Here is a 71854-nt window from a genome sequence, read left to right as displayed (position 1 = left end):
TTTGAAGGCTGGGTGATGAAAGGAGGTGGAGAGAATGGGCGACTTAACTACTGACCTGTGGGGCAGGGGTCATTTGGGAGCCAGTCTTAAATCTAAAGGTCATCAACAAAGTGACAGTCTAAATCCATGACTTTTCAGGGGTGTAATTGTATTTTTAGTAAAGCAGGTGCTGAGAGAATCAGAGGGGAGAAGGTGGGTGGAGGAAGCAGCTCAAAAAAGTATTTTGGTTACAGAAGGTAGAGATTGCCCTGTATCTGGTTGATACATGTATCTGGTTGAATTTATTCATTATTGTTCTGTCCATAAGCCACAGGTAGCATTTTCATTGCACTCTGAGTTGGACAAGCTCTTCTCTATAAGAAAAAGAGTTAGCCTCGTCCTATTGTGTTCTCCCCCACCCCCTTCCCATCTGTGCAAATGAATGCACATCCCATCCCTCCATGGTTTGTTTTGCTGCCATTGATTGCAAACCCAACAGTGCACAACTGAAGACCCTGCGACAAGCCTCTTTTGGGAGGGTCTTTTGGAAAAGGGACCCCCCCGGGCACTGAGAGCCAAAAAGAGAGGCAAAGAGGAACCAACCTTTCTGTGGGAACATCTCCCCTGCTGAGCATCAATGCCACAAAATAGCACAGAAGTGGCTCAGGATGAAGGGCAGAAAGAAGTCAGTGAGACTTCTTTGAGACTGTGGATGTCAGCATGGACTGCATAGGGCCTCAGACGAAGTCTCAAACTTTTATGCTGGCAAGCGATGCAGAGAGGTATTCACAAGGACAGGGCAGGAAAGGTTTCCCATGCACCCACCTTTCTGTCCCATTACAGCTGGCCGGGGGCACAGTGAACAACACTCAATATCTCAGATCTGGGGAAGATCCCTCACTTTCTTTGAAATTCCCTACTCTGCACCTTGAAAGACAGACTCTTTCTTAAGTAGCCTAAAACCTTAATAGAAAGCTAAAGGATGACAGCCCACAGTCAGCAAGTCTCCAGGGAGGCATTCTGCCTCCAACCCTGGGTGTAGACAATGTTCAGCATTGATTTTCCCTTGGTGACTGTATTTGGCAAACCGTGGTAGACAGCAGTGCTCAGTACTGGAGCTGAGAAAGGCTAAGAGCAGCCAATATTAAATCTCCTTTCAAACCACAGCAGAATTACTGTGCTCTGATACATAGATGTACAACCAACCGAAACATAACCTATAGATTCCCCCAACTCAAGACTACACGGTATTAAATTCAAGCTTTAAAAAGCTTTACACTTACTGGAAAGACCTGAAGAGTCTCAAGAGGAAACTACAATGCCTAAGAGCACCTTGAGTGGAGGTTATTAGACCTAGCTAACCACAGAAGCTCAAGCCAGCTGACTGTGACCTGAAGTGTTTTACTGCCTGTAGGTTAAAAGGTGTTTCAGAAGGAAGTATCTGCCCCTGCTCAGAGACTCTGCAGTGATCTCTATGGGACTGAATGGCAAAAAATCAGTTGCCAGTTGAGCTCCTGACAGAGTGAGTGAGCCCAGCAGGTTGGACTTGCCAAAAGCACTCGGTGCTGGCACAGTTCTCTTGGGTGGGAAATGTTCCCACCACTTGAATGGGAACTGAAATAACTCAATGCTGAAGGGAGCTGCCCACTTTGGCTCTTCCACCTGAGCTATGCTGCAAATGTTTTCCCTAAATTTTCAGGCACAGAAGAGCGGCTAGCTGCTGTCTGGTGAACATGCCCAGTCACTGTGTTCGGCACAGGACAGCCCAGTCTCAAGACCACATTTCTGTACAGACATGTGGAATGCAAATGGGTGTTCCCCAGCTCTCAGATTTGAAAGCGAGGGGAGAAATTCATGGCAGGTAACTTCAGCTGCATAATTTTACTTGTCAATTTTGAACTGAATATCTGAGCAGATGAGAAAACACATCTATCTATCTATCTATCTATCTATCTATCTATCTATCTATCTATCTTACCCTTATCACCTCCTTGAAGTCCATGTTGAAGTTCACTTCAGGTCACATGCAAAGGGAAAATCACAAATTTTGCCTTTAAAATCAAAATTATTCTTCTTTCAGACTAAGGAAAAATAAAAATTACGAGAATGAAAACAAGACAAATTATCAGTGAAAGTGGGAGAAAGCTTGTAGGATGGCTCTTCCATGTCTGACATAGTTGGATGGACACTACTCTTGTTGTAGGGGGGTAGACTTCTTCTATATTACTTCTCTATATATCATCTTCAGAAAACAGAACACCACCACCTTGTTTCTGTTACACCTAACAAGTAAGTCAAACTGCCAATTAGGTAATTCTGAAAGCCCTGATATAGTGGCTCCTATTAATTTCAAACATTTCCCAAGAGAATAGGCTGCTGAATCAATACAGACAAACATTGATTATATGTTTTTTATTATCTATTTCCCTTAACAATATAGTTGTAAGTTAATTGCTTATTTCTAAAGTCAAAGAAATGAAAATTCTGTTAAAATAATAGTAAAATACAGTTTCTTTGCTTTCTATCACAACTTTATCAGTTAAATACTTCCAGCAGTTCTCTGCCATGTGCTGTTAAGGTAAATCAAACCAAAGACAGTATTTCTTCTTGAAAACTGCAGGTTCAAGTTAACCAGGGGCTTGTCATAAATATTGCCTCAAAGTTTGACTTATCCTGACATTTATGTTTGCTTTTATCTTGACTCTGTGAAGTACTGAAAAAGTCTAAAGCTAAGGCTGTCAGTAAGACTCTTGATTTTGAGGGCTCAACTTGAAACATTTTAGGGTTGTCGTGACTGCTTTTTGGGGTGCTTTTCTTGTAATCTTTGTCTATGCATACTTTTAAGATACATCAGAAAGATGAGGGTGACTGGTCAGGGAATTCAGCTGGAAGAGCTGGCAGTGTGGAAGCAGTCTTGGAAGGCATCTGAAGATTTTTTTAAAAACAGGCACCCTCAAGTCATTTAATCTCGTGTTCCTGAATACATAAGCATATAAAGCTCCTAGCTGCTTTTAAAGCCTGTGGCTATGTATTTGGGTCTTGAGTCCTCTGGGAGGGTTATTCTCCCAGCAAGGGCAGAAAGGAGAAAATTAGGGCAGGCTGTAAGGCAATCAAGCAGATTGTTTACTACTCTTAGTGATGCAAGCCCAGCACAGAAAATGCCCAGGGAAAAAAAAACCCAACAACCGACCCCTCCGCTGCCCCTAGCTAGTTTGCTTTTTTCCTACCATGTTTCTTATCAGTCTCCTGCAGACTCTAAAACTCTTATCTTGATAGGCCAGATTACCAAGCTGATCTCCTCTCCATGATGAATAGGAATCAAACAGTGTTTTCCACTGTCAGCAAACCATACATTCCTGGTCCAGATAATTCAATTAATAGAATCTCCTCTCCTCTCCTCTCCTCTCCTCTCCTCTCCTCTCCTCTCCTCTCCTCTCCTCTCCTCTCCTCTCCTCTCCTCTCCTCTCCTCTCCTCTCCTCTCCTCTCCTCTCCTCTCCTCTCCTCTCCTCTCTTCTCCTCTCCTCTCCTCCCCTCCCCTCCCCTCCCCTCTCCCCTCCCCTCTCCATCCCAGTTCTGTCATCCTTTCTCTGCCTCCTTACCCTCCCCCCAATTAATTCCTATGCTTTAATAACATCTAAGAGTCCTTAGTGAGAAGAGGATCTGCTTGCTATGCAGGTGCAAGTTTTCAGCACCACAGCACAACAGCAATACCACCCCCTTCTGCCCTCCTCAGGGCTTCTCTTTGTGAGCCACTTTTTCTTCCTTTTCAGCTCCATGCTGAACAACCCCATGCAGCTAATCAGATTATGCTAATTTGTACTTCATGAACCCAAAGCCTGTAAGGGGATCTGCGGAGGGTGAGCTGGGCTGGGGATGAGGGTGGTGAGGACAGAAGAGAGGGTATGGGAGAGGGGGGCACAGACAATGGGTTCAAGTCAGTTAACAAAAAAAGCTGTCTGTATTGCCAAACAAAGCACACTCTGGGTAACCCCTTGCTGCTCTTGACAATTTAGAGTGTCCCAAACTGGCCTGCGCTACTGAGCAGAAAAGGGAGCATGGAGAATATACAATGAAGGGGCACAATAAGAAGTCTGTTTCCTGTTGAACGTTGCTTTTCTTTCTCCTTAGCTAATCCTTCCCAGAATCTAGTAGTTGAAGTATGGTCCACAAATTGTTCATCAGATGGTAGCTATGGCACTAGACAGCTTCTGAGCACATACAACCTCATCTGTCCAACTAGACTGATGCTGCACTTGAAATTTATTGAATAATGGGCAGTGACTTTGCAGACACACACTCACAACTCCAAATATGGACACCCCCCCCGCAGGAGCTGACAGTGTCCCCAGCCTGGTTTTACCAACATTACCTTTGCTACAGCTGGAATTGGTCAGGAAAGAGTCCTGACAAGAAACACATAAAGGGTATGGAAAAAATTATTTTCAAGATTAAAGCAACCCTATGGTAGAGTTTTGGCAATCACAGAATTGTTTGCATTGGCAGGGACCTCCTGGGATCATCTGGTCCAACCCCCCTGCTCAAGCCATGTCACCTAGAGCTGGCTGCCCAGGACTGTGTCCAAATTTTTAATATCTCCACAGACAGAGAGTCCACAACCTTTCTGGGAAATCCATTCCTGTGTTTGACCACCCTCATATTAAAAAAGTTTTTCCTTGTGTTCAGATGGATTTTCATGCTTTTTCATTTGCGTCCATTGCCTCTTGTCCGGTCAGTGGGCACCATTAAGAAGAGTCTGGCTCCCTATACATCATTCCCTCCCTACACATATTGGCACATATTGAGAAGCTTCCTTTCAACCATCTCTTCTCCAGGCTGAACAGACCCATCTCTCTCAGCCTCTCCTTCTATGAAAGATGTTCCAGTCCCTTAATCATCCTTATATCCCTCCACTGGACTTGCTCCAGTAAGTCTGTGTCTCTCTTGTACTGGGAAGCCCAGAACTGGACACAGCATTCCAGGTGTGGCCTCACCAGTGCTGAAGAGAGGGGACGGATCACGTCCCTCGACCTGCTTGCAGGACCCTGATTGTTCCTCAGGATACTGGTATCGGTGCAGGATCAAGACTGGGTGTTGGTCTGAGCTGGTTCCAAGGATGGTGTGAGCGAGCACAACTCTACCACTGCCTCTGCTGAGTATATTTGTCACAAACCAGAAGTATATTTTGTCTTTCAAACTGGAAACCATTGGAGGGAGGCACCTTGTTTCCACACATAATAAAAGCAGTGTCTATACGTACATGCATAGATGGAATATACAGATGGAAGGAAGACATTTGCTCTGCACTCCACCTTAAATAGGATGGCTCCCCTTTTTCATGCAGAGCAGACTATTTGTTCAGTCCTGCAGCCCTAAGCAGAATATTTCAGGACACCATTTTATGAAAGCAAACGGAGAAGAAAAAATGACTGTCTTAAAGCTGTTGCCTCAGGTCCAGTCTCAGGTTCAGCTGCATTTGCATTATGTTTCAGAGAAGGGATTACATGTAGTTTCTTTGATAGGGTAGAAAATATGCAGTATCTTGCCAGCATTGCTCTTCTATATCCGAGATCTCATTTGCTGAATGTGTAGTGCATTACAATGTATATATCCGTATTTAACAAAACTAGCTCTAAATAACAGTGAGTGGAGCGACTAAGCAAAGGAGCAGAAAAAAATATCAGAAACATAAGATTAACAGGTTAAATTCAAATATAAAGAGTATGTTTTCTGAAATTACCACATGCTGATTGGAGCCTCTATGTTCATAATACGCATGGAAATGTCCCTTGCTTTTCTTCCCTTCCCTGGGAAGCAGGGAAGCTTATCAAATGTGAGCCAAACCAAACAGCATTTTCATGAACTGTGTTATATTATACATAAATACATCTGATTAAACAAATAGCTTGAAATCTGACGCAATGAGTAATCCCAGATACTATGCTTCCTTAAGGCCAGATTCTTGAAGGTATTGGAACACCTAAAATCCACTGATATCTAACAAACTTTAAAGACCTGGGCTTTTGCCCTACTGATGCATCTAACAGAAAAGTCAGTGCATGCAGTAGGACTTACGGCACAGGAGTAGTTTGAGGCATGGTGATTTGTATTGTATGAGGTCTTACTGTCCCTTTTCTTCCCTTCTACAGCAGGTCTTGGGTGAGATCAGACTGGCAAGGATTTGACAAAGGAGATAAACAGAGTAAGTAGCATAATCTAGAGGAGAAGGTCTTGCTCTGTTGCCTTGTCTTTCTCCTGACCTGAGGGATGACCTTGCCCAGACCACTGCTTTTCCTAACTTTTTGTTCATAGAGATAGTGAGTTATACTAAGCAAGGATGTTTCTCTTGCTGTGTATATATAGGGAGTTTAATGCAATGGGCTTTGGCCTCATTTGAAAGTTCTAAGTAATATTGTGACATATAATACTAATACTATAACAGTTATAGTAACAGGAATATGTAAGAAATGTATTGCCAACCATTATTGGCAATAACCTTGAAACTAGCTAGCAGTGATTATTAATGACATGGATTTTTCCAGAAAAAAACCTGAGAAGTTGGTTGAAGTAGGCCCACAACTTTCAGACCCAGAACAAACTCTCATGTCGACAGAGTGGGACTAGTCAATTAACTACAATGACAGTTGTGTAGAGATGAAAGGTACAGAAGGTGTATTGAGCACACACTCTTGGGACTCATGTATGTAATGAGAAGAGAGGCTGCTCAGTGCTTGTCAGAGATGAACCACAAGTCAATACAATGGCTAAAAGTTCAACCAGGGAACATTACAGGAGAGTGACACCGTGCCACCCGTGTGCCATTGCCTCAGCCCATATGTCTGCTGAGGGCGAGTCCTGACTGTAGGGAAAGACATCTTTGAACCTTGACTGGACCAACAGATTGCTGGAACCTGTTTCAGTCCTGTGAACTAAGCATCTAGTGATACATCTAATGATGCGGTAGGGAGATAAAGAAGGTAAGTAAGAGTTCAAGCTGACTCTGGAAATCAGCTCTGTTCAAAAAGTATACTGTTAAGGCACAAGAGGTGCTAAGAAGAGTCTTAACCCAACACTGAAACCACTAAGCAGAGATGAAAAGAACTGAGCACTCAGGAGTCCAGTGACAATTTCTAGAAGGGCTACATCCCTGCAGCCAAGATCATAACTTTTGTATGGTATACCTCTAGCACCTGAATTCAGCTCTATACGAAGTCATACTGAGTTTACTGCTGCAATAAAGATACAAAATACATGGAGTACGTAACTCAAGAGCCTGTCACACATGCTTTGCCTAATTGTGTGGACATAACCTAAGGGTATATGCTAGGGAGCTCCTGGATAGAGCCAGCAGCATTGGCTACGAGCTGCTCCAGTCCCCAGTCCCAGGCTTCACAAAGGAATTGACACAATGCTGCTGCTTTAAAGGTTGTAGAAGAAGAGACATTTTAAATGGATTCTTAAATATTTGTGAGAATCTAATCTGGTGCGAGGGAGGCAGGATGTGAGGCAGATGTAAGTCTATGCAATGCTACAGCTCAGCTTAAGAAACACTTCTATTTCTCCAATTTGCAATCTAGATTGGCATCAACCAGCATGTAAGGAAAATAAACCAAAGTAATGTGTTAGGAGACAAATGGCCATGTGAACTTCCTATGATGTATTTTCTCAGCTAATTTTTTCAAAGCACTTTAGCAAACAAGTTCATAGAAAACACTGAAAGGAGACAGGAGAACGTGACCTGCTGGAGGAAGACTGTGGAAAAGAAGGAGGGTAACAGTAGTGAAACACAAAGTTGGAAGGTATGCAGAGGTAAAGGTGAGGCCCGAGTATATGAATGTTCATTGAAAGCATGCACAAGTAAGGTGACAAAGATGGGATGAACACGCAGGTTCTCAGAGAGAGATGAGAGACTGAGAGATGCACTAGCCATGACTAAATGCTGAGGATGGCATGGAGAAAGCAAGAAAATCAGGGAAACTGGGAATGTGATAATAACTGTGAGGAGTGACACTGAAAGACATAGGCAAGGTTGATGAATATATGGTGCTAGAGAGAGAGGAAAGAAGAAAATGTACTAGAAGATCAGAGTAAGCAGCTTAAGCGGGATGAGAGACTGTTGGAAAATGGGGAAATATGAATGAGGCTGAAAACTACAGAGCAGAGAGGGAACTGGATTGGAAGAAGATAGAGAGCAGTGTGGCAGATGACTACAAATCACAAACACGGCAGGATGAGAGCAGACAATGAGAAAGACCATTTTCATATGTGGCAAAGATTACTATTTTCATCTGACTTGATTCTGATGCATCGACTTGAGTTTGAGATCTTCTAAGAAAGGTAAATAAATTTAATCTAATAATCCATAAAATAGGAGTATTTCTAATTTCCTCATTTTGGGGAGTACAGACGTATGAGTTTTGAAGCATACTGATGACTAAAGAAGTCCTCCTTCTTTCTCCTAAGGCACCATTTTTGAATTCCAGGTCAGTGTCTGTAGGATCCCAGACATTATGAAATAAAACATTAGATAAACATATCCCACATTTAGCAGCAACTTCATCAGCCATGCTTCCATGCTAGGTACACAGACCTTCTTTTCAAACACTAAATTAGCATAATTGCCATATGAAATGGACACAACAAATGAATCAGGTGTGACAGCTCTAGTTCACGTTATCCACAGCTTCCGTAAGATCTAGGGAGTAATAGGTTACTGATGTCATGCTCCATGGAGACTAAAGATGTGGACATGCACTCACTTTGAAACCAACTCTCTTCATTACTTCTCTCTTTGCTACTGTCAGGTGTTACGTGGTGGTTTCAGCTTTGCCTAGAGTGGACCAACAACAACTGTCTATCCAGGATCAGTTATGACATGCAGCAAGGCAGTTGTCAGGAATAGCTGACAGGCATGTAACATCCTAGACTTTCACAGCTCTTTCAGAAGTAAAAATGTGGCAACTTCATGAACAGCTTCAATGTTTTCTGAAGCAAATTAAAAAAATATTTGTATTAATTTATCAGTGTCCTCTTGGAAAGGACAACTTTGAGGTTGCAGAGAGAAGTCCTGCAGCGATCAAAAGGGACTTCAGGGCACTGGGGCGACTGGTTCAAGGATCGGGAGCACAGGTAGTGTTTTCCTCTATCCCTGCAGTGGCAGGGAAGGATACCGAAAGGAGCAGGAAAACACACCTGATCAACGCGTGGCTCAGGGGCTGGTGCCATCGGAGGAATTTTGGGTTTTTTGATCATGGGGAGGTTTACATGGCACCGGGCCTGCTGGTGACAGACGGAGTCCAGCTGTCTCACAAGGGAAAAAGGATCATGGCTCATGAATTGGCAGGGCTCATTGAGAGGGCTTTAAACTAGGTTCGAAGGGGGAAGGGGATAAAACCAGGCTCGCTAGAGATGAGCCGAGGGGTGGCGTGCCGATGCCGGGGGTGAAATCGATAGCCCAGCTCAAGTGCATATACACCAATGCACGCAGCATGGGCGGCAAGCAGGAGGAGCTGGAAGCCATTGTGCAGCGGGATAGCTATGACTTAGTCGCCATCACAGAAACATGGTGGGGTGACTCTCATGACTGGAGTGCTGCAATGGATGGCTATAGACTCTTCAGAAGGGACAGGCGAGGAAGGAGAGGCGGTGGGGTGGCCCTGTATGTTAGGGAGTGTTTTGATTGTATAGAGCTCAACGATTGTGATGATGGTACGGTTGAGTGTCTATGGGTAAGGATGAGGGGGAAGGCCAACGAGGCAGATATCCTGCTGGGAGTCTGTTATAGACCACCCAACCAGGATGAAGAGGCGGAGGAAGCGTTCTATAAGCGGCTGGCAGAAGTCTCTCAATCGCTAGCCCTTGTTCTCGTGGGGGACTTCCACTTCCCGGACATCTGCTGGAAATACAACACGGCAGAGAGGAAGCAGTCTAGGAGGTTCCTGGAGTGTGTGGAAGACAACTTCCTGACACAGCTGGTAAGTGAGCCTACCAGGGGAGGTGCCTCGCTCGACCTGCTGTTTACAAACAGAGAAGGACTGGTGGGAGATGTGGTGGTCGGAGGCCGTCTTGGGCTTAGCGACCATGAAATGATAGAATTCTCGCTTCTTGGTGAAGTAAGGAGGGGGGGCAGCAAAACCACAACCATGGACTTCTGGAGGGCAGACTTTGGCCTGTTCAGGACGTTGGTTGAGAGAGTCCCTTGGGAGACGGTCCTGAAGGGCAAAGGGGTCCAGGAAGGCTGGACGATCTTCAAGAAGGAAGTCTTAAAGGCGCAGGAGCAGGCTGTCCCTGTACGCCGTAAGAAGAACGGGTGGGGAAGACGACCGGCCTGGCTGAACGGGGAGCTCTTGCTGGGACTCAGGAAAAAAAGGAGAGTTTACCGCTTGTGGAAGAAGGGGCAGGCGACTCAAGAAGAGTACAGGGATCTCATTAGGTCGTGCAGAGAAGAAATGAGAAAGGCAAAAGCCCAGCTAGAACGCAATCTGGCCGCTGTCGTTAAAGACAACAAAAAATGTTTTTACAAATATATTAATGACAAGAAGAGAGCCAAGGAGAATCTCCATCCTTTATTGGATGCAGGGGGGAACATTGTCACCGAGGATGAGGAAAAGGCTGAGGTACTCAATGCCTTCTTTGCCTCAGTCTTTAACACGCAGACCAGTTATGCTCAGGGTACTCGGCCCCCCGAGCTGGAAGACAGGGATGGCGAGCAGGATGAACCCCCCGTAATCCAAGAGGAAGCAGTCAATGACCTGCTATGCCACCTGGACACTCACAAGTCTATGGGGCCAGATGGGATCCACCCGAGAGTGCTGAGGGAGCTGGCGGAGGTGCTTGCCAAGCCGCTCTCCATCATTTATCAGCAGTCCTGGTTAACGGGGGAGGTCCCGGATGACTGGAGGCTTGCCAATGTGATGCCCATCTACAAGAAGGGCCGGAAGGAGGATCCGGGGAACTACAGGCCTGTCAGCCTGACCTTGGTGCCGGGGAAGATTATGGAGCGGTTCATCTTGAGGGCGCTCACAAGGCATGAGCGGGACAACCAGGGGATCAGGCCCAGCCAGCACGGGTTCATGAAAGGCAGGTCCTGCTTGACCAACCTGATCTCCTTCTATGACCAGGTGACCCGCCTAGTGGATGAGGGAAAGGCTGTGGATGTGGTCTACCTGGACTTCAGTAAGGCCTTTGACACCGTCTCCCACAGCATTCTCCTAGAGAAGCTGGCGGCTCACGGCTTAGACAGGTGGACTCTGCACTGGGTCAAAAACTGGCTGGACGGCCGGGCCCAGAGAGTGGTGGTGAATGGAGTTACATCCAGTTGGCGGCCGGTCACGAGCGGTGTTCCCCAGGGCTCAGTACTGGGGCCGGTCTTGTTTAATATCTTTATTGATGATCTGGATGAGGGGATTGAGTGCACCCTCAGTAAATTTGCAGATGACACCAAGCTGGGCGGGAGTGTTGATCTGCTCGAGGGTAGGAAGGCTCTGCAGAGGGACCTGGACAGGCTGGATCGATGGGCCCAGGCCAACTGTATGAGGTTCAACAAGGACAAGTGCCGGGTCCTGCACTTTGGCCACAACAACCCCATGCAGTGCTACAGGCTTGGGGAAGAGTGGCTGGAAAGCTGCCCAGCAGAGAAGGACCTGGGGGTGCTGGTCGACAGCCGGCTGAACATGAGCCGGCAGTGTGCCCATGCGGCCAAGAAGGCCAATGGCATCCTGGCCTGTATCAGAAATAGCGTGGCCAGCAGGAGTAGGGAAGTGATCGTGCCCCTGTACTCGGCACTGGTGAGGCCGCACCTTGAATACTGTGTTCAGTTTTGGGCCCCTCACTACAAGAAGGACGTCGAGGTGCTGGAGCGTGTCCAGAGAAGGGCAACGAGGCTGGTGAGGGGTCTGGAGAACAAGTCTTATGAGGAGCGGCTGAGGGAACTGGGGCTGTTTAGCCTGGAGAAAAGGAGGCTGAGGGGAGACCTCATCGCTCTCTACAACTACCTGAAAGGAGGTTGTAGTGAGGTGGGTGTTGGTCTTTTCTCCGAAGTAACAAGTGATAGGACGAGAGGAAATGGCCTCAAGTTGCGGCAGGGGAGGTTTAGATTGGATGTAAGGAAAAATTTCTTTACTGAAAGAGTGGTTAAACATTGGAACAGGCTGCCCAGGGAAGTGGTGGAGTCCCCATCCCCGGAGGTATTTAAAAGACGTGTAGATGAGGTGCTTAGGGACATGGTTTAGTGGGCATGGTGGTGTTGGGTTGACGGTTGGACTCGATGATCTTAGAGGTCTTTTCCAACCTCAATGATTCTATGATTCTATGATTCTATTATTCTAAGTAATCCTGCCGAAAAGTACTCTGGTGCATGTGGAAGTTGGGTAGCTAATCAGCAGGTGTCTACACTGTTATTTTTTAAGGTCATGCTAACATCCCGTGGGCAAGAGAGTCATTTCAGGCTTGTGCTTTATTTTCATGGGGAGCTTTATGCTCATGCAACAGAGCAGAATACTAATCAGTCCATCTTTACATTTCTTATATGCATAGCTTGCTCAGCTCTTTTTATTAGCCCACCCCCAAGAAATGAAGGGGTATCTGTTCTTCCAGTCTGAAATCAGCAAAACACAAAAAATTGTGTAACACACACACACACAAAAGTGTACCTAGCTTACACACTAATACCATCCTCTCACACTGCCACAGTTCTCTCAGCATCAGCGTATTTGGTCCAAGGATGAACAGGATTATTTCAGAGGTGTTTATCCTCTGTTATCTTTAAATCATTCCTGAAATATCTGGGACAGCTGGAAAATCAATGACCAATTTTAAGTTTTCTTATGTGTTACTCTACTTTTATTACACAGACTGCGTTCCTTGATCTGATTTCTCTTTGGTGGGTTCCTCTGTCCTATGCTCTGCTGAGATGCTACCCTGAATGCACAGAAATCTCAGGAATCTCTCCTTGGTTATCAGCAAACTTAGAGAAACTGCTATTCTTATTTCCTGCTGGTGCTGGAAGTAGAAAACCCACCAGAACTTCTTTCTAGTTTAGCTGTCTCGGTTAACACACATATCCCACCTAACTGCTGCAAAGGTGGCTTGTGCACATCCACCTTCACGCTAGCTACCTCTGCTTTGGAAAGCAACGCCTCAGGTTCAGTGAAGACCCCCTGAAACAGCATGCAGTATGTATTTGAGGACCTGACTAAAGATTCAGATAGCTATTGCCAATCTGCTAAATGATAGCACTGGTAGCAGTATCATTGCTGGCATTTTAGAGAACTTGGGTATATCTACATGAGTTGTAGGCACGGTGGTAGCTGCAGTGCAGACATTGCCACCAGGCACAACACGTTGCTGGCCCAAATGACAATTTTTTTTCGTGTCACTATAGATTCATTGTGGTCATTGCCATTTTTATTTCTCTACCTCTCCTTCTATGATCACACACAAGATAGATAGTCTGAATAGTTTTCACTTTCTAGCAACGAACCTGATGACACTCAGTGGGAATAAAACAGTACTGCAAGGAGTAGAAACGGTCTAGCATTTCTACAGCCTATGGGTAGAGGATCGCTACATCATATAAAACTCTGTCAGTTAACTCCTCTGTTGCTGTAGCTGCATAGACACATATCACTGTTCAGTGGGAAACAAAATGATGCTGAACTGATTTCTGCCAGAGAATGCAGCTTAGTAGTTTATTATGTCTTACCATCTATCAACTGTGGCAAAGCAATATTCTGCTCTAGAAAACAAACTGTGGTTTCCATGTCTGCACATAAGCACAACAGAAAATAAGAATTAGAAATGTTAATAATAAGACTAGTAAGAGATCACTTCGGCTAAATCTTGAGTTCTTCATGTAGATGAAATGCAGGATGGAAATGTCCAGAAAATAGAAACAAAGTACAAGCATATGGCGCAAGCGTTAAGGAGAAAATGAGTCACTGCACAAACAGAAAGAAAGAGGCATTGAGAATAAGGAGAACTTATTCTGTGAATATGGTACTGGTAAGAGGAAAAATCAATGAAAAGAATGGCTTACTATTTATGGCGAGGTAAAATTATTCTGGGAAAAGTTCAGGTGTTTGCTATCTTTCCCTGCATAAACCTTTTCCCAAAAATGACCCTTCAGTTTTTCCAGTTGTTTCCTGAAATTAGTTCTTAGTAGGCAAAGAACAAGTTTAAGAGCACCTGTGGCAGTTTTATGTTTTCAGACTGCTTAGCTTGATTAACTTCACCACACAGTGTGCAAATCTCAGAGCCATTAATAGTTCTTTTTACCAGCTTGTGGAAATTGAATGGAAAAGGCAAAAATGGTGCCTTTCTTTAGTAGGAAAAACAGCCAAAGACTCACAAACCAGTAAACTTAACTTCCATCCCCAGGGGAAAAAAAAAGTTAATATGCTGAAAAAATGATGAGACCAACAATCCCTAACATGGGTCTATCAAGAACAGTGTCACGTCAACGTGATTTCTTTCTATCACAAGTTAGCCAGTCTGCTGGACAAAGAAAACACAGAAGTTGTGTATCTTGGATCTTTGATAACGTTTCACTTGAGAAGCTCATAGTTTTGTTGAAAATACTGCAGGATTGATGCAAAACTATGGCCTCAAGTTGCAGCAGGGGAGGTTTAGATTGGATGTAAGGAAAAATTTCTTTACTGAAAGAGTGGTGAAACATTGGAACAGGCTGCCCAGGGAAGTGGTGGAGTCCCCATCCCTGGAGGTATTTAAAAGACGTGTAGATGAGGCGCTTAGGGACATGGTTTAGAGGGCATGGTGGTGTTGGGTTGACGGTTGGACTCGATGATCTTAGAGGTCTTTTCCAACCTCAATGATTCTATGATTCTATTCTATGATTCTATGAAAACTGCTTAGAGATCCACTTTTAGAAGACAAATAGTTAACAATGGCCTTCACTAGGAAAATGGATGTAAAGATGTATTAAAAGGGTTTCTGCTGCGGTCTGACTAGGATCTGGTATACATTAATACCCTCAGTAATTATTAGGCAGGTAATAAAGAGATGACATCAACCTGGGAAAGACCACATGTTGGAGCATCCATGTTGGTAATCCTAAATACTCTTGATGTACTGAAGAAATATCCTACAGGGAAAAAACAAAAGAAAAAAAAAAACCCAGAAAAAAGGGATAAAGGTAAGGTATCACACACCTGGTAAGTACAGTGATCTGTGCATAAAACCAGCCAGCTGCAGCAACGTATGACAGGGAAGAAGCACAAGCGTAGAAAAGGCTCTGGGGGCCACAACCAATCTCCAGCTGATCAAAAAACAGGACTATCAGGATTTTGTAAAACAAGGCAAACAAAAGACCCGGTAAAGATGTTAGGTGTTCGACTAGGCAAAATACAGCTATAAAGGCGAAGGGAACCACCTGTGTGCCGTGTTCAAGGCTGCCAGGACGAGGTGCAGGGAAATGAGCTCACGGCGAACCTCGTCGCAGCCGGTGCCGAGCCAGGCCCGCCGGGAGGGCACCGGTCCTCTCTCCCTCCCGCGGGCCTGCAAGCACAGCCTGCTCCTACCCACCAGGAACGGCACGGCTGCGGCCCAAGGCGGTCCGGACAAAGAGCTAACGGCGGTGCTTTCACAAGCCCCCCCGCGGCCTTTGCAGGGGTTACCCAGAACTGGGGAGGGCCTGGCCGGGCTCAGCCGGAGCAACAGAGCCAGGCAGCGCGCAAGGAGAGGCACGCTAAGCCCTGCGAGCTACAGCCGCCAGGAAGGGCCGCTGCATGCCCCCGCCACCGCCTGAAGGGAGCCCGCCGCGCCGCCGCCTTTACCGGCCCTCGGCTGCCTGAACGGAGCCGACCGCCCCGCCCCGCCGCTGACGGCGGCCGGCAGGGGCCAAGCTTCCCCCTGGGGCGCCCGCTGCCGACGCGCTGGACAGTCGTTCCCCGGTCCTCCGTCCCGCCGCCGCCCGGCCATGGAGCTGTGGCAGGTGCCGCTGCTCTTCTCGCGCCTGCCCATGTTCCCCTTCTTCGACCTGGCGCACTATGTGGCCTCCGTCATGGCGCTGAAGGAGCAGCGGGGTGAGCGGGGGCGGTTGGCGGGGCGGGACGGAGCCACCCCCCTCCGTGTTCTCCTGTCGTCCTCCCGTGTTTCCCCGTCCCTCCTCCGTGTCTCCCGCCGTGTTCCCCAGGGTCCCCCCCACCGGGTCCCCCGTCCCTGGTCGGGCCAGGCCAGAGGCGGGGGGCTGGGGAGCCCCCTGGTGCCGGCCGCCCCAGTCCCGGCTGGGCAAGGGTGGCCGTCGCGCAAGATGGCGGGGGGTGCCTAGGGGGAGCCGGGGTGCCGGGAGCGGGGCTCAGCCGGGGGGTGCCGGGCGGTGCGCGGCGTGACCTGCGTTTGCCCGGGCTTTGCCGTGGGTCTCTGCGGGAGCTGCGGGTGTCTCGCCCGGGGTGGGGGTGTTAGAGCGCCTCCGGGGTCTTTTGCCTCGAGGCCCGTCCAGCCTGCAAAAGGCTAGAGAGTGTTGGGGTGTTTTTTCACTACTTTTGGATTTTATTTGTTTTTAACGACGGCGAATGGCTGAACCTCAGTTCCTGTGTGTACTCCCACAAAATCTCAGGTGGCTTGTGTTTCGTTTGGTGTAGTGAGAGGTTTGTCAGCGCTCCTCGTGGCCTCTGAAGCAAGAACCCCGTGAGCAAAAGTTCCAGCTTTTACGCCGAAGCATTGCACAGACCAGCGGCCAGGTGCTGCTGGGGGGCTCTGCTGGCAGCGGAGTGCCTCTCCCCCCTCTGCCCCTGCTGGGTGCTGTTGTGGCATCAAAATCCAGATGTTCTCTGTTAGTCCGTAAGCGTGCAAATAAGATTGTCTGCAGTCTTCATTAGTCTGTCTGTCAATAAATAATGTCTAATTGACTGCAGAAACCACATAGGAAGCGCCCAGCCAAACTTTTCTTGCTTTCTCAGAACTAGAGGCACAGGTGAAATCACTCAGGAGTTTTGTTGAAAACCTTTTTGCAGTTTAAGTTTTTAAAAGTCCCAAGAATACCTGAAGTTAGGTTTATGCATGCAGAGAAGGAATGCAGATCACAGGCCAATGACTCGCTGCCAGGTATTATATCCGAGAGGTGAGAGGAGAGCTGCTCAACTCATGCGTTTATATCCTTTGCATGTCCTAGATACGCAGGAAGCTGTTAAGGCAATTCTTTTAGGAAACAACTTGGGAATCTAATGGGCAGGTTGTGTGCTAGTGACTTTTCACATTGTACTCATAGATTGTAAAATTAAGTTAGGAAAGCTTTTCACTCCCAGTAACAGGAGTCTGGATTTTGTATGAGTGCATGTAATGACACTGCGATCTCTACATGGTCTTTTCTAGAAAATCTTTTGCATTATGGTTGTTAACCCCAAGCCTAGGTTTTAGTTGTCACAAATGTAGAGACTAGCCTTGTTCTAATGTTTAGAATAACTACTTGTGGTGTGGCTTCGGACAGTTACAGTAGCTGTGCATCCCAGCTGATAACTGTAGGAAACTAAGCTGGCTTTCAGGATTATAGTGCAGATTTGGGAACTTCTGCTTGCTTCAGTTTTTTAAGGCTCTGCACTGTTTGTTTAGTGAGAGCTTGTTCTTTGGTCCCTTCCTAAATGTGTCAAGGTGAATTTTTACTTCCTGCTGAGTAACTGCACTTAGCAGACTGTGAAGACTCATATAAAATGCTTACATATTCTAGTGTCTTCACTGACTTTTGTTACTACTGCTAAAATTGTTTCTGGGTGCTGACTTGTGGCATTATGTAATATAACTTCCATTCAAAAAGGGACTTTCTGTCTAAAGGTATTTGACATTATCATGCACTACCTTTAAACTTTCCGCTGGAATGGACACACTTAAAGACCAGGATGAGAGGAGTCTCTCTGCTTTACTAGCATCAGCATAGCTTTAGTGAGACAGCACTTCTGGGCAGTGGAAGTACTGTCAGAAGTCTGGTCAGATCCGTGCTGATAATCTTTTTTTCTTTTCGGCTTGATAGCTGGAAAGTTCAGAACTCTTGCGTATCCTCCAATGCTTTGAATTAATAACTGTAATTCAGGTGACTGCATGCTGGTCTGTTGCTCATTTGCTAGCAGTTTGAACTGAATATTAAATCATAACTGAAATAGCAGTCATTATGAAATACTCAGGATGGATGTATTATCATTGATTAATATTCTCTAGGCATTACTATATATTCTTTTTGGAAACTTAAAACACTAGCTATATTTCACAGGGGAATAAGTGGGTAACCTTAAGTGGCTGGTGATATAAGAAGTATGTGGTCAAGTCAGAGCCACGTTTGTTTTATCCCAGATTACTGTCTCATTGAAATATCAACCCTCCCCACTGCTTAAAATCAGATTCATTGTGGGTGTTTGTATCATGGATGGGCACACACTAACCGGGACTTTTCATTCTAGCTAGATTTTCTTGCTCACTTGTGAGTGCTGGCGAACTACAGCAGTGACAACCAACATGTTGCTTTCCACATGTTTTAAAGTAAGAGTTCTTGGTTAGTGCATTTGTGATTGCTTAGGAGTTGCTCCTTTGTAAGTCCAGTCAGTTGTAGAACTGGCAATTTTCTTTTTTTGGGATGGAGGGACAGCAAAAGGTGTTGAGGGTTGAGGATGTGTCATATTTGGAGGGAATGTGCTGGTTTTTTTCTTGCAAGTTTTCGATGACATGATTCTGGTGATTTGAAGAGAACTGATTTTTTTTGGCATAGTTTTGCTAAATTAAATCTGGCTATAAATCCCTTAGCTTAATTGATGTTATTACATAAGTTGAATAGGGGTGCTAGAAAAACTTCAGTAAGTCATTCTGGTTTGCTCTTTAGATGTGTATGTGGTATGTATTCCTGATTGCCTATTTGGAACATGTTGGAAAGGCTAAGGCACATCTTATCCTACTGAAAGAAATAGTTTGCTGGCAAGGTTTTTTTTTTTTGTTACTATTGTCTAGAAACAACATTTAAAACTGTATTCAGCAATAGTCCTTGCGTTTTGAAATCTTATCTTTACTTCCTAAAGTATACCATTTGCAGGACTAGTGGCCTTTTGGCAGATCATATTTTGCATGGTTGTATGATGCCTCATTAGTTTTAAAGGATGCATCAGAGGACAAATATAAATGACTGCTTGTTTAAAAATATGTGACCCATTTAAAATTGAGTTTGTTTTCTGAAAGGTTACAGTCATAATTTAGGTAGCAATGCTAAGATGAGCTTTAAATTAGTATCAGCATTTTTTGCCTCATTGCCTTCTATGTTGTGTATATTCCTTGTTAGAAAGCAGGTATGAATTGTTGAATACTGGTGTTTGAGCCAAGAAAATTCTAACGTTGACCAACAGAAAAATCTTGAAGTCCAGTAGTTTCCAGTCTCTTGTCCTTTTGCATGTTAAGAGCTTAATGAAGAAATTCACATGCTTTGTTGTAGACCTTGCTCATAGAGGGCAATCTGGTAATAATAATAGTAATTCCTATATATGTCCTCCAAACTGGAAACCACTTGCTGCTAGTTGTGGGGGAAAGGAAGAGTGGGGAAGTGGTGATTGCTGAAAGGCAGAGGAATGGATTAGAAAAGAGAACAGATAGCTAACTTACTTTAAAACAACTCCAACATTTTATTGAATTTTAATTTTTTTAAGTTTTTTTTTTTAATCTGACCTTTAGTATAGTAAGTGAAAAATCATGAAAATATTTTCACAAAGTATGTAGGAGAGAAAGCAAGTTGAACTAGAAATGATGTCAAATGTACATTAGAAATCAATTTAAACCTTTTCAAACCTGATAAATGAAAATGTTCCATTTTTTCCTTAAAACTATTTGTTACTAGCTGTGTTTCATTAATTGCAGTCAATGTCCATGTGCGTGAAAAATAAAATACAGTGTGTTGAATTCAAAGGCACAGCACCTGGAATGGTTTCCTTTCGTTATGTTAGTAATCTGACCAAACACCTGCTGCAGTGAAGAAGCAGCTGAGTTTCAGTTAGCTAGCTCTCAGTCATGCTGCATCTTGTGGGGAGGGAGGAGGTAGGCTGATACTCTGAGGAAGGCTGCCAGTAAGATGTTAAGATGATTTCTTCCCTGCTAATGCTAGGTGAGAAGCTTCACGCTAATGAAGGAGAGGTTGGTGCACACCCACCTGACAACGGATGTCTGAAGTGTAAGATTTTTTTTTTTAAACCTGGTCTGGAGGTTGACAGTTCTTGGATGTGGAACCTCCTGTCATGATCTGGTTACCGGTCTCACTCCAAGACCAGATTACTGTGCAGATTATATCCTGTATTACATCTGTCCAAGAGTTAAAGCTTGTGCATAACGCAACAGCTGATCTATTAGCAGCACTCCCCAGTCCCAGCACATGTTCCCTTGTGATTTGTGATTTATACTGGCTGCCTCTGTTAGCTGGGTTTTCTCATTGTCCTGTAAAGTTTGGGATATTTCTTTTGTATATGGTCACTTTGTGCTATAATGCCACAGCAGCGTTTAGTGGAGTTACTCAACAGAGAGAGTACTGACGAACATGGGAGTAGGTTATTCTCTTGTTGCAAGAAAAGGATTTCAGTCCTTTCATGCTAAAGTAGTACTTGTAATGCAGCTGTGTCATCAAACAGAATAATTAGATGTGAGAAGGAAGCTACTGTAGTTCTTTTGGACCACTGAGTGTCTACTTAATATAATTTTGCGTTTTTTTCTGAATGCAATGGCTGTCAGCATTTTTAGATAATTTTTTTTAATTGAGGAATCCCCAACGTAGTAAGCACAAACCATTAATATTCTAAAAGTGTCTTACCCTTTTCAAATATAGGTCCACATTCAGTTATATGGGATCTGGATGTAATGCCCCAGTTTATATTTTTACTTTTGCTGTTAAGTAGCATTAGCAGGCTTTAGAATTTTCTCCTGTTAATTTTATGCACATGAACTTTTTATGCACATGAAGAGGGCTTTAAACTAAAGTTGCTGGGGGAGGGGAACCTTAATCCATCCCACTCCTACCAGTTTGATGCCAGTGCCAGCAATAGATGCCCAGAGCCTGGAGAAGGATCACAGGTCAGCAGGAGAGCAACAGAGGAGTTAGAGACGTGCACATGCATGGCCAGGGCTATGATCTTATTGGCATCACAGAGATGTGGTGGGATGGCCCTATGACTGGACTGTTGGAACGGAAGGATACAGGCTTTTTAGGAAGGACAGGCAGGGGAGATGGGGAGGGGGTGTTGCCCTCTATGTCTAAGACCAGCTGCAGTGCATGGAGCTCCACCTGGGGATGGATGAAGAGCCAACCGGGTGCTTATGGGTCAGGATTAAAAGGGCGGGTGACATTACGGTGGGGGTCTGCTACAGGCCACCTGACCAGGAAGATCGAGCAGATAACGCCCTCTATAGACAGATAGGAGCAGTGTCACATTCACAAGCCCTGGTCCTCATGGGGGACTTCAACCACCCGGATATCTGTTGGAGGGACAACACGGCAGGGCATAAGCAATCCGAGAGGTTCCTGGAATGCGTCGATGGTAACTTCCTTCTCCAAGTGATAGAGGAGCCAACGAGGAGAGGTGCTATGCTGGACCTTGTTCTCACCAACAAGGAGGGGCTGGTGAGGAATGTGAAGCTCAAGTGCAGCCTTGGCTGCAGTGACCGCGAAATGGTGGAGTTCAAGATCCTCAGGGCACTGAGGAGGGCGCACAGCAAGCTCACTACCCTGGACTTCAGGAGAGCAGACTTTGGCCTCTTCAGGGATCTGCTGGTCAGAGTGCCATGGGGTAAAGCCCTGGAGGGAAGAGGGGCCCAAGAAAGCTGGGTAATATTCAGGGATCACCTCCTCCAAGCTCAGGAGCGATGCATCCCAACAAAGAAGAAGTCAGGCAAAAACGCCAGGAGGCCTGCATGGATGAACAAGGAGCTCCTGGACAAACTCAAACACAAAAAGGAAGCCTACAGAGGGTGGAAGCAAGGACAGGTAGCCTGGGAGGAATACAGAGAAATTGTCCGAGCAGCCAGGGATCAGGTTAGGAAAGCTAAAGCCCTGATAGAATTAAATCTGGCTAGGGACATCAAGGGCAACAAGAAAAGCTTCTATAGGTACGTCGGGGATAAAAGGAAGACTAGGGAACATGCGGGCCCTCTCCGGAATGAAATGGGAGACCTGGTTACCTGGAATATGGAGAAGGCTGAGGTACTCAATGACTTTTTTGGTGCACTCTTCACTGGCAAGTGCTCAAGCCGCACTGCCCAAGCTGCAGAAGGCAAAGGCGGGGACTGGGAGAATGAAGAGCCGCCTGCTGTAGGAGAACATCAGGTTTGAGATCATATAAGGCACCTGAAGTCCATGGGACATGATGACATCCATCTGCGGGTCTTGAAGGAACTGGTGGATGGAGTTCCTAAGCCACTATCCATCATACTTGAGAAGTTGTGGCAGTCCTGTGAAGTTCCCACTGACTGGAAAAGGGGAAACATAACCCCCATTTTTAAAAAGGGAAAAAGGAAGACCTGGGGAACTACTGGCCAGTCAGTCTCACCTCTGTGCCTGGCAAGAAACTATGCTAAGGCACGTGGAAAACAGAGAGGTGATTGATGACAGCCAATGTGGCTTCACTAAGGGCAAATCGTGCCTGACAAATTTGGTGGCCTTCTATGATGGGGTTACAGCGTTGGTGGATAAGGGAAGAGCAACTGACGTCATCTACCTGGACTTGTGCAAAGCATTTGACACTGTCCTGCACAACATCCTTGTCCCTAAATTGGAGAGACATGGATTTGATGGGTGGACCACTCGGTGGGTAAGGAATTGGCTGGACGGTTGCACTCAGAGAGTTGCGGTCAATGGCTCTATGTCCGGGTGGACACCAGTCATCACTGGTGTGAAGCAGCGTTCCTCAGGGGGTCAGTATTGGGCCCGGTGCTGTTTAACATCTTTGTCGGCGACATGGACAGTGGGATCGAGTGCACCCTCAGCAAGTTTGCCGATGCCACCAAGCTGAGTGGTGCAGTCGACACACCAGAGGGAAGAGATGCCATCCAGAGGGACCTTGACAGGCTTGAGAGGTGGCCCATTTGAACCTCATGAAGTTCAGCAAGGCCAAGTGCAAGGTCCTGCACATGGGTCAGGGCAATCCCAAGCACAAATACAGGCTGGACAGAGAATGGATTGAGAGCAGCCCTGAGGAGAAGGACTTGGGGGTGTTGGTTGATGAGAATCTCAACATAACCTGGCAATGTGTGCTTGCGGCCTAGAAAGCCAACCGTATCCTGGGCTGCATCAAAAGAAGAGTGACCAGCAGGTCAAGGGAGGTGATTCTCCCCCTCTACTCCACTCTTGTGAGAACCTACCTGGAGTACTGCGCTCAGCTCTGGGGCCCCCAACATATGAAGGACATGAACATGTTGGGGCAAGTCCAGAGGAGGGCCATGAAGATGATCAGAGGGCTGGAGCACCTCCCCTATGAAGACAGGCTGAGAGAGTTGGAGTTGTTCAGCCTGGAGAAGAGAAGGCTCTGGGGAGACCTTATTGCAGCCTTCCAGTACCTGAAGGGGGCCTACAAGAAAGCTGGAGAGGGACTTTTTACAAGGGCATGTAGTGATAGGACAAGGGGTAATGGTTTTAAACTAAAAGAGGGTAGATTTAGATTAGATATAAGGAAGAAATTCTTCACTACGAGGGTGGTGAAACACTGGAACAGGTTGCCCAGAGAAGTTGTGGATGCCCGATCCCTGGAAGTGTTCAAGGCCAGGTTGGATGGGGCTTTGAGCAATGTGGTCTAGTGGAAGGTGTCCCTGACCATTGCAGGGTGTTGGAACTAGATGATTTTTAAGGTCCCTTCCAACCCAAGCCATTCTATGATTGATTCTATGATTCTATGAACATAATTGATACCTACTCTGGAGAAGTGGTAATACGCAATAACAAAGCTGAGCATAACCCACTTGGAGCACCAGATACTGCAGTATGGAAAATAAATTACACAATAGTTAAAAAAAAAAAAGAGATGTTATTTTATATTCAGATATTCTGTTATACTTAGGAGTGCTCATTTTATAAATTGCCTGTTACATAGGAATTTAGATAGTGCTGCAATATGCAATAGCTGTGCCAGCACTAATACTGGAACAATCTTGTTAATACTATTGTATGAAGTGAATTGTATTGATAGTGCTGTATTATCTTTGATACGTTTGAGCGTCTCATCTTGGGTAAGAAGCTTCTCTTCCCACAGAAATGCCTGAAAAACCAAAAGCTTCTCCTCTGAATTGGGAACACAAGTCAAATTTAATTTTGGGGCAGAGAAGAGGTTTCATCCCTGCTTTTGTGAACTTCAGCCTTTGGACTATGGAAAATGAAACTAGCTCAGGCAAACAGCTCTGCACCTGTGTAAAGGGGAAGCTTTGGCAACATTGGACTTTTGAAGTGGAAGGAAATAGTCAAAACAACTACTTGAGGATATTTCTGGCTTTGATAAAGTGTTTTTTCCCCCTGAAACTGATTAAGGCTTCCCATTACTTCCAGCATAATCTTGTAATATTGAATACTCTTTTGTTGTAGTTCAATTGCAATTTAAAAGGGATAATTCATTTTAAAGATAACAAAATAAACTGTGAACCTTGTAAAAACAAGGGAAACTTACATTTATTATTATGGCTTCAGGTAACCTTTTTTCTCTGTTCAGGATTGCAGGTGAAACTATGTAATAATTGTTTTGGGTACTGCTTTCATTTAGCAGGGTGTTATGAGGAAAAAGGAAAACACTGACCTTGAATTCATGAACACTCAAAAGCAGAAACTGAATTTGTAGAATAACCCCCCAAAATTTACGAATACCAATCCTGTCTAGGTCAGCAAAACCACCTGTGTATTTTTAATACAAATTTGAAAGCAACTGTATAGGTATGCCAGATTATTAACAATGAGACCTCTCAGCCATGCTCTGAAAGCTTTTTCTTCTTGGTAGCCAAATAGTTATAATAAACCAACCCACAAAAGATGTTCAGAGAACACAATGTCAGCCTTTCACTTTCATTTAGATATCATATGCTTAAGTCAGTGTACTCTGAAGTTTGTATTTCTAAAGACTTTTTCCGTGAAAGCCTCCAGATTTCTACAGGATTTTTCATTACCTAAAGAAACAATGTTGGACTGAATGATTTGAAAAATACTGGCTTTTAAAACATGATGTGATTCTCAGATGTTCATTTATGTATCTTTTCCCTTTGTTTCAGGAGCTGTGGAAGTGTCAGTCCGAAGTCCAGTTGCCTGCTGGTTTAGTGCTATGCTTTATTGCTTTGGTGGTTCAGTTTTGTCTTCGTTGATGCTTGCAGAACCTCCAGTAGCATTTCTGGCAAAGGGCACAAATATTATACTGGCATCTTCAGTCTGGTAAGCAGCCACAGTTGAGTTAGATGAGTAGTATTGGTTCTGAGGAAGCTATACTTTGTAAACTGATGTTATACCATCAAGCTTGTATGTAAATCAGAAGCTTAACTTAAAAATGTTATGGATTCGGATGCTGTCTCTTCATCCAGAAAGTCACTGCAGCAAAGTAGCTGTTATGATCCTGTTCTGTAGGAATAAAGTGCTCGTAGGAGAGCAACTCTTATGGGCTGTTTTATAACGAAATGCTCAGTCACTAGACTAGACTTGCCTTAGATTTTTATAGTATTCCTGGTCAAACAGCTGAAAACATTATTTTGGAATAAAGTGGACTTCAGTTACTGGTTTTCTGGACATAGGTAAGTCATAAACGCAGTCTAGGTTTTCAGCAGTAGCCCTTGAAGGCCAGAACCTGGCTGATGTAAAAATTTTGAACTTTTCTGTAATTGGGGATCTAAGACACAGATCTTCTTTCTTCTCCTCTAGTTTCTGCTTCCTGACATAATTTTTTTTCTGTATTTTACCCTTTCCCAAATGGATGGGCGTTATAGTGGAAGACAGTAGTAGTGGAAGACAGTAGAGAGCTGAATGGGAAGTCAGGTATGTGAACAGGGCAGCAATTTGGCCTGTTTTGGAATTCAAAAAAAGCACTGGAGTTATTTTCATACAAACATGGCTTTCCAGTGGAGTTAATTTGTTCCAGAAATTGATCTTTGAAGAAAACCTCAAACTTAACAAAATTTGTGAGCAGCAGTGGGTTTTTGAATTAAAAAATCTTAATTCCTATCTTAGAAGAGTGTTATCTGCTTGAAATCCTTTAGTATCTGTTCCTTGTATTCCCTTAGGTTTTACAATTGCAAATTCATTAAAATGAAAGTAAGTGTTTCTATCTGTCTGTATATATCTATATATTAGTCTTCTGGTCTTCATGTTGCAATGGAGGGCAGATTTCATTTAGGCAAATTGGTGAAATGAATAATGTGCAATAAATAGTGCAGTATTAACAAAGCTTATAGAATCCGCTTAAGGTTCATATTAGTCTGATGTGGGCAACATAACTGCTTGTTTTAACAAATGACACGAGTTAGGAGTACATGTAAACAGAATGTGATTTCTGTTGAACTTAACATGGCCAAATGTGATTTGCTGTGCACAAATAAAATGAGGTTTTAATGAGGAGCCGTGAATGTTATGAAACCTAAGCTTCTAGTTTTACAAAGCTCTCTCATCGTGAGTATAATGACTTTAATTCTTGGTCCCAAATCATGTGAAACGAAATTCCCCAAGCCATACATAAAACTGGAAAACAAAAGAGGTTGTGCTACGCTTGAGAAATGCTCCTAAATAGTCTGTAGGACAGCGACATCTGCTGCTAGAAAGTCTTGCTAGCAGAAATTACAGGCAAAAGTGCCGTGGTGGGACTGCAATGCTAGGTTCAATCCAGTTACCTGTGCTTCAGGGCCCTAAACCCACATTCTGCAATTGTAAATTAATTCTGGTTAGTGTTGTCTGTTGAGTACATGGCTTAAATGGCTATTTGCAGTAGCCATTAAAATACATGCTGTCTATACATCTTTGCCTTCATATCAACTGAAGCTTGGTTGCATACAAGGGCGATTGACTTTACAATAAGAGAAAAAGGAAGAATGTAAGTAGTTCAAAAGTGAAGCTAAAACTGAACACCAGAGCAGTAGTTAGCTATTAATGTAAATTCCAATAACTTCCTTGTATGTGAGAAATAGGCTATTGCATGCTCCACTCTGGGAGGTCTTGAAGAGAAGAAGCTTTAGAAGTTTGCAGTGGCAAGGTACTATATCTATTGCCGAAAAAGAAAATATATAACTAGGACAGGACTTCAGCTAAACTTTGCCTTTGTGGGGAGGAAGCTTCCTGGCATTCTGCTGTAAAGGATAAGCATTTTTTTCTGAAAAAATACCCCAAACCCCAAGTGCTGTCCTGATTTCTAATCTCTAATCATGAAGCATGACTCTTTCTAGTTGTGGTGCCTGCTAGTAGTTCCAATGAAGTAAACTAGATATGAGAGGTGCATCTCTGCATTGCAGCCTGAGTAAACAGGAGAAGAATACAGCCTTAGAAATTCTTGGTAGACAGGATTGAGCTCAGAAGCCTAAACCAACAGGCAAGTATCTTTTTTTTAGAAAATAAGAAAGTACTCTTCCCATCTTTTAAAGGCTTTCTCTGCTTTTACTTAATTGTTACTCTCTTATTCCTGTGCTGAAATAATCTAGATACTTAATCTTGATTATTTTTTTGAGACCTTGAATGTCTCTGCAAGAACTGAATTTTGTTTATGATTGAAGAGATAAAATGAAACAGCACATATCTAATCTTTTAAAATTTACTGTCAGCTTAGGATTTCATTGTTAGCCATCTTTATTTTAAAAGCAAGTTGATAAAAGATATATTATTAAATTTTGAGTACTGTGCTTTCAACACTTTGAAAAAAGAAATGTGCTTGTAATTGGCAAGCTGGAAAAGCTAGAATTGGTGGTTACTAAGATGTGAAATGTGTTTGAAAATAGCTGTGCATTTCATCTGGCATGACACTAACTAGTGGAGGCATTCTTGCCGAAGTTATGTAACTCCATGTACCTATCAGTATGAAAGCATGGTGTCAGCATGTGATTTACCACCCTGTTGTAATCCATAAGAAAAACCCCAAAACCAAAAAAAACCCAACCAAAAAAAAAAAAAACCCCACAAAAAACCAAACCACACAAAGTCAGGCAGACAATAATTTAATAATTTGAATTATAAAAACATGATATGTAAGCTGTAGAACAGTCAGTAAAATTTAAAGCTGTTTCTCATGTACTTTAATGGATTCTTCTTTGGGACAATGAGGCAGTAAGAACAATTTCAAATAATGTTTGATGATTTTGGTGCAAGAGCTCAAGCATGCTCAAAAGCATTTCAAATTTGTTCCAATATGTCTACCACACAAGAGAGTGAGTTATCAGCTAGTCATATTCCAAAAATATCTTTAAAGGTTATTAGAAAGTGAATTCCTTAGCAAAAACTTTTGAATGCTGCTAATGGGTTTTCTCATGATTTTCAGGTATCTTGTGTTTTACTGCCCAGAAGACATATTCTACCGGTGCTTTGCCTTTCTGCCTCTTCGGCTTCTGGTTGCAGGAATGAAAGAAGTGACTAGGACTTGGAAGATAACAGCTGGCATTGCACATGCAGACAGTCACTTCAAAGATGCCTGGCTTGTCATGGTAGCTGTGGGCTGGGCCAGAGGTAACATGCATAACATCTTGTTCTGATGGGTTGTGATGTTTTGGAGTGGTATTTAAATGGCTAGCCCTTCAGTGTCACTGTAGCACCATTGCTTGCTGTGCTGGATATGATAGTCCTAATACATCCCCTCAAGGAAAAAGCCTGTGCAGCAGTTTTTTCTGCCTGGATTAAGGGTGACATTGAGTGACTTTGAGTGAAGTTCATCTTATCCCTTCAGAAGGCCTTGTGAGGACTACTAAGATGGGCAGTTGATTGCAATAAAGAAATAGATGTCCTGTGTAGCTTCAGTGCTATTATTAAATTTTCCAACAGCATATTTCCTCAGAGCTGTTTTCCTTGCATGTGGCTGAAGAAGAGAACTTGTTTTCTTAGCTTTTTGGGTTGTAACCATTAGCTGATTTTAAACACAGGAATAAACCTTCTTGCCTGCCTGCTGTTTGGAGTGTGACTCTGGAAGCTACCTTCCTAGCTGCTGTGTTTGTAGTCACAACGTTAAAACCACCTCAGGAAGTAGTAGTGCAGCTCTTGTTTCTGTTTGCTTGATTCTGTTCTGCTTTGGGAAACAACACGTTAGTGTTACGATCTAACGAATTTTTTTCCCAGGTTATAATACAGATCAGTCTCATTAGCCAGAGCGTCTAACACCTCCTTATGTCTTGTATTCTTTTAATGTAAAAATACATATCCACTTTTCTCGCAGAGGGTCTTCGTCATTTATGGAGACACTCTCTGTACTTACATGATGACATGAAGAATGGAATAGTATAAGCCTCCTTGGATATTTACTTTGGCAATTCAGGCATTTTTTTGTAGTGATGAGTGCATCAGTTCAGATGCTATCACTTAAAGGTAAACCTGATGTTCTTGCTAAGTAGCTAAACCTCTGAGGTTTCATGTCGGTCACTCAAGTCATGCATGTATAAAAGATTGGATTAGTCTCTTTAAGTCTGAGCTTTGGGTGCCACATTTGGCACCTGGTGTAACGAGTTTTTCTGGGAGCAATAATAGGTTGCGCAGTAGTGGTAGCTAGTGGTAGTCAGCGGAGGCTTATCTTAAATATCTGCAATTTCAGGAGCTGGTGGTGGCCTAATTTCCAACTTTGAGCAGCTGGTGAGAGGAGTGTGGAAACCTGAAACTAATGAACTACTGAAGATGTCCTAGTAAGTTTTTAAAACAGACTGCAACATGTTAACTGTTTTGCTAACTCCTTGTGTTGACACTCACTTTTAGTGGTTCAGATTAAAAAAAAAAAAAGGCAGTAGGATATGTTTGTACTCAATGTTTTGGTGTGTATCTTGTGAAAGATTGGTTGATGATCTTGAGTAATTTTAGCCAATGTTTTAATCATTTTAGGTTCACAGCACAAGAACACCAAATGGGAAGACGAGTCAACAAAAATTATTTGGCAGAAAGCAGTATTGAGTCAGTAGGAAGTTGCTGGAAAGCAGTATTGACTCAATTTGTCTTACAGGAACATGGTCTTCTATCCAAAATGAAAGGACAGTGTTACCAGCAGTATACAAATGAAGTCTGCATTTTTCGTGCATGTTCTGAGCACCACTAAGGTGGTTTCCCTTCAGCATTGTCACTCTTATGTTCTCTGCCAGTACTGTTTTCCTCCACAGTTACCAATTAGTTGAGAAGGTGCAAATAGGTTATTCAATATAGCAGAAATGTACCGCAAGATAGGAAATGTTACTTCTCTTGCAGAAGCAAAGAATGGGAATATTACATGGCTCCCGGTTTAGTCTGTACAGTAAAAGGAGAATTGAGACAGGCTAGAAAGCCACAAGCTATTATTGTAAGTCAAGGTAAGCTCACTATGGTAGTTTCCTAAAATTCGTTTGATCTTTCCCATGTTACTCTCAGGTCTTTAGAAATAATTTTTTTTTTTTTTAAAGTCATCTTGTTTTTCTGCAGCCACTCTTAGAAACAGAATAACAGAAGAGAAATTTGTAGCCTTTCCTTTGGCAATATTTCTTTTTTTTATGGCTTATGTTAGTTGTTGGCTTTTTCTGAAATTCCAGGTATTTAGAATTTCTCTCCCTCTGTCAGTGCCTAAGTGGCAGTTTTGTAAGCAAACTTCCAGAAGGAAGAGGTCACTGTCAATAATAGCACTGTAAACCCAGATAACACTGTATTTGCAGGTGCAACGCTAGAGCAATGCTTACTGACTGTGGCAGCGCTTGCATATATTTTCCTTCTCCATGGTAGATGTGGCTGAAAGTAACTCAAAAAGGATTTTTAAAATTTTGTTTAATATATAAAGCTTAAGAATATTAAATAGAAGTAAGTTACAAAGTTAAACGGATAAAATGTTCTGCAAATGCATGAGATGCCTGTATACAGAGTTGTTGTTTTTGGCTTTCTGAACAGGAAGTTGATGCAGTAAATCTCTGAGTTACTGAAAAGACAGTGAAGAATGTGTCTACACTAGATGCTCTGTGATAACAGGAATGTCACCTGTACATGTCGCATGTAGATGCAGATTAAGAAATCCACAGAATTTTTCTGCCAGTGTAGTAGTGCTCTCTCTTCAAACGACTTTAGATAACTGACCAAGGTTCTCTTCTTTTCTGACTGCATACCTCGCAAGGGATTTACCACCAAAATGAAGATAGCTAGAAGATGTAAATATTTGCATGTCTCAAGTCAACATAGCTACGTTGGCAAAACCTGGTAACATAGGCCTGGCTCAAGTCAAGTATAAGCTGACTACAACTCTAGAACTGCTGCAGTGTCACAGTGGACCGAGACTTGGACTATGTTGTTCTTCAACACCTTAAACAACTCTTTGGAGTAACTAACACCTGGAGTGTAGGAGAGGAACCTATTTTTAAGTCTAGTCCAAGTAGTGCAAGCTTTGTGATTTAACTCTTCAGTATTGGGAGAGGAAGAAGGGGAGCAAGCTGACGTATAGAGTCTGAATATAGGCATTGATTTGAGGAGGATGTTGTCAAGTATGAGTTTGCTGGGTGTGTAAAGTAGTGCTGAACTTGATGATTGTCTATATTATGGACAGAAAGCATAGTAATAGTATATAAAGTGAACGTCTTAGTTTAATTATGGCTAGGTTTTGGACCTTGTCACTGTTACCACAAGTTTTCATTAGTTCTATTCAGAAATAATTCTTTTGCACACTAAGAGCATTTATTGCTTTCCAGGCCGTGGCAGCTTTCACTGTAGAGTAGAGAAGAGAAATTAACACTGCTTGTTTGATTTCCAGCCCTGTGAAGGTAACTTTGATAGGAGCAGTTCTTTTCACCCTGCAACACAGCCAGTACTTGCCAATAGCAAGACACAACCTCGTGTTTTTATACACCGTCTTTCTTGTCGTCTCCAAGGTAAGAATGTGAAAGTGTTGCAAATAACTGAATAACAGAAAATATTTGATTTCATTATTTCCAAGCAAAAAATATGCCCTCAAACATTCTACCACAAGTTAGAATGCGTGCTTCTGGATGGGAAGGCCAGCTCCTACTGAAGTCTTAAACTTGTGTTTAGTCTTCTATGCATGAGCAGTGCAGAAGACCTATTCTGTAACTGATACTGTTCAATGTATGGGGGAAAAAAAAAAAAAAAGAAAAAAATCAGGAATTTTGGCACCCAACAGTTGATATGCCAGGCTTGTATGTGCATAATCTCAAACAAAGCTTATACTTGTAGAAAGAAACTCTCCTGTTCTCTGCCTTTTGCCAGCTGCTTAAAACCTTCCTTGTACCTGTGCAGTCATCTGTGGGTTTGCAAAACAAGCCAACTAGGTTCTCATGTGGCTTAAAGTGTTCGCAACATAAGTGTTTAGGTGGGAAGAGAAAGCGTATCAAAACCACTTTGAAGTAGCTGTAACTACTTTTATAATAAAATAAGTACTACTTCTCTGTTGAATTCTTTAATCCCTCCAGTCTTGTTCATTTCCAGGATGATGCCTGTCTTCAGGATTATTAGCTAATAAGAAAGTGTAGTTTCTATGTTAGCAGAAGTCTGGCAATTTTACGAGGTTCAGAGCTGCTGTTGAACAGACTAGAGACTGTCTTAAAGTGGTGGTTGCCAGTCTCCTTTCTGTGAAGTAGCTGACAAGTTTAATTCTAGAGAAGTTGGTTTAGGGAGCCGAGACTTCAAGCTGATGCTCATGATTCTCCACCTAAACCAATAAAGGCATTGTTGAACTGGGGATGCTGGGAATGGAGAAGGAAAGGAATGTTATTCTGGAAGTGAGAAATTACAGCTGTCTTCAGAAGCTGGCTGTCAGGCTGCACTGAAATGAGTAAGTTCTTAAACTGATCGTCATACTGACTATCAGGAACTTGAGCATCCAGTTAACTAATTAAGCAACAGTTGTGGATCTGGCATAGTCCTGTAGTAGTGTCTTGTTTTAGAAACTTTTCATGTCTCTGAAAACTGTAGAAGCTCTTGCAATATAAGCTTGTCTAGTACCTGGATCTACAAAACAGTTTTTTCTATGCTGATTCCAAGTTATGTATTCTAAGGAATTTCCACCTAAACCTCTCAACTTTATGGAATGAGTATGGCTGTGTGGAATTCTAACTTAAGTCTGGCTATGCATATATATTTAGGTGCTTACACATTGCATTCTTTCAATTTAAATGGAAATAGCCACTCTGTTTACAGTTTTTCAGTTTGAACAAGGTACAAAAATTACACATAAAAGTTGCTCTTCACCTTATTTGTATGCCATTAAATGTGGTTTAGTCTTAGGATGATTTTAGCAAACATGGAAAGTTTTTTGTGCACATTCTTTGTGTATAGCTGTGTGAAGAGTGTAGGTCAGAAAGAAAAGCATTCTTTGATCAAGTCAAGCTAAAATGAACATATTTCTGTTCTTGGTGGCATGGCCTCACGCTCGTGTAGAAAGTTAGAAATGCCATACATCCATTCAGCTTTGAACTTGTTTTCAATCGCTGTGAAGTCATTAAAACTTTTATTGTAACTTGATCCTTGTTCTTCATAGGTAACAATGATGTTGACAAGATCTGCAACTTCTCCATTTGCTCCCTTTGAGGCTGCATTAGGCCATATGTTCTTTGGCTTGCAAAAGATACCATCCAAAGTGAAGGGTGAAGGTGCCGCATCTTCCAATGGCTCTTCAGTCTGTGACCCGTCTTCTTCTGAACAGCACCGTGATGGTGTTAAGAAAAGACAAGCGAAGAAAACAGAATAAGTGGCTTAAAATCCTTGATGGTCATAGCTTTTGAAGATGTTTCTATTTCAGATTAGGCTGGCTGAGAAATTTGTTTAAAGAAATGCATGTGAGGAGCGAACAGGGCTGTATACTATTGTGTTGTTGTTCGCCTTCGGAATGTGTTTCGTAAGCTACTGTTCAGATGTCTAAATGCACATGTTGGATTTGTAAGTTAGAAACTACAAATTTTTATAGTGGTTATGAGTTTACTAAATTTTGTATTTATGATAACTTTAAATGCTTACATGCTAAAAAGATAGTTTCAAAATGTGACAATCAGCTTTGTTATTTTTTCTGATATATCACTTGTTTTACCTCTTCCTGCCCTGCCCCCAATTCTTATGTTTCATTTGGATAGCATGGATTTGCACTGCCAAGTGTTCACAGTAGCATGTCCCAAAAAAGAAAGTAATCATCTGAGTCAGGCTTAATCACATTGCGTTGTAAAACCACGAAAATGTACCGAACTAATGCCTTTAACTAGAAAAATAACTGAATTACTGTTGTAATTCACATTGCACTGGTCTAGATTTTCTTCATTTACTTAAGTAAATATTTTTCATATTTTTCTATTTTTTAAAATAAGAGTGCGTTATCTGGGACTTTTAAAAATCTTTACAGTTAGCAAGTAGAAACACTTCAATATTTTCATTGTTGGCTTACTTTGACACTTTATTTGCAAGTGTTTGATATATAGCTGTTTTTCATGTTACATAGGTGATTTACATGTGGTTTGTAGTTCTCTTTCAGTTTGGCTGGGACTAGACATCTCTGCCTGCACTTTTATCCAAGCATACGTATTTTTTCTTTTCAAAGCCGAACTTCCTTTTAAAAAAGTATACTGGACAGTACATTTACCTTGTTTCTCATGAGTTCAGCCCTATTATGCCTGCTGCTAATAAATACCAGCACTAGTTTGTAGCAATTACCTCTGGTGCTATTGGGGAAGAAGCCTGGTGTCACCGGCAAAATTTTGGGTTTTTTGATCATGGGTTGGTTTACATGACACCAGGCCTGCTGGTGACAGATGGGGTACACCTGTTCGAAGGGGGAAAAGGATCTTTGCACAGGAGTTAGCAGGGCTCATTGAAAGAGCTTTAAACTAGATTTGAAGGGGGAAAGGGATAAAACCAGGTTCACTAGAGATAAGCCTGGGGGCGGCACGCCACTGTTTGAGGGATGGTGTGCTAGCAAGGTCCTTCAGTCTGCTGTATCAGTGGAGGTAAGGGATGGAGAGCCACGTGACAGCAAAGACATAAGGGTTATTGATGTGTTAGAAACCACGGAAGCGCCTGAGAATGGTCATGTAGGAATTAGAGCTTCTCCCCCGAAAAAGGTGGCAGGATCAATAGCCCAACTGAAGTGCATCTACACCAATGCACACAGCATGGGCAACAAACAGGAAGAGCTAGAAGCTGTTCTGCAGCGGGAAAACTGATATAGTTGCCATCATGTAAACATGGTGGGATGACTTGCACAACTGGAGTGCTGCAATGGATGGCTATAAGCTCTTCCAAAGGGATAGGCAAGGAAGGAGAGGCGGTGGCATAGCCCTGTATGTTAGGGAGTGTTTTGACTGTCTAGAGCTTGACAATGGTGATGCTAGAGTTGAGTGTTTATGGGTAAGAATCAGGGAGAAGGCCAACAATGCAGATATCATGGTGGGAGTCTGTTATAGACCACCCAACCAGGATGAAGAGGCAGATGAAATATTCTATGAGCAGCTGGGAGAAGTCTCACAATCGCTAGCCCTTGTTCTTGTGGGGGACTTCAACTTACCAGATAATGTACTGGTACTGTACTGATACAATGTACTCTGTGCTGGAAATACAATACAGCAGAGAGGAAACAGTCCAGGAGTTTCCTGGAGTGTGTGGAAGATAACTTCCTGACACAACTTGTGAGTGAGCCAACTAGGGAAGGTGTGCAGCTGGACATGTTGTTTGTGAACAGAGAAGGACTTGTGGGTGATGTGACAGTTGGAAGCCGTCTTGGGCACAGCGATCACAAAATGATAAGAGTTTTCAATTCTTGGAGAGGTAAGGAGGGGGGTCAGCAGAACTGCCACCTTGCACTTCCGGAGGGCAGACTTTGGCCTGTTTGTGGGCCTGGTTGACAGAGTCCCTTGGGAGGCAGTCCTGAAGGGCAAAGGAGTCCAGCAAGGCTGGACGTTCTTCAAGAAGGAACTCTTAAAGTTGCAGGAGCAGGCCATCCCCGTGTGCCAAAAGACAAGCCGGCAGGGAAGAAGACTGGCCTGGCTGAACAGAGAGCTTTGGCTGGAACTCAGGGAAAAAAAGAGAGTTTATGACCTTTGGAAGAAGGGGCAGGCCACTCAGGAGGACTACAAGGATGTCGTGAGGTTATGCAGGAAGAAGATTAGAAGGGCCAAATCCCAGCTAGAAATTAATTTGGCTACTGCAGTAAAAGACAATAAAAAATGTTTCTATAAATACATTAACAACAAAAGGAGGGCTAAGGAGAATCTCCATCCTTTATTGGATGCGGGGGGAAACATAGTGACAAAGGATGAGGAAAAGGCTGAGCTACTTAATGCCTTCTTTGCCTCAGTCTTTAACAGTAAGAGCAGTTGTTCTCCAGGTACCCAGACCCCTGAGCTGGAAGACAGGGATGGGGAGCAGAATGAAGCCCCCATAATCCAAGGGGAAATGGTTAGTGACCTGTTACACCACTTAGACACACACAAGTCTATGGGGCCAGATGGGATCCACCCAAGGGTACTGAGGGAGCTGGCAGAAGCGTCTCCAAGCCACTTTCCATCATTTACCAGCAGTCCTGGCTAACTGGGGAGGTCCCAGTTGACTGAAGGTTAGCAAATGTGATGCCGATCTATGAGAAGGGCCAGAAGGAGGATTCAGGGAACTACAGGCCTGTCAGTCTGACCTTGGTGCCGGGGAAGGTTATAGAGCAGATCATCTTGAGCGCCATCTCACGGCACTGGTGACAACCAGGACAACCAGGCGATCAAGTGCAGTCAGCACAGGTTTATGAAAGGCAGGTCCTTATTGACTGATCTATCTCCTTCTATGACAAGGTGATCCGCCTAGTGAGTGAGGCAAAGGCTGTGGATGTTGGCTACCTAGACTTTAGTAAAGCCTTTGACACCATTTCCCACAGCATTCTCCTGGAGAAACTGGCTGCTCATGGCTTGGATGGGCGTACGCTTTGCTGGGTGAAAAACTATCTGGATGGCCAGGCCCAAAGACTTGTGATGAATAGAGTTAAATCCTGTTGGTGACTGGTCACAAGTGGTGTTCCCCAGGGCTCAGTATTGGGGCCAGTTCTGTTTAATATCTTTATCAGTGATCTGGATGAGGGGATCGAGTGCACCCTCAGTAAGTTTGCAGATGACACCAAGTTGGGCGGGAGCGTTGATCTGCTTGAGGGTAGGAAGGCTCTGCAGAGGGACCTGGACAGGCTGGATCAATGGGCCGAGGCCAACTGTATGAGATTTAACAAGGCCAAGTGTCGGGTCCTGCACTTGGGTCACGACAACCCCATGCAGCGCTACAGGCTTGGCAGAGGGTGGCTGGAAAGCTGCGTGTCGGGAAAGGACCTGGGGGTGCTGGTCGACAGCCGGCTGAACATGAGCCGGCAGTGTGCCCATGCGGCCAAGAAGGCCAATGGCATCCTGGCCTGTATCAGAAATAGTGTGGCCAGCAGGAGTAGGGAAGTGATCGTGCCCCTGTACTCGGCACTGGTGAGGCCGCACCTCGAATACTGTGTTCAGTTTTGGGCCCCTCACTGCAAGAAAGACGTTGAGGTGCTGGAGCGTGTCCAGAGAAGGGCAACGAAGCTGGTGAAGAGCCTAGAGCACAAATCTTATGAGGAGCGGCTGAGGGAACTGGGGTTGTTTAGCCTGGAGAAAAGGAGGCTGGGGGGAGACCTTATCGCTCTCTACAACTACCTGAAAGGAGGTTGTAGTGAGGTGGGTGTCGGTCTCTTCTCCCAAGTAACAAGCAATAGGACAAGAGGAAACGGCCTCAAGTTGCGCCAGGGGAGGTTTAGATTGGACATGAGGAAAAATGTCTTTCCTGAAAGAGTGGTTAAACATTGGAACAGGCTGCCCAGGGAAGTGGTTGAGTCACCATCCCTGGAGGTATTTAAAAGACGTGTAGATGTGGTGCTTAGGGACATGGTTTAGTGGTGGAATTGGCAGTGTTAGGTCTACGGTTGGACTTGATGATCTTAAAGTTCCTTTCCAACCTAAATGATTCTATGATTCTATGCTATCAGAAGCACTGGTACTATTTATTAGTGTTTGCTGAAATCTGCTTCCTGCTCATTGCATCTTTTTTGCACATGATGTGGAGCAGTTCTAAGTGGCATACACTTCAGACCTGAGAACTTTGACGTTTTGGAGTTGTTACATTTCATAAGAATAGAATCTTTTCAGAGGAATCTCTCATTGATGTGCCAATTTTTAGAATAAATTAAACTATTTTTACAGAATAAGATTATTTGTCTTCAGAGAGTACTGCTTTGAAGAGTATTCTTCAGCAAGAGGAGGTAGGTTAATCTTTGTGCAGGGGTGCCAAGGAGAATATGGAGGGAGATCTGATTTGAAAAGACAAACTTCTAGTTCCAGGTACATACCTAAATTTAGAAAAACTGTCACCAGCACTGTGCTTAGAGAAAAGAAAAAGAAAAAAGTACCCAAGAAATTTCTTGTGCCTGTCCAGTCATATTTCCATGGTAGTGACCAAAACCACTGAACTCCTCAGTTTGGAATCCAACTTTATAGCAAATGTGCTGCACCTTGAAAGCTAAAATGAGTATTATCTTCAACAGAGAAGAGTAAAAAGAAAAAAGAAAAAAAAAAAAAAGAATCCCCAACTCTTTGGACAAAATAAAAGAGCCCCCAACTCTTTGGACAAAATAGCAATAATATTACTGACATTTTACACTGAAACTCAGTGTACAGTTATAAATGCTTGGAGTACTCACTTGCAGGGTGTCTCAGTTTTTTGTAGCTTGGTATCATGGATGTATGGATAAACTTGAAGCTGCCAACTAGCTAGTTAATGGTCAACTAGTTATTCAGCAACACCAGCAAAAGTTGTATGTCCGCGGTTTTTAAAACTTCTGCATGTTTTTTTGAAGAGGTGTAATTGTGTATACTGGATCACAAGACCCATACAGAATTGGATTGTGGTATGGAACTATGTTGCACAGCTGTGAAATACTGGCTGATAACTGGCTACTCTTAGCCCAAATAAATGTGAAAATATGCTTAGACTAATTCTTTAACAAGTTTACAATTTGAAGGAAAATACATGGGTTTATATTCATTTTGGACTTAAAGACAACAATCTTAAAAAAAAATGCTTTTCTTGAATGAACACCTTAAGAGAAATACACATCACACTAAAAATGTGTATTGTTGAGACACAACATTAAGTTATGCTGAAAGAAATCCCGTTGTAAGCACCATGAAAACAAACCTTCATGTTTAAAGATCTCGCAGGCTTCTGAAGGATGGGTGCTCAAAAGAACTCCATACTCAATAGTTACATGCAAGTGTTCTGAGAACTATTTTTTTATAATACAAAAAAGATAACCAGTTGCACAGGGTTTCACCTGAATTCTGTAGAAGACTTTAATACAGTCTGTCCAGGATGCCTTAAATAAACAATTACTTCCTAGCTTTCATGCTGATAGTTCTGTATCTCTGCTAAACTTCTCTGTGTGAGATTGGTAAGAATTCCTTATAACTGTTCTGTTCTGTTCAAGCATGTCAGATTCAGCAGAACTGCATACGTGAACTAGTTGGCTGTATCTAATTTTGTCATTAGCCTGGTAAAATCAGAAGTAGTTCTCTTGTGCTAACATAAACTAAGGCTTGAAGGAGTTGTTTTATCAGCTCAATTGTTGGGCTGGAAGGGCCTATTCCTGATTAATTCAATTGCTGTTTTGGGTCTTCATTTCTATTAAGTATGCCCAATTTCTGTAAAAAGAAATACCTTAAGATGTGATTCATGAACAGAACCAAAGTTGCTTTAGATGATAAATGCATTTTGCTTTCCTCATCTGTATTTTCTCCATTTCATTTTATTGGAAAGAAGTGGAGATAGGAGGGTATCATACAGACAGTGCCTTCCTTTCCAACTTGATTCTTCAGTGTATTATTAGGCAAGACAGCTGTTCAAGAATTCCAAACATCTGTCTTCTGTAGGAATCCGAATTTGCTCAACATAAGGGCCATGCTGAAATCTAACATCTTCCAACAATCTAGACAGTGAATGCAAGCTTTACTCTGAATGAATACTCTTAATTTAGAAGGTGAATCCTCATTTCTAAGTTCTAAATGAAGTCTTACGAAGAGTAGCAACAGAGAAGCAGCATTTGACACTAAGATGAGAATCAAAAATGTGTTGTAAATAGTAATTTGCATTTGTTCTGATAAAACTGCCCCATTAAGCAGTCAAATGCCTTTTGTGAAATGTGTGAAAATGTCCAGCAAGGAACAGATAGCAACATGATCACTGAAAAAGAAATACATTAATATTCTCAGGCAAGAACAGCCTATTGCACACTGATCTGCAAGTGGGTTTTATCTACCATCAAGAAGTAGAATATGATGATCAAAATACCATACCAAATAAAAACTGCTGCAACCAAGTTTGATAAACTAGTGCATGCATATGTCCAACAACTTCTGTGAAGGAGGAACGTACCAGGTTGCTAATAGAGGAGGAAAAGAATAAGTTGTCCAGATGGAGATCAGTGACAAGTGGTGTCCCTCAGGGGTCCATATTGCGTATTGGGACCAGTGCTGTTTAATATCTTCATCAATGACACAGACAGTGGGATTGAGTGCACCCTCAGCAAGTTTGCAGATGACACCAAGCTGAGTGGTGTGGTTGACACACCTGAGGGACGGGATGCCATCCAGAGGGACCTGGACAAGCTCGAGAAGTGGGCCTATGTGAACCTCATGTAGTTCAACAAGGCCAAGTGCAAGGTCCTGCACCTGGGTCGGGGCAACCCCCGGTATCAATACAGGCTGGGGGATGAAGGGATTGAGAGCAGCCCTGTGGAGAGGGACTTCAGGGTACTGGTGGATGAGAAGCTGGACATGAGCCAGCAATGTGTGCTCGCAGCCCAGAAAGCCAACTGTATCCTGGGCTGCATCAAAAGAAGCGTGGCCAGCAGGTCGAGGGAGGTGATCCTGCCCCTCTACTCTGCTCTGGTGAGACCCCACCTGGAGTACTGCGTCCAGCTCTGGAGCCCTCAGTACAGGAAAGACACGGACCTGCTGGATCAGGTCCGGAAGAGAGCCATGAAAATGATCAGAGGGCTGGAACACCTCTCCTATGAGGACAGGCTGAGGGAGTTGGGGTTGTTCAGCCTAGAGAAGAGAAGGCTCCGTGGAGACCTTATTGGGGTCTTTCAGTACTTAAAGGGAGCCTGTGAGGAACATGGGGACAGACTTTTTAGTAGGGCCTGTCCAACAGGACAAGGGGTAATGGTTTTAATCTGAAAGAGGGTAGATTCAGATTAGATATAAGGAAGAATTTTTGTTATGCTGAGGGTGGTGAAACACTGGCACAGGTTGCCCAGAGAGGTGGTGGATGCCCCATCCCTGGAAACATTCAAGAACAGGCTGGACGGGGCTCTGAGCAATCTGATCTAGTTGAAGATGTCCCTGCCCACGGCAGGGGTGTTGGACTAGATGACCTTTAGAAGTCCTTTCCAAACCAAACTATTCTATGATTCTATGATTCTGTGAAAAAAAGTTTCTTCAAAGTTGTTGAAGCATGCTGTTAAGGTGGTTTAGACAGCCTTACTGACCCTGGAAGCTGATAGTGCCAGTGGCATGTAGTTCTTATGAAAGGACCCTAAAAGCAAGAAACATGCTTCTACTTTGTTGTCTTTGGCTGAAAGTTTATCAAGCTTTCTGGCGTATTTTTCCATGATAAATATACAAATTGTTCCTCTTCAGTCAGAGTCACCTTTAGTTTGGTCAGATTTTTTCCTTCCCTTAAAAGAAGATCACTAACAAACAGTTGAATATCAAAGTTGGATTAGAAAGTCCTGTGGATTTTTTTTTTCAGTTGGGCTTTTTTTGGGCCAAATTTGGAATAAAATCACTGAAGGGTTTTTTGATCCAAAGCTCTTTGGCACCCATTCTGTTTTCTGAAAATTACATCCATTTATGGTCCTGGGAGGTTTATGGAATTATATGGAAGTATTTTTGAGTGTCTGTCAGTGGAATTTGAGTATACCTTTAAGGCACTTAACAAGAAGATTATGCTGAGCAAGTTGATGACACGGATTTATATGGTTCTTCTATTGTCATAGCAGAATGTCATAAAAATCCAAGGTGAAGAAATGAGTTATATTGAAGAGAGTACAGTTTCACGGCAACTTCTCTCTCACAGGAGTGACTTCTGTAGTTCAAATGTTGTTTGTATGAAAACTTTGCTAGCTTTACTTACCAGTTACCCACGATGCACCAAAGCTTGGTTCTGACTCTCCCAAAGTGAGCTGTTGTCCTGCAAAGCAGGTGATTTTTCTTTGGTGTTTGCTTTCTAGCTCATGAAAGCTTAAAACAGCTGGAGAGAGGCTTAGCACTTGATATTTTCAAGTTGAGCCAAGGGGAAGAATGGCACATGGGAGAGAGACCCATCTTTCTGAGTAGCTGCCTTTGTATTAGTTGGGGCATGTTCTTTGGCTTCAATCCAATTATCCAATATATTTTTTGGCCCCTTTAATTCAGTATAGCAGCTGAAAACAAGGAGAGGTAGCTCACGTGATATGTTTAGCTCATAACAGACCCCACCAGCAGCGCTGAGAACCAGCATGTCAGGAAGAAGGATCAGCAGTGAATTGCCCTTTTAACAATAGCCTCTTCTATAGGGTTTGTGGATTTTTTAAATCAATTTAGGCTTCAGAGTCCGATAATATGCAAAGGAGAGCTGGTGACCTTATTGCCAAACTTGAATCTGAGTTTTGAAGCAATTTTGCATGGTTCTGAAGATTAACATTCCAAAATTTGAGTATCCTCTCCTGTAACTAGTACACATATGCTTTATTTTTATACTGGACCTTCTGGATTAAAAAGTTCAGGATCAGGTTGGATTCTTCTGAATTCATCTCTCTCAGATATAATCCAGATGTCTTGTAGCTCGCTTTGGCTTAGAACTGTCTTGCCGAAAGAATAGTTCCTTAGAAATCAAATGTGTTTATGATTTTTTCAGTCCCTTATCTTTACCTAAATCTCCTGTTTATTTCAGACTGAAGCTTTATGTGAGTAAGTCTGGCAGGAACTGGATCATAATTGAGTTTAGAAGAAGCTGAAACACAAAGGCTATTAAAAAAAGAAAGTTTCAATGCTAATATCTATTAAGTAAGAAGACACAGATGCCAAATGCTAAAGTCTACCAAAACCCAACAAAAATTTAGTGCTAAAAGGCTACACTTAAGCAGAGAAATTTCAGAAAACAAACCCATGCATTGCTATTGAGAGAAGTCGCCGTATATGGACACAGGAAACAAGTTTCCAAATTGTGCATCGCTATGTATGTGTTCTTGTCCTCAAATGCAAACTGAATGGAGCACAAGGTTAATGAGCTTCAGGCCAAGCTGAGGCAAGCACACAAGGAGTCAGGACAAAGTGGAGTAACTCCTGGAAATGCTATACAGCATGCTATTACTATAGCAAGAGGAGGAAACACAGACTGCTGTCAGAAATGAACTAGGAATGTGGTTCTAACACTAGTGCAACCTTACTGTTACTGACCTAAGAGGTAACATGCTGTGTTTCTGAGTCTGTGGCTGGTCTATGTGGATGTCTATGAAATTAGAGCGTCAATGCTGTAAGGAAAAGCAATGATTAAGAAGGTCAAGCTGGGTAAGACCCCTGGGGATATGTTTGCAGCATGAACTATAAGAATGTGATTAGGCATTTCAAGTTATTAATAAGATGTGCTTCTGATATCTTTAAACAGTGCTGATTTTTTTTTTTTTTTTTACCCAGGCTGAAATGATGTGGAGAAGAGTGGGATTATGTCTGAGCAGTTCATTAATGTCAGAAAAAAATAAATGAGGGCATTGAACAAGATACTCCTAGTAAAATGCATCCGTGCTTCTTGGTACGCAGTAAAGTAGTCATGTCAGGCAATACAGAATTTAACTACCTCTAGTGTGGGCAATATGGAGCTTCTCATTGCTCCTCCAGGGGCATCAGACTGTGCAGCTACTAGATCTTATTTATGGTGAAAGGAAAGAGCAAGAAAACTTACAAAAATTATGGGTTGTCTTTGGCAAAGAGAGTGACTGACTCAGTAAATCAAGACTGCTAGAGAAGAGAGAGGAGAACACTGGCTATCACAAAGGTTTGTAAAATCAAAATTGAACCTGATGCACATGGAATGATTTTCACATAATACAGCAATTTCAAGTGAAACTGGTAGGTAATGGACTCTGAGTGAACAAAAAAAAAGCTGTTACTTAAGTTGCACAATATATAATTAAGCTGTGGAACTCATTGGCTCAGGTAGAAATGCTAGAAATGGAAAGCAATTAGATAGCAGTTCTGACTCAGGCAGGCCTCACAGAGTTTTGTCAGATGGTGGAAGAGTATTATGGGTACATTATATAGTACATGCCTGACCTATCGTCAGATTTTCTCTAGGCATGTACTCTTGGCATGTACTCTTGGCAGACCCTGTTAGCCAGGGAAAGGTGCAGACAGTCTCCTCCTACCAAAAATTATACAGCTGAGATTCCTGGGAAATTACAGGTATCAGCTCATCTGGAGTGCGAAGGATTGGCTTCACCCTAGAAAACGCACCTTCCATGACCGTGGTGTCTCCCCTACCAGGCGAACAAAAGGCTACTGGGCTAGAGAGACCGTTGGGCTGATCCTATATTGCGATAGTAATATTTATATTTCCTTCTGAAAAGCAGGCCCTTGCTTTGTTAGTGTTTCCTCTCTTACAAAATAGAAGTCATTCTTTTGCCTCTGTGCAAACTCTGTGCAGTTCATTCTGTTATTTGTAGAATGCTTTCAGGAGCCCAGGCAAAACATATTCTAGACGCGTGAATTATTACTATTAGTATTGAGCACGGTTGTTTTATTGAGGGCTTTTTTCCAGCTGAAAATGGGTTTGACTGAAAGGAAATACATTTTTGCAAGAAAACTATATTGGTAGAAATTGTTTTTAACTCTGGGTAGCAAAGAAAGCCAATTTTTCTTTAAAAAAATGGATTTTGTTTTGTGAAAATTATTTTCCCCTTTAATTAGAAGTATTACTATTTATGGAAAACTGATGTTTGATTCATCATGGGAAAATGGTAAAAACCTTAAACAAAATGAATAGTTTTTGGGAAAAAGTAATTTCCTCAGTTGCATTCTATCCATTTGCTGAGGTATTGACAGAAAATTTTCTTTGAAGCTGTCATCTCATTCAGAAAGCAGACTTTGAGGTTAATGAAAATTTTCAGCAAATATCTGCTCTGTGTATAAAATGCATCCATCTTTTTTTTTTCCCAAGCCAAATATGTTTTTGAAAGAATCATCATACTGCAGCTGGAAATTTTCTGTGATAATACAGTATTTTGAAATCTTGGGTAGTGGGGACAAAAATTCTTACCTTTTCAGGTTGTGGTCATGTGGTAATATTACTGATGACTCGCCTTGATTGTTTAGGTTGCAGATAAGAGTTTTATTTCAATACTTTGGTCATAAAAGAGGTTTTGTTATTTTCTAATGTAAGCCACATTAAAATAAGTGTTGTTCTCATGTTGGAGGGCCTCAAAAAGCTTCAGGCTGGGGAAAAAAAAAAAGGATGGTTTAGTCTTATTTACAGCAGTGCTGTCCCTTTTCCCTTCCAATGTTAAGCTGATGCTAAAAGTACCTGTTGAACCCTATCATATAGTGCTATTAATAGTGAGAGGGTATTGATTTTTTAAACTTGTACGAACTCATGCCATTCTACTTCTCATTTTATAAGAACAGAGCATCTCAAGCAAGTGGGAAAAGCATTTGTTTACCTGCCTTGTGGTTGGTGTTATGGAAACATAAACACTCTTGAAAGACAAAGCAAAATGGGAAGTGTTGAAACTGGCATGGATGCAGTGCTAAGCTTCTACCTTGGTAGTGGAGCCTCAGCAACCAGAAGGAACATCCGCAGCAGAGGAAGGTGAGTTTTCTTATTCTTTGGTCCATGGTGTCCCACTCAAGGGTATTACATGATGGTTGTCAGGACTATGACTTGTGTGATATGAACAGCTATAAAATCTGGGAACCATCATCCTATGGAGTCAGGGCTGAAAGCTGTGTTTAGCATTAGCTGAACATGAAGGTCGGCCTGGACATGAACAGTGAAAAGCCATGGGTCACCCTCCATGGCTCTGTTGGATCTAATTAGAGTACCTTACCTCTTGTTACATTTATCTTGTTATGTTTACTGCATCTGAACTATGAAGAGTGCTACAAACCTCTCCTTTACTTGCCTGGTGTTATTTTGCCTCATATTATTATGACTGGTGAGTGGGTGTGCAGAAGTTTTGCTGCTTAGTGTGCTCCTTTTCACATGATAGTATGCTCTTTCATACAGCCAATAAATGCAGGACTGTTCAGCATGAAATGGGTGGGTCAGGCACCTCCAGTGTAACCTGTGAAATAGCCTGAATGCTGTTGTTGAATTGTCTGGAGAGCTTGACGTGAACACTTTTGCTATTATTCCCAAAGCTCTTTGCCAAAGGAATTACAGAAAAACCATGAGAAAGCTTGAGACAAAATCTCCTTTGGTATGACCATCACCAACTGTGATGGCATTCCCACAGAAAAAAATTGTCCCCATGTGCCCTGAAACCATTTAAGATGTTATAACTAGCAAGATCAAAAAATGCAGATCCTGTTTCCAGCTCTGTGTGATTAGGCATTGGCAGTGCATTGAAGGCTCTAGATACATCTATGCTCATTTAAAGCTTTAGCCTGAACACTTAGCCGAGGATGCTTGGAAAGATGCTGAATGCATTTAATGTTTTATTCCCCTTGAGTGTGTAAATTTCCAAAGCGGCTTTGATAATCTTGGCCTGGAGATCCAGCACTGAGCATATGGTCTGAGGGACTGTGTGTCCTTGGCTCGCAGTCAGGTGAGAAGAGGTGCTGGGTTCTGGGTTTGCATGTGCCTCTGCTTTTAGAAATAATTTGGGAAAGTGGAAGGACAGTTCTCTGAAGCCATTACAGTCTTTTCTATATATGCATGTTTGGGCAAATTTTAAAGCCTTTATTTCCTCAGCCATGAAATCTTCGAGTGGTTTCATTCTGTCTTGTAAACGCTCTATTTAGGGCTTTTCCAGCATGTATTTACAAGCCCATATGGATGAGCTGAGGATCCAGCTGGAGAATAGGCCTTGCCGTAGCAATTCCTGGCTCCACTTCATTGTGAACATCTTGCTACTCATAGGGATTTGGAGAGGGAAGGAGCACAGTGGGAAATGACATCCACAATTCCCAGTGGCATGGACCAAAGCTAGATGCCTGAGTGTCCTTTAGAAAGTCTTCCTCCTCCTGTGGAACGGGTATTCTTAATATTTTCCCTGCTGGTAATAAAGCCATGCTAGTTCCCTCAACACATACAACTGTTCTCATTTTACCCTCTCTCTCTGTTCACTGTCATCATCTAAGACAGTCTTTAACCAAAAATAGATTAAACTAACCTGTTCTGTTTTGTATTTGCAGATTGCCTAGTTAAATGTGTTTCAACTGATGAGCTGTAGCTTGTTAAGCCATGGCAACCCTTTGTCCACGCTCTGACTGGTAGATTTTTAATTGTCTGCTAAATTAAACTGTTCTTTCCACCTTCCCATGGTTATATTCCTTTATCTCCTTTGACATTTACATTACAAAGTAACAATATCATAATTATTTTTAAAAAGAATGAAATTACTTTGCCTGTGAGATGTTCAATCTTAGGAGCTCTTACAACATAGAACATTGTTGGGTGGCATGCAATAGTGTCATCCTGCAAAGTATGGAAGAAAGGTACAAAAGGAATGCGAAAGTAAAGCCATGAGCCTGTAAATGCACAACACGCTTGATTTAAGAAGGAAGGAGTCATCTTGATGTCAACTGAGACAGATATGAACCTGAAGATCAGTGTGTAGAGTAGGAGTGTATAGGTTTTGTCTGTCATGGCTAAGACTGATGAAAGAGACCAAGTAAGTCAATTACCCAGCATGGAAGGTATTACACGAGCACAGATATACTTGTAATTCTTAATTAGGACAGCATGGACTAGAATGTGGGAAGTGTTATCCATGGAATAATACTCCATCTGCAGTGACAAATACTTGTCTTCCAGTGCTCACCTCCACAGTCGAGCATTCCCACCCTCAGAAGCTGAAGCTATGATTGCCAAGGTATGGTTTTTGCTGAGAAGCATGAGGTGGTACACATGCCTTCTGAACTGTGTAATACCTGTGCAGGGGAGAGCCTGAGCTTGAGATGGTGGAGTACACCACTAAGCTGCTCTCTTCATTTAGGGAGGTAATCTCCGTTCTTGTCCCTGTGCTTCCGGTAGTGCCAGCATCCCGATGCCTCAAGGGGAGGTAGAGTCTGCAACTTGGTTCCTTGCATGAGCAGAGTGTTTCTCCTTGTGAGCTCTGCATCACTTTGCTCTCTGCACACACAGCCTTGATGATGTCTTTTAACTTTCATATTCAAAAATATATTAGGAAAAAACCCACTGTCTGGATTGTTTCTGGATTCTCATCTGTTCTTATTGTTGTGTTTTCTGCCACCATCTGGGGTCTTCCTAGAGTGTTCCCATGGCTCTGAAAATACATGTATTAGTCCAGGCATTTCTAGCTTTGTCTGGCCTGTGGGCAGTAGTACTGATAAAGCAATGTACTCTGAGCAACACTGAGGTATCCCTGTCAGCCCTGAAAACAGAAGTAGAGAGCTTGGTTTAGCTTTTGACTTCTCTGGCCACAAGCAATCATGGAGGATGTTGCAAACAAGTGGTGGTGGCTATTCATGGAGCAAGGGAACCCTTATGCTAAACAGTGAGAGGTATTCAAGATCTAGTGTAGAGTGTGAGATGCATTGAACTAGGCTTTGCCCTAATACTTTTTATATGAAGCAGTCATGCTGCTGAAGCATGTTCATTAAAATTTCTATATGTCATATCCTGGAATTGTAACAGGGTTTGTAGCTGTTCAGTTTCCTTACTGTCTTACCACACATGCTTTCAGGCTGCACTTCTGCACAGCCTGAGAGACATCTGCTGGTGAAAGGTATTGTAGCATTTTGCATGAATATCGAATTTGAAATGCAGGCAGTCTAGACAGTAATGACAGAGATGGCAGTAATATCACACATGTCAAGCAATTCAGGGGGTAAAAGGTTAACAGAAAACTAGTAAGTACAGAGGCAGATAACTAGTCCAACTTAACCAACTGTCTAATTGTGTAAATGCACTTCTTGCATACACAACTGCTGCCCTGGTTTGAAAGCAAATGGGTATGTTCAGGCTCATGTTTATGCAATTAAAAGGTTCTTCTTGACCCATCTGAAAGGGTCATGGGATTTATCAATATATTGTAGGATTTATTGTTTCTTTTGGTAAAAGTAGGGACTGATTTTTTATTTCTTTTCCAAAACAAAGAAACAGTATTTGCTTTAAAGGAGCTGTGCTAGTCCAAATTGGCTGATGACCTAGTCCAAAAGCTGTCAGATTTTTCTTTTCTTTTCCAAAACTAGGAAAATATGATGATCAAACAGCATGGAGGTCCTGTTTCAAGGAATAAAAGCCTTGCATTTCACCTCCTGCATTTAATTTGTTTGGTACATCACTACAAAATAGGCAAGGTGAAAACCATCAACAGTAATGTAGATCTAGTAGTTGATTTGCACATTTGTTTCATCATTACTTTCAAGGAAGAGGTTTGCATTAGAATCGAAACTTATATATAAGTTAAATTGCATGTAAATTGCACATAATTTAAGTTGCTTATAAATTACAATTTATCTTTCACATAGCAGCTTTGCTAGTTAAAATACGGTCAACCTGTCTCCAACCATATATGCATACAAAAGTTCTGTTTCCTTCACTGAAATTTGATGGAGGATAGAAATATGCACTATCAGAACTAGCTGAGGCATAGCCAGAGATCAGAGATGTTCTAGAGGACAAGCATCAGGTCCTTGGAATAATCCTCTACAGCACGTTTTCAAAACAAGTCTCCTCCTGACAATGAGTATCTGGAAGTGAAAATGGCCTTGTGAAAGCCTGTCTCCAGTAGCCATTGTGCATCCCTGAAACTGGCAATATTATGCAAGTAACAGTCACCTTCTCTGTGCCTTCCCGTATGTATATAAAATTTGCCATGGTTGAAGTCTGTCTTTTGGGAAGTTCCAGAGGTAATTATCTGGAGTTGACTTACAGGCCTTCTGTCAAAAGGAATTAGTATTTCAGCAACTCCTTAGCCATTTCCATGACAGTACTAAAATAGTTGACTGCCTTACTTAGGAGGACCAACTCAAACGTTTTTAAAAGCAAAATAGTTACCATTCTTCCATTGCTTCCTGCCAGAAAGCTCTTCTGGCCCAAAAGGTTTCAAGGGAATGAGTGTCTTTATTTTTCTCTCCATCTGCCTCTATTTATAGCTTATGAGTATTGGAAAATATGTGACAAGGAACTGGGAGAGGAATGGATTTTAGGACTTCAAGCTCAAATATTTTGTTCAAGGGAAGCCTGAGTTGTTCTTGATGAAAAGGACAGCCTGATGGCAAAGCCCTGAGAGGGAGGCATGTGCTGTGCTTAAGGTACACAGCTGAAAAGGGAAAGTGATTAGTTTCAGGAATAAATCTTCAGTGGACACAGAGGGCTCCCCATCACTTCCAAGTGTTCATCTGGAGTCCAGAAGCCGCTCTTGAAGCTCCCTTTTAGATAAGATGAAATTCAGCAGCCTTTCTTTGTGGCCAGATCAAGTGCTCTTCTTCCTCATTGTTCATGACGGTAGTTGCAGTGAGACAGAAAAATATTACTCAGCATCACTAAGAAATACTTAATTTAATTAAGTACAATTAAAACTGTGTTCCATCATGAGCTTCTTTCCTCACAACACATTTTCTCGTGGTCATTTTATCCACTGATGACTGAATCCCCGGCTGGAGCAGGCTGGCAAAACTAATCCAAAGTCCTTGAAGTCAAGGTGATTTAAATGGGCAAGGGATCTTTTTCCAAGGTTATCAATCAGTTTAAAGATATCTGGCACTTGGCCTTCAAACTCTGAGCTGTGTAATCCTTATCTTGGTAAAGTCAGCAGCAGTGTCTTCACTGACTTCAGCAGAAGTGGACCTTACGTCATTACTGCTCAACTATGATCCTTTGAATCATTTCACCCTCTACAGCATACAGCTATGTGTCAGATGTGGTTATTCCATTGCTTGTTATTCAGGTTTTCTCTCATTTCCTTCTGCTTTTCAATTGCAAATGATGTTTCACCTTCACTGGTTTATATTCTACCAGAATCTAATTTGAAATGCATTGGTCTTATTTACAATTTTTAACACTATTCATTCCTCCTGCTCATTGTAATTTTCAGTTCCACAATCTGGGCTGGGATGTAAAAACATCTTTCCCAAAACTGTGGTAGTACTTCATCTGGGAACTCATGGGAGGCAATGTCCAGTCACAAAATCTCAGTCTAGGTCCAAAGTTGCTCAGAAATTGTATCTGGGAGCTTGATTCCTTATGAACTTCTGTTAATAAAACAGGTAAAAAGGAGCAAAATATTTATGCTTGGGTTATGTTGTACAAATTTTCCTGAGCTATTTTTCAAGTTTGGGGTTTTGTTTTGAAATCATCCCTCTTCTCTCCTAAAAAAAAAAAAAAAAAAGTAAATCAAGGTAAACAAACTTAAAATAAGTCTGTGTCACAAGGCTTATTTATAATTCAGCTGACAGGGCTGGCTGATCCCAGAGAAGATGGAGAATGGTGAAAGTAACGTTCTACTGCTGTCATGTCACTTTGATTTGCACATGTTCGTGAACGCATTCACTTTAGGTACTGGTTATGCTTCCTTGTTAACTTTAATTAGAGGAGGCTTTGGCTCTGTGTCATTTGCTTTGGAATGGTTGTTCATGTTGTATCCTGCAAGAGTAAAGTGTGTATGTGTAATGTATAATATATATGTATGCAAAGAGTATTTGACTGAAAAATCAGAAAGACATACTCTGTATTCTTTGAAATATTTAAAATAGAGGACCAAATGATGGTTTCAGCTGCAGTCAGCTGGGTAGATGGTGTCAATAACAGATAAATTTGGCCTAATGCCTGTATATTGTGATACTTGATATTTTTGGCAAACTACATGAACAAATACTGTGGTATTATTCTTGGCAAACAACATGAATACCACTCTTGCTTTATTCTCTTTGTCTCCGCAAACACTTTATGGCAAGTATTCGTAACCAAACAAACTATGAGACCACGTACACTGCAAAAACCCATTAGGTCATGTATTTTGGCACTCTGCTAGGCTGCAAGTTCTGCCACAAGCTTTGGCTGAGCTGTACATAATGCTGACAGTACTTCCCATGCAATATAAGTCAGATATCCTTTTCCCTTTGTACACAGAGGTGTATATTTGACTTCGTGGGTAGTGGTGGTGTGGTACACTAGTCCTAGACTTGTTTACCTAACCAAGACCTGTGTGTAAAATTGACACGTGTAAAACTGACATGTTTAAAACATGCCTTTGTTAGGATTTTTTAAAAGCGTTTACACCACTGTTGCATTCATGTGCTTTTCTTCCATCCTGCCCTTGCCCACCAGCCAATGCTTTCTACCTTTTGTAGCAGACCCCTAACACCCAAGCATCTCAAGAACCTAAGGATCTCTGCTGTTACAGCTATGCTAGAAGTTAACTGTAACAATGCCTCTCCTACCAACCCTTCCTCGCCCACTATCTTCTCCTGCCCCACTGTTACCGCTGGCGCCGATCAGCTTAAAGTATCATCAATTGCCACGAGTAACAGTCTTTTCTTGGAAGATCTCCCTGGGAGGTCTGAGACTTTGGCTTCTCCATCAGTATTTCGTTCTGCAGATGACGGCTCTGGCATGTGTCCTTCGGTTATCAGAGCAAAAGTCAAGGATTTTTGTGCATGCTGAAGCTCCTTTTCCAGCAGTGCCCTGGGGATATGGATAGGAACCTGCCTGCAAGTCTCTTTTGATCCTGAAACTCCCACTAACTGATTGATAAATGGGAGGTAGTCACCTTAATATCTCTGTGCATATGACACTTGATTCTTAGAAATTACTGTGTACTGGAATTTCAGATGGGCTGCATGCACAATGTATCTTAGTCTTGGCCTTCTAAGTATCAAGCTTAACGAATCCCCTAGTGACCCCGATGATTATTATACTCCATACACTTACTCAGTTGTTTTTCAGTGTTTCTCAGCAATGCTTAGATGTCAAATTTACTGGAATCAGTGGAAGGACTCCATCTAGCAGGGTGTATCCTAAATCAGTGGTGAAGCCAGGAAGTGTCTACAGGCAACCTGATGGCCAGCCAGATTAATTCTGCAGTAGGTTAGTAACATGATCTTGGGGGGCCTGCTAACGGACCGAGATACTGTTCAAAAGAAGTAAAAAAAGGTACTGCCATAAGTACTTTGATCATCTTTTCTGTTATTAAAATCTTCCTTTTCATTCACTTTTCCCTATGCTTTCCCTATCAAAAATCAGCATTTGCATCTTTATACCCTCATCACTCCCCACCCATGTAAACGATAAGTCTGAGAAAACTTTAAGGTAGAGCTTGAAATGTTTATGAAGGGAACCATAAGATGCAGCTACCTACAATAATAGGGACTCCATTTGAGAACTGAGGGGGCCTTTTTCAGTCCTGTGTTTCCAAGACACTGCTGCATGGATGCCGTAAGAATTCAAAAGATGATACTAATCTACCTGCTGCAGTACTTTCATGTATTTATAATGTTATTCTAGAGTAGCAGCAAGACTCTGACAAATTCTTGTTATTTATAGTGGGTGCTGGCTGTAGCTGGCTGTATATTTTCACCAGAAATCTTGGAGGATATGGAAGACAGAGGAGAATATTGGAATGTCTTGCCCATGCTACTGCCATCCTTAGGTAATCACCTGGAACTGAGCATCGAAGGAACCCATCTGTTCTGTCGTGCCTGGAGGGGAATCAAGTACAGGTGGGTTATCAGCTCCTTCCGTGCAGGTGGTAATGTGACAGAATTGTTTACATAAATCTTTCTGCACTGGGATGTATGATGACATGGTACAGAATTTTAAGAAGAAAACATGTAATAAAGATCTCAAAAGATGGATACTATCAGAAATTATTTCCCTATTATCTCTTGATATTCAGGATATGCTCCAACATGGCAGTTTATTGTTGATAGATGCAAATGTTGTCCTGATTTAAAACAAGTGAGACTCTGGAGCACAGACACTTCTCTGTCAATTCTCTATTTCTGCAATGGTTCTGGATTAAAGCTAAAAATTTAGCTTTGCTTAAGCCCCCTCTAACAATTGGCAATAGAGTTGGTGGGAAATAACCTACTGGGGTAAGTTTCCCATGCTGATCTTTTGTCTACATTGGCTTCGTTTTGCAGAATTTGTTTTGATGAATTTTGCACACTGTCCTTCCCACAAAAAGTCTTTTCTGGATGGCAAATGATACACCACAGAACCTTCTTGTGCCCGCAGACAGTATAGATGGCTTCAGGGCTTTTATTTATTTTGAAGCTCAGAGCTGTTATTCCTGAAAGACAAACAAATACAAAAAAGTACACCCAAAGCCAATCAAAGTGAAGTATTTCGAGTACAACTGGTGCCACCTTGGCCTCTGAATCTATGCTGACCTGACTGTAGATGCTGAAACGAAGGACCCCATGTTTGAAGCCGTCCTCAGCAGAACAGAAAAGCTGCAAACGCTTTGATAACCCTGGATGGCGCCGCCGACGTTCTTTTGGATGAACTCGCTAAATTGGACACCCAGGTGGCTAACACTGAAAAGGGACCGTGCATTTTTGAGACGAGGAGAGGCGGGGGGTGGGGTTGGAAAGATTGAAAGTCCAGCACACGTGAAAGCATATGCCGGTCGGGCTGTAACAAAGACGTAAAGCGCAACTCGCTTTTGAAGTTCGGGCTGGGAACAGAGGAAAACTTCTGGGACGGCTGGGGAGGGGGGCGGTACCTACAGCCCCCCACGGTCTTTCCGCACGGCTGTTCCTCGGGAGAGGCTGCGGCAGCCCCCTCCCCGCGGGACCCGCGACCACCCGGTGGACAAGGAGGAAGGGGATTTAGCGGGGGGGAGGGCGGGAGGGGCGACGGGGGGCGGGCGCGGGAAAGCGCGCGCGCGGGCGCGCCCCGGGCCCGGGCGGCGCCACGTGGCCGCGCCGCCGCCGCGCGCCCGCCGGCAGGTGGCGCGCGCCCGCCGCCGCCGCCGCCCGGTCGGCCTCGGGGCACGGCGCCGTCCCGGTCCCGGTCCCGGTCCCGGTCCCGGTCCGCTGGCCGCCCTGCGGAAGGCACCGGGGGCGGGGGGCGCTGGAGGGGCGCTGGGGGAGCACTGCCGCCGCGCACCTCCCCGCCGCTCCCGCTGCCAGCAAGCACGCCCCCCCCGCGCCGCCCCGCCCGCTGCCGCCGCCGCCGCCCCCTGTTGCAAGCGGGAGGAGCTGGTGGCGGCGGGAGCTGGTGCCGGTTTCCCTTCCCGCTCCCTCCCTTTGTGCCTCCGCCGCGGCTTTGGGGCCGGGCGAAGCGCTGCTCGCCGTGTGGTGGCGGGGAGCCCTTTGCGAGCACCGAGTCTTCATGCCCGGGGCAGCCTGCATCCCTTTGCGGGGGTGCCGACGCCTCACCACCGCTGCTGCGAGCCCACCTGCAAAACACGTGCTGCAGCAACAGCCCCACGAAGAGTTGGGAGCTGCCCGCCAGAGGCTCTTCCACGCAGGGAACACCCCCACTGCAAAGACAGACACTCACCACCAGCATGGGTCCTGTGGCTCCCCAGGTTGTTTGGGGCTTGTAGTGAAATCTGAATTTTGGTTGCCCGCTTGTTTTTTGTATTCTAATAATGTCCTTTTTTTTTTTAAGCATAGATTTAATTTCCTTACACTAAGTTGCTTCCCATGTTACCGCATGACTCCAGATGCCAGTGCTTTTTCATCAAGCTTGACACTACTCCATACAGTATTACAAGATGCTACATATTTTAAGCCTGCACTTTTTGAAATCTCTCTTCTGACTGTATCAGTGACCGTTGGCTGGTCTACATGAGCAGGCTTACAAACTGGGAAAAAGTTACTCACACAAACACAGTTATCTTTTCTGTATATGTTAACGCACATGCACACACACTCTACATGTCTTGGAGGGGGTTTCTGCTGAGTTACATAAAGTTCTTCCCCCACTACAAATGTTCAAGTGAATAGTTAGCTTTGACCTACTGAAATTTCTTCTCTGCTCTCAACAGGCAAGCCCAAACATCAGGCAGCTGTCTGACAGTCTTTATACTGCTTTTGTTTAGGGATGTGGTGTTTTTAAATCTATGAATTAGCAATGTGCCTGGGTTTCAGTTCTGCAGAGTGAAGTTACATTGGTAATGCCACTTGTCACTCACAATGTAACCTTTTCATAGGCATTGTCTAATAAATACATACACAATAGTAGTACTTGCAGGTCAGCTGGATTTAGTTTCTTGTGCATTAGCAATGTGTGATAGAGAGAGTCATTGTTCCAAAAAGCTGAAGACTTATTGAAGGAGATGTTCACTGCTGAGTGCATGGCAGTCTTTGCTTATTCCTAATGACAATTTATTAATATAATATAGGCAAATACATCATTTCAACAGCTCCTTGTTTTTTGCCATTCTCTCTGGTCTTGCCCTTGTAAATTCAATTTCACAGGCACAATCTGTAACGCAGCAGGTGCCAAGTGTAGCCTTCTTGTTTCATAGGATCCAACTAACTGTCTATGTGGAATTCATTTAAAGAGTAGCACGGGCAGCAATGAAAAAACCTTGTGTTTCTGTTATACAAAAAAAAAGGATGCTTCTCAATTAGCCTGCCCTTGTAGCTTGTTCCAGGGTTGTTAAAGACCACCTACTACCATGCTTCTACGCAAGCTGGTTCTGAAGTCTTTATGAACTCAGTGGAGAAAACAATCGTGTTGTCCGTGAGTGTGGCCTTGCTTTTGCAGGTGAAGTTTTGTAGATCAGGCCCAGATACTTAATGGTGCTGAAACCAAAGAAACTTAGGCATCTGAATACCTTTGAGGATTGGGACTTCAGTTCTTTACTGCGGTCTGTTATTAAGACTCCAGAGCTTGGGCTATTAATTACTGTTTTACGGATTCTCTGTGATTTACGCTGAATTAATTGACCTATGTGCATGTCCTAGTCCTGCTGAAGGGAAAGGAACCACCTAACTCATTGCCTCTACACTTTCTCCTGATTTTTAGAGCAGATGCAGGCTAGTAGTCATTCTATCCTGAATAATCTCACGGAGGTTTCCCTGGGGAAAGCCTTTGTGTAGACACACATCCATGATACATCTGCATGACAGAAACTACCCCCAACAGAAAATTCATTCTAATTGACATTGTAGTAGCGATCAAGAAGGGCTGGGTGATCGGTGGGACTGAACTACATTTTGCCAGTGGGATGGCTGTGCAGCTGCAGTTCACATCTGCAGAGCTCAGATGCAAAGATCTGTACATGAAGTCGGCAGAAGAAGGAGGGGTGAGCACAGCTGAGGGTGCCAACACAACTAAAGCTGAAGAGGAGTGCGTGGCCAAAGAGAGAAGTGACTGTTTCCTACCATCACCCTGTACTCTGTACCTGAGCACCAGATGAAGCAGGATCTGCTCTGAGCAGGGATTTGCACCAGGGTGGGAACCAACAGAGAACACAAGGGCTGCTTTAAATTTGGAGGCGAAATTTTGAGCTTCAGTGTGTTTGACTGCCCTGATTCAGGTCCCACAGCCAGACCTCTGGGCTCCAGTGTGTGACAGGGCATGGGCACCATAAGGAAACTGCATGCAGTATGAGGAACAACCAAAAGGCAGCCAGCTGGAAGCTTGCAAACGCAGGAGGTTGTTGCAATTTCTCCTCCTCTCTGGAGTGGTGGTGATGGACTCAGGGCTTTGGACAGGCACTTCCAAAATCCTCTCCCAAGAAGAAATGCTTGTGGTTATTCTGAAGTGAGCAAACAGAAAGGACTGTTTTGAAGTCAGCACAATAGCAGGAGAGGGAAGCTGCTCTGCCACAGTTCAGAGCCTTTTATTCAGCAGGGTAATGGACAGCGCACTCATCTTGGAGACCTATATTGGGAATGCAAAAGCCCCTTCAGCCATAAGAACTAGGATATGTGCTGGCCTTGCATGTGGGTGGACATGGTGATTCAAGTCAGTGGCTAGGGTCACACACATTTTAGTTGAACAATAGCATATAAGGTAGAGGAGAGACAGTGGGACACCCCAAACCCCAGGTTTCCTAGGTGTTGGGCTGTCAGAATGGCTCATCTGATGCATGAGTTACTCCCTGCCACTTCTGAGAGGCAAAGACTGCAGGGAGCAGGCTGCACTGATGGCTAGAGGATGTGGCTGTAATGGTGAAAAGGATTTGGCAAAGGGGTCTGGCCTCCAATCTCTGCTTCCACTATTACTTCCTTTTTTAAAAAAAGTACAATTAGTGCCATAGACAACGTTCCTCAGAGAGCACTGAGGCTTTGCCTTTTACTTTTTAGAGACTCTAGCCATAATATTAGGAAAAGCAGTGTGGTACAAGCATTCCTCTGCCAACCTTTTTCGGGAGTATGCTAGGTTCAAGCACCAGATATTAATGATGATGGGCTACAAGTAAGTGATAAAGCATTAGTTGCTTCTTAGGTACCTGGTTATGTGTAAGACTTGACTATTTTAGCCTAAGTGGGAGGAGAATGGTTTTATGACCTTATAATTAGCAGTTGAGTGAGATTAACAGCAAGACTTATTAAGTCATTTCTGATAGCACAGTTTCCGTTTTTTACATTGCTTAATTAAAAAAAGAACACTTCAGCATGTTTTATAACACAGCTTTAAATAAACAAACAGACAAACCTAATTTCAAGGGATGGTCCAGAGGTCTCTGCTACTGAGATTCATGGTTATCTGAAGTGTATCTGAGAAACTAAAGAAAGCTGATGGTCTGGCAAAGAGTGGATAGGGCAGAGGACACAGAGGCGATACTTAGGAACATCTTGGGGTGATGATTAGAGAAGCTTGGAAGATGTGGGAAAGATAAATGAGTGACCAAACTGGTAATGGTATGCTAACATGCTACAGTATATCTTTGCTGCCAGTTTTTCCAATGACAGTGAAGCACAGCTCCATTCGCATCTACTGACTATGAGTTCATGATGTGTTTACTCCCTGCATCTCCCTTATGCATCTTCTGTTTCTTCTCTCTTAATTTCCAGCTCCTTCCATGATGTGCTCGTAACACAGTTATCTCTGATCATTTCCCCAAAGACTGGGATTTTCAGAAAGTCTAAAGGGAGTTAATTGCCCAGCTACCAATGAATTCCAATGTACCTGACAATCCCACCCTCTCATTTTTAGAGCGGTGGAGCTGCCCCTCTCCCTGAGTGCTACTGCTGGGTTGTCAGTTTCGTTTTCCGGGTCTGTCAGCAACTTCTGCCTCGTGACTTTGGTCACTGATTGCTGTAGCAGCCCCACAGCTAAGTCTGGATGACAAGGCAGATGATACTGGCATTGTGCTTAGATCTAAAATTCCCAACAGGAGGAGAGCTCAGACAGGGCCTGGAGAAACTGCTGGAGGACCTCTTGCTTGTGTTGGTTTTGAGGTACACTTGAGAAGCTGGGAGCTGAAGGAGAGATGCTTCTGTTGAGTCCTGAACATTTATCTATCTGACAGAAGTTGGAGGCAGTCTTCTGTCTTCCTGTTTTGGATTTTGTCTGATAATCCCTGGTGCATCCCAGGCACCTGGTTTGTTTGGTTTTCTGAGGAGAGAGGCTTCTCTCTTGCCTGGGTCATATCAAAAGAATCGCACTCAGAAGATGGCTGTCAGCAGTTGCTTGGGATCGCAGACCTACATGATGCTTTATAAACAATAAGAAACATGCCTTGCACTGAAGTTTACATAGTTTGCCAGAAACAGGGCTTTCTTATTGCCTTCTTATGGGGGGGGAATCACCCCCCCCCAGCACCCCAACACCTGGTGGTCAGATTATCAGCTGGCGTAAGTCATTACCACTCCAGTAATGTTGAAAAGAATGATGTCTGAACCATGCTCGTTTACCGTCTGTCCCCTTTATTTTCTACGTGGGTCTCTCAGGGAGGGGCTGCAGGTCTGCTGAGGGAAATGAGCCTGTAACAGGAGGTGCGTGGGCACCTACAGGTTGTGAGTACTCCTCCTCCTCCTCGATCCTGTTTACCCTTTACTGTCTGCCATCACCTTTACATGGTTTGAGATTGCCCGGATGTTTTCTGGGCTCGGAGCTGCTGGAATTTTCATTGCATCTGACATGCCGGTGTGCTGCGGCATCAGGTAGCCTGCGTCTGAAATGCAGTGAGAAGCACCACCGTGACCTCTGAGGCTGGAGGCTTTATTGTTCTGGCTTGTGAGAGGGAGATCTGGAATATGCACTGTTGTTCTGGAAATAAAGAGTCCTGCCATTCTCAGTGCCTTCTCTGGGGATGATGTGCTTTACAATCTGTGTGCTTATTAGATTATTAGGACTTCTGGTCTTTCTGCATTTAGGGAGATGAAAGAGTGAGCATTTTTCGATAGCCCACAGCATGGCTGTGTAGTAGGTGGGAGGCTTATCTCATGTGGATACTTTGTGGGGTTGTGCTGCCATCACGGGTGGCAGGCAGAGAGCAGAGAAACACGAGTGCTTCTGCTGTGGGCGCTTGTCTAAATAGCAGGCCTGAGCAACTGGGATCTGTTTCTTTTTTCTACATGGAGTAGAAGATTGCCCAGTGCAGAATGCATGCATGGTCATGGCTCATGACTTTTGCACTCTGTGTGACCAGGTACAGGCACAGATGAATGTTACCCAATGCTTTTGACTGTGGCAGCAAACCATATCATTTCTTGCATCCACCAAGCAAAGGAGACCACAGGCTTTTGCATATGCCACTTTCCCTTCCTTGCCACACTTTTTGTCAGTGGACCTTTTTGGAAGTACTACATGAGGTCTTTATCACCACTCTCATTTTGGAGAGGTAAATGGAGGTATTGGGGTTTACTCTGGGCAGTGTGTGGCAATTCTCCCTGGAGGCTGCAGGACTCCCTGATGCAATCCATGAAGTCTCTTTTGACATTTAAAGCTTTAAATGGCTTGGGGTCTGGCTGCCATGGAGACATGATCTCAGCCATCTGACGCACAGTGTTTGAGCTCAGACAGGGACTTGAATCAATGGCTCCAGAAAGGAGGCAGCAGGGCATTATCAATGAAATGTTTTCGACTGTGATGCCTCCTTGTTGGCCTACAGACCGTGCTTTCTTTGCAGCTACCTGGAAGGACTGTAGTTCTTGTAGGTTTTGTCTGGATAGGGTGTCACCGCATTTCTATTTTTACATCAGCTTGAACTGTGACTGAAGTTTCAGCAGGATGCATTATTTATACATGGGGACACCAATACAAAACAGAAAGAGGAAGTGTGAACATTTTCAGAAGCTGCAGATGGGGATTTTCAAACTATTAAGAGAGCTGGGGGCTCAGCTTCCACTGGGGCTGCAGTAGGATGTGGGCACCAAGGTTTGTTCATTCTTTTGGGAAGAAGTCTCTGCTGCAATCTGTAAACTGTCTTTGAAGAAAATTCTCCTCTGACTCCAGCAGCTGTATGGGCTGAAGACTCTTCTTTTCGCACTGAATAAGAAGTGAAATGTTGCTGATGGTGTGACCCAGCACCCGGAAAGCAAAATGCATGGCATACTGGGGAAACAGCCACAGTGTATCCAGTGCCAGACAGCTCTAAGACAGCACTGCTGTCTTGCTGAAGTCTCCAGATTTTAGGACCAACTCTCAAGTCTAAAATTTTGGAGGTTTTCTGGAGACAAGCCCTTATCTTTCCATTTTAAATTTTTCACCATGCTGAGACAAAGCGAGGTTCTAACAGGTGAAACACATTATGCTTCTAAGCATCTCCCAGCACTTTCCAAAGCTGTATTTTAGCCACATCAGCTTTTTTGTTGAGACAGATGAGATGGAAATCATGATTTTTTTTTTTTCCCGCTTGTGTGTGCTTAGATGACATAGCTATTCAGACTCTTGTAGTCCACTCTTATCTTAGTGATACTCATGAGAGGTGTGTGAGTAACATTTGGGAAAGCTGTTTGATGTAGTCATTCGTAATGGTAGTCACAACAGAGATCTTAAAACAAAGGACCCTGTGTGTTTTACCAAGAGAAGCCACATTAACAGGTTTCAGTGTAAATGAGAGTTGTATTGCCTTCCATCAGAGATGACTTGAAAATAAAGTACTTTGATGGTAATACTGCAGATGTCTGCAGGAAACCCAGCACAGCCTTGAACACTGTAGTTAGATAGCTGTGCAAAAAAGTACATGAAGGGAAGAGCTAATGTGCAATACTTCTATTTAAGATAGAGGGAGGAAATAGAAATTGTGATAGCATGCTATTTCAAGTAATAATAGAAAGTACTTGATGTTTACATGGTGAATGGATCAATACTAATTCTGTAGTCAGGGCACATACAGTAGTTTGGATTATACAAGTGATAGATGCACTCGGTATAGCTGAAATTTCCACCCTGCAACATTTATTTCTCACTGCGTGTTAGATGGAATTTTCCATCCAACTATCTGAAAGGATTTGCATAAGAATGGTGATAGAGCAGTATTCTTTAATGATGTGCTTTTCTTTGTTAAACTTCAAAAATGTCTACGATGCATGATGAGGTTCGGATGAATTGCCAAGCTAATGCTTTTATATTTTCTTTAAAGAGCTTATCTTCACTGTGTTGTGGGAGTTACTTTATATTGTTGTCATAAAGGCAGTAGCAGTAAAGCCAACTTTGTAGCAACCCTGGTAGGTGCCCCCTCCTCCTTTACCTTCAGGTCTTCAGTACTGCTGAAGGAGACAGATCACAACACCCCTTACCCAGCACCTGTTTGCTCTACTGTTAGCTCATTTGTACTGCTTCTGTGGAGCTATACATGGCATTACTCACGGTTGCACTGTGTCATTTTACTTTTAAAACAATGACCCTCTTGGCATTTAACCTAGATCAGCCCAGGTTGCTGTATTGCTTGTTGAAACTGGGTCATAACCGGGCTCTTCCCAGAATGACATCTTGATTTAAAAGAAACTCGGGATTAAACCAAATGTGAAAATCTTATGCCAGTGGTGATTTTTACAAAATCATAAGAAGACCCTTTTGTTTTGTTCTTCATCCCCTTCCAACAAAAGTCTAATTTTTCAAAATATGAGGGAAAATCTGCTTGAAATTGGTGAATTTTAGGAATGCAACCTGATGAGAAACAGTATTTCCTTCCTTGGCCATTGGCCCAGTGAGTCACCTAACCTGCACTGTAGTGAAGCTGTTCAGAAACCTCCAACAGCAGGAAAAATAAGCAAGACAAGTGACTGTGAGGTTTGTCATCAAATCCAATTGCATGTAGAGTGCAATGGTCCCACTTTTACAACAGCTATTAGGGTGGGGCTAATTCTGACCTGAATCAAGACTTCCGTAGCAGAGCTTGAGTGCAACTGAGAAATGATTTGGATTCTGTTGGGTTTACTTTTTTGTTTTATTTTTGCCTTTACTCATAATAGGCATTAATTGGAAAGAAATTTTAACAGGCATAACTTTTTCCCTAGTGATCTGAGGCTCTGCTCTGATATCGGACCTCACATGCCAAATTCACCTGCATTTTATTTTGCTTGTGCTTCTGAAAGGATAATAGTAGCTGTGTATCCTGTACATGAACATTCTAGCTATATATGAGAGCCCAGTGCATCCCATATGTGCGCCTTGGTAGTCAGTCATGCCCACAGGACAATCGCTCACCTTCCTGTGCTCTCCTCACTTCTTCAGCCTATCTTCCTCAGCCCCCCAAACTCTAGGATAACTGTGCAGCAAAAGGAGAGCGTGTGTATCTGAGCTGAAAGAAGGGAAAATTTTTATATTGTGTCTTTCAAAACCAACATCTGTTGGTTTGTCTGCAAAAATAAGCAACTAAAAATCAAAAGCTGCACAGTGACTTCATTAGTGGTAGCTGGAGAAGGTGGTGTTTTACTACAGTGCAGTACTGCAAATGTACACATGCACATAGGTATTTGTGTGTGCATCTACAGCTATACGCGATGTGTATGTATTTATATATTTTTATTGACATTTATAATGTAAGATCACAGGATAATTCAGGTTGAAAAGGACGTTGGGAGGTCTCTAGTCCAACCTCCTGCTCAAAGCAGGCTCAGGCTTGAGATCAGACCATGGTGCTCACAGTTTTCTTCACCTAGGTCTTGAAAACCTCCAAGGTTGGAGGCAGCACAACCTCTCTGGGCAACTTGCTCCACTGCCTGCCCATTCTCAGGGGAAGAAGTGTGTCCTTATCTCCAGCCTGAACCTCCCTAGTTTCAGCTGATGCTGCTGTGCCCTGCCCTCCCGTGAGGCACTGCTGGGAAGAGCCTGTCCCCATCTCATTGATCCTTTCCCAGTAGGCGCTGTGGTGCTGTCAGGTGTCCCGAAGCCACCTCTGCTCCACACTGAACCAGCCCTGGTCCCACAGCCTGTCCTCGCAGGGCAGTGCTCCAGCCCCACTATCTTAGTGGCATCCCCTGGTCCCCATTAGTTTGTTGACATCTCTCCCACCAGGGCCCTGAAACAGGACTCAGTGCCCCTATGAGGCCTGTTGAGTCTTCCCTAGTTCCCTGCTGGCATCGCTGCTGGGGCAGGGCTGCCTGCTGGTCCTGCTCCAATGGCATGGGGTGCCTGTAGGCCCCTTTCTCCAACATGTTGTATATTTATGTACAAATGTTTGCCTAAATGATGTTTTTCAAAATGTGCTTGTGCTGATATTTAAACCAACATGTTTAAGACATAGCATTCTTAAATTCAAGCTTGCATTTTTAGTGTTTTGTTGAATTTTTAAGGAATGAGAGATCCTCACATCTCTGCGTTGGTACTATTCTGTCTCGTGTACCACAATGTCACCCTTGTCCTGCCTCTGGAAACGTTTCATGATGATGGCACAATATGTTTAGACTTGGCATCCGTTACATGGGTTAGAGAAGGGAGGACGTCCTGGCTGTGGAGCCTCTTGTTAATGGGACTGGCACTGGGACATACACAAAGATGACCTGATGGACTAGCCAGTTTGGAGGAGGAGATACTAGCACAGTCACTGTACTGATGCTAGAGCTGAATGTATGTGGAAAGAATCAGGAAGGTCAGCTTTAAAACACAAACACTTTTGTGTGCATGAATGCTATTTCACATTAATTTCTTCTTTTTTTTTCCTAAAAACATGTGGAGCTGGTTTCAGCAAAGCTCTTCCATTCACATGCCAAAAAAAATGCCTCTGTGGCTTGGTTCATTCATCACTGCCCACTGCATGCATGCCTGTCCCACAGTGTTGCTTCTGTAGTGTCAGGTGAGGTGTGCAGGTACTGGGATAGCTGTGTCTTGGAGTAGTGTGTCCCGGGGTCTGTGTCTTGTCAGATGTCACACGTAATGGCCGGCCAGTGTTGCTAGTTCTGTCTGCTAAAATGGCAGTATGCTTAAAAAGTCTATCTAACTTCAAAGAGAAGCTAGCATCAAAGTATGAGATGAAGCTGCATGCGCGTTTCTTGCTATATTTTACACTCTTAGTTGCTATTCTGCTACAGCCCTGTCTGACACCTCAGCATGCCAGCTGTACTCATTTTACTCAACAACCAAATCCCCAATTAGTGCAATTGATGTTATTTTGCCATTTACACCTGTTTTCTGGCTAGGAACTTGCAGGTGTCCCCCTTCTCCCAGTATGTGCCTGGTGACTCTCGGACAGAGTACTCTGCGGTGGCTGGAGAGCCCTAGTCCCCAGTATTTGTTTTATGCCAGTGTCCCACTTTAACTGCAGGTGAGCAAATACCTGTTTTGTGGCACATGAGAGGACAGTAGGTCCCAGGCTAAAAGGCAGTTGCTTTGGATTTAACTGGTGTAATGGGGGGCAGTGTATTGGCTGGGTAAGTTTAGGTGGCATTGGGTATGACAACCTCAACTCGGTGTCTCTTTGCTTTCTGGATTTTATGTCCACTCTACATGTTATTTTAACTTGGGTTTTGTGTTTAATTAACCTGTGTGGTGGAATTGAGAAATAACTGCTGCCTTTGTATCGGCAGAAGATGTGGTATTGGTAAAGCTATTACAGTGAAGATTAAGCTTTATAACAGCGCAGGAAATAAAGCCCACAAAATTATTTGAGAAGCCACACTATCCAGGATGAATGTTACAGGAAGCATTAACCTTCCATAAAAATTCCTTTGCCAGTGAGGAATTTAATACACAGCCTTTGTGAGAGAAGATATTATACCTCAATCATGTTCTGAAATGCTTTATTTAAGAATTAGACATGAGGAAAACCTTGGTTTTCTGCCATTTAGGCTATTTGTATTTAGGTATTTTAAACATTTTTTTTAAACATTGATGCTTAGTAGCTCATAGATATGTAAATAATATTTATATATATATGATGTGTCCTGTATTTTATACACATACATGATTTTTTTACTTTCTGTCTTTCTGTGTGTATGGCAATCTCCTGTGTATTTTTTTTTCTCTAATAGGCACCTGGAAGAGGATGTGATCACAGCTGAATTGTACAAGCCTGCTTCTAACTACATTAAATGACACTGAGGTTTTTGTCATGGCAATTTGGAACCGTAATTCTTTCTAATCTGAAAAAAAAAGAAAAAATCCTCAATTTTTTCTCCTGATGAGAGGCGTTAGCTGGGCAGTGCTGGAGACCTAAGCTGTCTGCTAGTTTGTTGAAGGGACACAGTTCAGGCAGGGATGCTGCCACTGCCTTCCCTTCACCTCCTTATGACACTTTCTGGCAGTCTGTTCAGCGTGGTCCTGGTGCTGGCACCACCGAGGCTTGAACCTCCTCTACAGGATAGGGACATCCTAACAGAGCCAAACAAAAGGAATGAGACGGAGGCCTCCAACCTGGTTCACCAAACAGTCAATAGATGGTACAGTTACTTCACGAGCTGCAGTTTGGTCTGGGCTGGAACCAGTATTTAAGGTGTAAGGTTTCCCTGCCTCATGTCTAACTGCCAGAGTGGTACAGTTTTAGACTCCAGTTACTTGTATCTGGTCAAAACAAACTTGGCATGTTTTTTTTTTCTTTCCTTTTGGAGGGGTAGACCTTAATTTCCAACTCGGTGGCTTCTCTTGCTACATTTGGCTTGGCTTATAGCTACATTAGTGTATTGTGAAGCCTTCATAGAATGCAAATGTGTTTTGGATTAAGGCAGTTTGAAGAAAGAATTTTGTTGCAATTTTTTTCCCTTAGTCCTCATATTCCTGAAGTCTAGAAAAACTTGCTAAGTCTCACTCTTATAGTCTCTTGAATGCTATAGAGTTATTTAGTTTGTACTCCTTCATAGGACTGGTCAGGCAGTATTGTCCTATGATTTCAGACTCGGTTTTGATTCAGAAATTGCTGACAGAGTGTAGCTTTTGGAAAGCTACCCTCCCCCACTGCTTGGGGGCTGGCTGGGCATCAGTTGGCGGGTGGTGAGCAATGGCGGAAGTTTGTACAGAGCGCATCATCGTCATATGCCAACTCATTGGCAGTGATGACCTGGAAAGATGGAGAGGAACCCAGGAAAAGGGGTGGTGATTAATGGAAATGTACTGGAAAATATTAGCTTTTTGGAAAGCTACCTTCCCATAATGACTCCAAGCGGTGAGTCTCTCTTGTGGGAAATTCTGGTCTACTTCTTCCATAAAACAGTTCTACGGTGTACCAATTCTACCCTCCTACTTTTGCCCAAAAAATAAAATGTACCTCTCCATGATTTCCAACCCATATTTCATCAGAGGTTGTGTCCTCAGCTACACCTTCTGGAGGTTTCTGCAACTTTTGATGGCAAGACCATCTTCCTTGGTCAGTAAATATTAAGAGCTGTCTGTCCTTGGTACGTACTTAGAACAAACTGCAGATAAATGCTTACAAATAATGATCTGTCCTGACCATTGCATGAAGCTTTCCAAAAATAGTTGTCTATAAGTAAAAATAATCCTGAGGTTGTGTATTAATAGAATGATGCTTCAGGTCTTCTCCTTACTGCTGGTGCACTAGAAGAACTAAAAATGAGGGGTCTAAAATACTTTTTTAGCAGAAGAGACTACTGATGTGAGGGGATCTTGGTCTAAAAATACTCAAAGTCTTTTGAAGGGACCTACTTTTTGAAAGAATGATGAGTGAATGAATGAGAGAATGATGAATGAATCTTTTGAAAATTGAGTGATTTTCTGACGGTTTAAGTTTGACACAAGTTGATGTAGTCTTTTTCAATGTCTTGGCCAGTTTCTGTATTAGTGTGTTATCTCATGAGCTCTGCACCGTAACACAACCCATCTAGCTGTTTTTTCCAATTCATTTTAGTGTTTTTAAAGTGAAGAAAGTTTGCAGCAGATGAGTTATTAACATCAAGGACTGAATGCATATGGTCCTTTCAAAGTATCCCTGCCTCCCCCCCATCAGATTTCTGTGGAAATAATAATAGTTGATATTTCATGTATTTATCATTTGGTATGAACTACTTGTCTTGCTTGAATGCCTAGAGGCTCTGATTGAAATTTCACTCCATTGTGCAAGGTGCTGTACAGATGGAGACTCTTAGACATCCTCTGTACCTAAGAGCTTGCATTCGACAGAGACAAGACAGATGAAGGACAGGTTGAAGAAGCACCAGAGAGGTTTGCCTTACTCTGTTTTTTTTTGTGCTGCCCTTTATCACCCTGTTATCTTCCAGAAGTACATTAAGTGATGTGGTTAGTACTCATTGTGTTCAGTTATCTATCTTTCCTTTCAAAGAGAAAAATTCACAAACTTCTTGGTCTAGAGTTTTAAACGCACTTCCATATTGATCCCTGCACTGTTTGTGTGTGCCAGCAGTGGCAAGGTCAGAGAAGGGTTCTTGGCACAGGGCGGCTGAGGCAGGGTTTTTGCCCATCTACTCATTTGATCGGCAGGTAGTTCTGCTTTACAGGTGGGGAATGTCCCTTGGGGTATGGATGACTCACTCAAGACAGGAAATTTTGGAGCACCAGGCAATCTGCTAGGTACCTGGCGCTCTGGAGACCAAGGATGCAGTCTCTGGACTCTGCTCGTAATCTTGACTCTGCTCTGGGAGAAGTCATACTGGTGAAAATAGGGGAGGGTAGGTATGCTGTGTTTGTGGGAGACTACATAGCAGAGGAGCATGGCTGCACTACATGCTGCATACCTCCTCCTGGGGAGTTTTTGTGCTGGGTTGCTAGGATCTGGCCAGTTGCTGAGGGTAGGGTGTCCCACTCATGCCAGGCTGTTGTGCCTCGGCCTGATGGCCCTCCTGGGGCACTCCTGCAGCTGCTAGTCACAAAATGACTGTGCTGTCTTTTGTTGTAACTAGCTTGGGGCACAGTTTTGTGAAGTTTTCCTCACTTTCACTAGGTTGTAGACACTATCTTTTTCCTTCTACTTTCTTCATACAGGCAGTCAATCACCTCCTTGCTCAAATACAGGGCCAGGACCCCCAGCTGCCTTTAGACCAGGGCTGGCGTCTGGAGGCACCCACACCACTTAAGCATGTTCTCTCCCAGTGCTCTGCCTTTGCATGCGGTTTTGATTTACTGTTTACCTTTTCAGGCTTGTAATGAGTAGGCATCCTAAAGCCTTTTAGACACACTTACCCTCTGTGTCAGATAGTCCAAGAGGTCATGTACAGATTGAGACTGAACAGTGAAACATCTGCATACGCTTAACCTTGCTTCACTTTTGGCACTGCTCTTGAGTGTTCTTTGGGCTTTGATCAGACCTTTTTAATCAGTCCAGGATCTTTCCTCTTCCTCAATATCCTTGCACATGCCTACTTCTCCAGAGTCCGGAGTCTCCTCATATTCCTGAAGTCAGTTTTTGCTTCTGCCTTTTCACTCTTAATCTAAAATGGCCAGTGAGAACCCGCGTGTTTTTATAGCTGTAGGTCCTCTTTGTCAAGGGGACTCTTGGTTAGTTAAAAAGACAATCCATGTACCCTCAGGAGCTGACCTGTTTGTTAGACTTGAAAAACTGGTTCATCTCAACAATAGCCATTTCTTTGTGCAAGGGACTCTGTCTGAATGGCATGGGTAATTATCTATTTAAAGAGAGGGCAAATATCTCCCATTTTCATAACAGAGTTTGCAGTATGCAAAACTGATCCATGGTACATAGATTCCTAGATCATGGCACTGGGCTTTTGAGTTTCCAGCCATTGCCCTATTAACTGTTTCCCAGCATCTTTATCTCATGAGGTATGGACTTTTTCCATTCTCTGTGTGCTGAAAAACAGCACAAGCTTCAGGTTCCTGAGAAGTTTCTAAATTGAGCATTAGATATTTTTGTCAAAGACTAGAGTCAAACTTAGATCTTTCACTAGTAGGCTGAAGCCTCTTAGGAATGGAATTTACAATACCAGGATATCTCTATATGCGTATATCCCTTACTATAGTGTCCTAACTAGAAGCTGCTATAGTTAATTTTATTTGGTAGAGCTTTCTGGTGAATTATTTTCTCTCTCAGTAATTTCTCCGTTTAGGAACCCTCCTGAGAAATCTTTACTGTATTAGCTTCAGCTTTGCTGCATCTTTATCTTTAAATAGCTCTTTTAAATTTGCTTAGGCAAATCTGGGGTTTCGTCTGTCTTCAGTGGTATTAAAATAGTATCTGAAGGGAGTGTCACCTGGGTAAGAAGACACACCACTAGACGATACTATAAATGAGAGACAGATGGATTGCTGCTCAGAGACAACAAGATTATGGGTAGAAACCTGTTTACCTTTTGCAATACAGCCGGCGAGCTGAACAAGTCATCAGAACAGAACTGAGCTGAATAATGCATATCTCTACCAGTCTCTAATTCTCTGAGCTGGAGAAGAGTTTCTTACACCAAAAGTCATCTTCAGCACGCTTGAAGAGTTATGTATCCAGATTTGAAAGCTGGAAAGCACCTTTGGTTTGAGTTTTGCTTTGACATTTTTGTAAGTGCAGACACGTTGTTGGCTAGCTAATAGTAGGACTCCAGTGTTCTTGCAAAGGCTACCCTTTTCTTAAATCAGCTGGACATACCTAGTTATTTACTTGGAGTGGATGGTCTCTCCCCAGGCTGTCAGAATGGTTCCTCTCCCGCAGTCTTTGTGTGCCACAGATAGGAGCCAGGAGGACTTGCAGACCACAAAGAGGAAGTTGACTTGCATGAAATTTGGTATCAAGACCTGACACAGCCACTCAGTTGCACTTGGCCACCACAGGACAAAAAACAGCAAAAGCAACACCTGGTAGGGCTGCTGTAGTGGAGGCTGCACAGCTGATACTGTTTCCTTTTCTTTTTCTTTTTTCTGAGCTGACTTTTGAGCTCTAGAGCATTCTGGACTGAATGTTTATGTACAGTTTTTTCTTTCTACAGGTGAAGAAAATGGAAGATCACAGTCCTGTAGGCTGGTTTGGGGACTAGATTTTGCCAGTCATGCACTGAGTGGTAGTCTTCGTGGACGAGGCTGGGCCTGTGTTTTTGTTGTTTGAGCAGAAGAGGGAGAAGGAGCAAGTTGTATGTCAGCTGGAGGATTTTTTGCACTCGCCCTTTTGAAAGCACCACTGAGATCAGAGGTTCAAATCTTGGCATAGATAATACTCAGCTTGTGGTAAGGTGGTAAAGAAAAGTCTTCCAATAGCTTAGCAGACTTGCAGATACCTGTGTGACTACTAAGTGAAGGATCCGGACAGTCCACGCCCTCATTGTGTGCATCTGTCTTTCTTGGCAGGAGCTGCCATTGCAGTGGTC

The 71854-nt window shown here is 43.3% G+C and overlaps 1 protein-coding gene across 2 annotated transcripts; it reads left to right on the top strand.

Moving 5' to 3' along the window:
• The first annotated feature begins 15852 nt into the window (after window positions 1–15852).
• On the top strand, window positions 15853–43921 carry TMEM38B (transmembrane protein 38B). Of its 2 annotated transcripts, none has more exons than XM_076361636.1 (6): window positions 15853–16017; window positions 25184–25340; window positions 28414–28598; window positions 29671–29758; window positions 31825–31942; window positions 43799–43921. In XM_076361636.1, the coding sequence occupies exons 1-6, from the start codon at window positions 15912–15914 to the stop codon at window positions 43865–43867; spliced, it is 723 nt and encodes a 240-aa protein (XP_076217751.1). In that variant the 5' UTR covers window positions 15853–15911; the 3' UTR covers window positions 43868–43921. The 2 variants fall into 2 exon arrangements, with proteins under 2 accessions (XP_076217751.1, XP_076217750.1); XM_076361635.1 differs by lacking the exon at window positions 43799–43921 and adding an exon at window positions 33568–39461.
• Window positions 43922–71854: the final 27933 nt, after the last annotated feature.

Source organism: Aptenodytes patagonicus, chromosome Z (assembly GCF_965638725.1).
Source record: "Aptenodytes patagonicus chromosome Z, bAptPat1.pri.cur, whole genome shotgun sequence".
NCBI lineage: Eukaryota > Metazoa > Chordata > Aves > Sphenisciformes > Spheniscidae > Aptenodytes > Aptenodytes patagonicus.
Note: the sequence above shows the minus strand (reverse complement) of the source record. Positions and strands in the feature narration are given on the sequence as shown.

Coding starts and splice junctions, on each gene's coding strand:
- TMEM38B (XM_076361635.1), top strand. CDS start 15,912: ATGGAGCTGTGGCAGGTGCCGCTGCTCTTCTCGCGCCTGCCCATGTTC. Junction 29,759..31,824: donor GAACTACTGAAGATGTCCTA/GTAAGTTTTTAA, acceptor TTTGATTTCCAG/CCCTGTGAAGGTAACTTTGA. Junction 31,943..33,567: donor TCTTTCTTGTCGTCTCCAAG/GTAAGAATGTGA, acceptor TGTTCTTCATAG/GTAACAATGATGTTGACAAG.